Here is a 72,089-nt window from a genome sequence, read left to right as displayed (position 1 = left end):
GTTACAAAGCACTCTGATCATAAATGCTTAGTAGATTTAAGCACCTATAACATGCCCCAAAAATCCCAATATCATCCCATCAATATCTGAGAAAAGATTTTGTACTTTAATTCTATGTCTTTTAAATGGAAAGTGTTTGAAGCAAAAGAGAAAAACTGGGAGAGACAGTGAGAGAGAGTTGGATGTATGCAGTGAACACTAGCTTTAAACCTTTGATGCATGTTGTCCACATATGCGGACAGCTGGGTCTCAGGATGAACAAGCTATATTTTACATCCAATTTCTTTTTTAAAGCAGATATTTGTTGAACACACTTTCCTCTACACATGAATATTTGTTCCACCAGGCTCCACCTTCTGGAATAGATGTTTTTGACAGATATTCCTGGAACATTTAGCACACGGACATCACTGGCAGACAACTGGACTTTAAGGTGCAGGAGACTTTCGTGACCAATTTTTCATTAAATCTGTCAAACCTCAGTCATATCCTCAGTATCATGAATCTGTAAGTCTTTCCGTGATTACTCACCTGAATCTCTTGCATCATGGTGAACAACTCTGAAGTGCCATCCACCATAAACAAACCATGTGTTTACAAACAGAGCCGGGACGTCACTCGGGCATCTTCAGAATTTTGTCGTGACATGCATTGTGGGAAAGGGAGGTTCGCGCAGCAACTGCATTTGGCGCATCTGCATTTGGCAGATGCTTTTTTCCAAAGTGACTTACAGGGGAAAACCAATAAATCACTCAATCAATCAAATTTTATTTATATAGTGCCAGATCACAAAAAAAAGTTATCTCATGACACTTTATAAATAGAATTGGTCAAAACCAGACTAGGCCAATTTACAGAAACCCAACAAAATCCCCCAATTAATACCGAATCAAATCGATATTGAATCAAATTGAATTGAATCATGATTAATCAATTCAGAACCTTATGAACTGAAATTGAATCAATTAAGGAAATTGGCCATGATACCCAGCCCTACCTATCAGTGCATGTGTTTGGATGGTGGGAGGAGCCAGAGTACCTGGAGAGAACCCACACCAACATGGGGAGAACATACAAAGTCCACAGTGGTAGGAATGGAACCAGGACCTTCTTGCTGTGAGGTGTCAGTGTTAACCACTGCACCACTGCGTCACCACTTAAACATCCACATGATCAGTGAATTAAAAATAGGAAAATTACTGATTTATCCTCTTAAAATGCCAAACACAGAGGACAATAGTATAACTAGAAAAGCACTCTGACAGCACAGACCTCCGCCAAGGCAGATCAGTGCCCCCCCCACCATCACCACCAAAATGTATTCATTTGTTCCTTGTGCCAGTATCAACATTTCCTGAAAATTTCATCAAAATCCATCCATAACTTTTTCAGTTATCTTGCTAACAAACAGACAAACCCAGATGAAAACATAACCTCCGCCATTCCTTGGTGGAGGGAATAAATGTGATAAATCACTTAAGAAAGGTTAACTAGAGAGAAATATCCATTAGAAAGAAAAGGTTAGACATAGAGAAGATTTCATTTGGGAACTGACACTGAAGTGGTGCTGTGTCTTTATGGTTTATATCAGTGTGATCCATTTGTTGTTGATCTGGAAGATAATCCAGATGTTCTTCTTTTTGTGTCTTTGTAATGTCGATATTCATTATGTAGGATCTAAAGTGTCAAAGGTCTGCTATCTCTAATTGTCTTCTTTCTATTATTAATGTAGGCTAAGTGTAGCTAAGAAAAAGGGAGAAACAAAAGAAAAGAAGCAGTGATTGGAGGATTAGTGTGTTTCTTCCACAGCTCTGTGACAGATGGAAACAGCCTGTCAGGTTATGGTGACAGCTCAGCTTTTTGATCAGCGCGTCTCAGCGTGGCATGTTGTGGCCAGTACATGATGTGGGACGGGAGTGACAGGAGGAGATCCATGCATGCAGGAGCAGCGAGGACAGGCTTTGTCACATCTGTTCCTCACAGCCCTCCTCCTGTCAGCATGTACGCTGGCTGTACACCGGTGCATGAAAACATCCCACATCACAGCAAGCGCTACATTTATTTATATATTTGTTTGTTATTCACACACACTATGTGGTGTGGAGCAGCTCTTAAAATAATGAATACAGGTAATATGTCAGCATTTCTGTAAACACAAAACCAACAGCTTCTTCTATTTTCACGTTACTGTATTGTACAAATGGCAAATCCCCTAAAGTACCGGTGTCAAACATATGGCCCGCGGCCCAAAACCGGCCCATCAAAGGGTTCAGTCCGGCCCCCTGGGATGAATGTGTGAAATGCAAAAATTATACTTAAATATTAACAGTCTTCTTAGTTCAGGTTCCACATACAGACCAATTCAATCTCACATGGGTCAGACCAGTAAAATACTGTCATAATAACCTATAAATAACAAAAAACCCAAATGTTTCTTTGTTTTAGTGTAAAAAAGTAAAATAACATGAAATTGTTTACATTTACAAACTATCCTTTCACCCAAAAATGTGAATAAACTGAACAAATATGAACAACATGAAATGTCTTCAGAAAAATAAGTCAAATTTTATCAATATTCTGCCTGTTATTAAAGGTTTTGTGCGTTTGTAGATCCACTGTGATCTGTCAGTTGTAATGCACATGTGCAAATGATAAACAGAGGGGCGGAGTCAAGGGAAGGTTAACATCTGGTCAAAAAAATTAAATTACAATAATCTTCACCAAATTTATATTTTTGGGTAGGTAATTACAAATTTGTTCAGAGAAAATGCATTTTGAAATGAGAAAAAATTTGTGAAAAAAATTTGAGTAATTTTGTGAGTGTGAATGTTTATAAAGTGACAGTTTTGTGTCGTCATTCTGGGTTCATTTTATAAACTCTATAAATAAACTACATTTATTCCAAATACTTGACTATTTTATTATTTATGTCATACTCTAAACACAGTGTTTAAAATTAATAAATGCGTATATCTATGCAAAATACATTTGAATATAAAGTTAATATTATTTGTATGTTGTAAATATTGTAAAATAAATGTATATGATTTTGATAATTGAAATAAAAAAAAAATTTAATTTGATATTTACATTTGTTGTCCATCTGTGACGCTGCCATTTGTCTAAACTCTTTCTATTTAGGTTTGATCCAATACTTTTTTTCCTCTAACCAATTATTGGGTTGTAAAATAGAGGGTTTAAGGTTTACACCGAATACATTTGAGGATGAAAACGTCAGAGGAACTTCACTTTGGAGAACTTTGGAATTCTGGCAAAAAAAAAACAGACCTTAATTTTTGTCCATCTGTGATGCAGTAGTTTTTGATATTTTTTGTTTAAAAATATTAGAAACTAAATGTTGCCCTTTCAGTCTGTTCCAGATGGCATTTAGACCTTTACAATTATGTGGAATATTCGTCTGAAACTGGTCTGGTTCAAAAGTTATGAATCAAACAGTTGTGGGCGGTCCATCTGTGACCCTTGACCCTCCCCTGAGGTAGAATATTGTTAAAAATGCACTTTTTTTTTTTTTTAAGAAATGTCCAGTTGCTCATGTTATTCACATTTTTAAGGAAACTTTTAAAAAAAAATTACATTTCATGATGTCATTTGACTATTTTCACTGTTATTATTTAACTAGTCTGACCCATTTCTGATCATATTGGGTTGAATGTGGTTTGCCACCTCTGCTCTAAAGGTACTTTAATTGTTTGTGATATTGTGTTGTATACATTTAATTGTCAAACCTCACAAACACACAGACAAAATCCATGAACGTGCACCTTATTTTTCATGTATCTTGTCAGCAGTTACATGTTGTGAGCAGATCCATGTTCATATGGAGTGGAGGCTGTGCTCCCCCCCTTCCACTGCCGATGAGGACATCCATGTTCATAGGCACTGTAAAAAAAAAAAAAAAAAAAAAAAAGTAAAAGAACGCTATTATTCCGGCAGCAGGAGTGCCGAAAAAGTACTGTTAAATAGCGAAAAATAACCATCTCATAAAAAAAACAGTAATTTTCCATAATTAAAATACAGTTTTTTGGCCTAACTTTACATGAGATTTTGCATATTTTTTTGACTTTTTAATGTTTAATATAAAGTATTTTCATGTATTAAAAGAATCAATTTACCTATAAATACATATATTTAAATAATTTTCAATGAGACTAAGTTGTACAATCCACTGATAAAAACTGTATTTGGACAGTTTATCAGTGCTTATACATGTTATACATTCACAAAAATACATTTATTCAACATTTTTGTTGTGAAACCTCCTGTAATTACACAAGATATTTGTCAATTAACAAACAAGTCTTGTTAAACTGACAGAACAAATACTTCTTTTACATTTAACTGTCGGCAATTTTATCTCATTTTATTTATTTATTTTTTTTACAGTATTAAACTTTAAATTAACAGTTTAATCTCATAAATAGAAAAGAAATATTTGTGAAATTATGATACATTTGCAAATGTATTTTAACTGTATTTTTCTGTGAAAAAAAAAAAAAATTCGCTTAAAAATTTAAATTTTTTGGTTATTCACAGTTACAGTTTTTTCATGTTATTTTACATTTGACAAGTAAAATTTCAGTCTATTTTTGTCATTTCATTGATATTTTCCTGTGTCTTGAAAATACAGGAAAAATCTGTAAAATAAACAGTGAAAATTCTGTTAAATTACAGATTTTGTTTACAGTGTGGTGTGGAGGCTGTGCACGCCGCCCGAACCCCCCCCCCACACACACACACACACACACACACACACACACACACACACACACTGCCTGTGTGGACATCCATGTTCATATGGAGTGGAGGCTGTGCCCCCCCCACCCCCACCCCCGCCGCCTGTGTGGACATGCTGCTGGTCCTCCTACACCTTCAAACAGCCTGACAAATGTGCTCCAATGTGAGCTGAGCCACAACTGTGGTGACTTTCAAGAGCAGAGCGACACCTTTACTGTCACAAACATGTGTTCCTGTGGAAAAGCTGGACGCCCTGTCACTTCAACAAGCATCTGATGATGTGTGTGAGTCAACAGGACTACCCTCTTAATCTGACAGCAAACACACACACCCAATAACTCAAGTCATACACACATCTAACAGCAGCCGGTGTATGAGGCAGATGACGGAATTAACCCTTAAACACCCAGTGATACTTCTGTGGCAGTTTCCATATGATTTTTTTCTCTAAATTTAACCCTTCAGAAGTGATTTATCACCATTTATTGTCATATTATCCTCTGTGTTTTACATTGTTTCAGTGAAAATCATATATTTTTCTATATTTAATTCACTGTTTATGTAGATGTTCATAAAAGTTCAGACTGAAGTTGAGGGTTATTAAATCAAAAACAGAGAAAACTGAAGAAAAAGTGACTTTTTCAACAAAATCTGTCATAAACTGAACATAAACCCAGTGTGTCCATCCGCTGTCATTGATCCAACTCCATGGGTTTAACTGGTGAATCAATGTTGTAGAACAGGGGTTCCCAAAGTGGGGTACACATACTCCAGGGGTATTTGGAAGAAGCCCAGGGGGTACTGGAAATTATTTTGAAAAAATATATTAAACTGGAAAAGCATTCGGAGAGTGCAGGCCTCCACCAAGGCAGATTGGTCTCACACACACACACACACACACACACACACACACACACACACATACACACACACACACACACATACACACACACACCCATCACCCCCAACATGTAAGCATTCATTCCTTGTGCCAGTATCAACATTTCCTAAAAAAATTCATCAAGATCCTTCCATAACTTTTTGAGTTATCTTGCTAACAGACAAACAAACAGACAAACCCCTATGAAAACATAACCACCTTGGCGGAGGTAATAAGTCATCATGTACCAAATACAAAATAATAATGTGAATTAATGCTGAAATATACAACACAATAAATAAATTCATATAATAGTGTGTGTGTGTGTGTGTGTGGGGGGGGGGGTTACACTTAGTTTTTATTAGTTATTTATCATTTTGTTATACAGAACATAACAAACAACAAACATCAATCTGCAATAGAAAATAATCACAATCTAATACTAAAAATTATTTAGGTTATAGTTATGAAATAGTAATCAAGTAACAATAACATTTTTAGAGCAGCAGTTTATAAAGCATTTCACAGGACTATGAGACAAACCGCATGTTAATTGTATTTAAATAAACTAATCCACTTGCCCTTATCTTATCATGTATAGTTCAGTTTACAGCCTCAGTATAAATGTTAATCTCTCCATTTTGTGAATTTCATCAACAGTTTTCATCCAGTCCTCCAGCACCAGTGGATCCAGTTGAATCCATTTACCAGTGATTTTTTTTTTTTTTTTTTTTTTTTTTTTGCTGCAGCACCAAAGATTTTTAGAAGGTATTTGTCATTTATAGTCAAATCATCAGGAAGATCTCCTAACAAAAGTGGAAAAGTAGGTTGTTGTAATTTAAAACCCAAATATGTTCTATTTTTCGTCCAACATCTTTCCAAAAAGTTTTAATTTTCATACAGGACCAAAAAATGTGGGTGTGGTTTGCCAGTCCGGCCCTTGGGATGAATTTGTGAAATGCAAAAATTGCACTAAAATATTAACAATCCTTTTAGTTCAGGTTCCACATTCAGAACAATTCAATCTCAAGTGGGCAGGACCAGTAAAATACGATCATAATAACATATAAAAATATTGACAACTTCAAATTTTTCGCTTTGTAAATGTAAATATTTTCATATATTTACACTAAAACAAAGTATATTTTTGCAAAAAATGTGAACAACCTGAAGTGTCTTAAGAGAAGTAAATACAATTTGAATAATGTTCTGCCTGTTACTCAATATTTTGTGTGTTTGTAGATCCACTGTGATCTGTAAGTTATAATGTACGTGTATAAATAAACTGAGGCAGAATATTGTTAAATTCATACTTATTTTTTCAGTTTGTTCATGTTATTCACATCTTTTGAAATGATAGTTTATAGATGTAAACCTCTTCATAATGTAAATAAACTTTTTGCGCTCTTAAACATAGAGAAAAGTTTGGAGTTGACATTATTTATTATTATTACCTCCGCCAAGGAGGTTATGTTTTTGCCAGGGTTTGTTTGTTTGTTTGTTTGTTTGTTTGTCTGTCTGTTTGTTTGTTTGTCTGTCCGTTAGTGTGCAACATAACTCAAAAAGTTATGGACAGATTTGGATGAAATTTTCAGGGTTTGTTGGAAATGGGATAAGGAAGAAATTATTACATTTTGGTGGTGATCGGGGGTGGGGGGGCCCACGGGGGGGGCCACTGATCAGCCTTGGCGGAGGTCTGCGCTTTCCAAGTGCTTCTAGTATTATTATGTTATTATTTTACTGGTTCGGCCCACTTCAGACCAAATTTAGCTGAATCTGGCCCGTGAACTAAAATGAGTTTGACACCCCTGATCTAAGGACTCGTATCTGGCTGCTCAGATTTAGGTCCCTCACAACTTCAAACCACGTCATTTGTGTAAAAAAGATCGATGGACTTAATTCATATAATAGTTTTATTGTTAATCATCTTGTTGAAGCTTTGGTAACGTTTGAAGAACATTTATATTTTATATGATTCAAAATGAGTTTATTTGAGTAGATAAGGAATTGTTTTTTGTTGATGAAAGGTTCATTTGCACAAAATTTACTTAAAAAATGTAGGGTTTTTTTAATACATTATAGTTAAATATATGTTGTTTGTTTACAAAGTTTTGTAAATATAAATAGACACCTCTGCACAGGAACACATTTGGACTAATTTATTTCAAACAAAAATGCTGAAGTGAGAGTTGCTGGAGCGAGTACTTGGATAAAAAAGTATATTTTGGGGGTACTCCACTGTAAAAAGTATAAAAACCACTGGTGTAGATAGAACATGACGGTGTTTCCACAGTAACTTTTTTTTTTTTTCTATTAAAACTGAAAAAAATGTAAGAAAAACTTACTTTTTCAGCAAAATATATCATCAACTGAACATAAAAACAGGCATCTCCATCCTCTGTCATTGATCCAACTCCATGGGTTTTACTAGTGAATCAATGTTGTAGAGGGTGACAGTGTTTCCACGGTAACTACTGAGCCTCTGAACGTCCAAATGGGTTATATCTGATGACCATGAAAAGATGAAGAACTGTATTTTACACCAATTACTGACATGGATTAATAGGATTAGTGGACCGGCAGGTATTAAACAGTTTAGATCAGCAGAGATAACCTTAGTGTGATTCTAAATCTGCAAACCAACCAGGAAATATGTTTTACATCCACATGTCTTGATGTTTGTGCATACAGCACCTTCAAGCCTACCCTCTGTGATATTATCATAAGACTGCATCATAAACGGAGTACCATTATAAAAAATATTGATGGTTTATAATTAAGTTATTAATTAAGATGGTGACACTCTACAAGTCATCAATAAACATATAAAGATGTTAGAGCTGGTTTCAGTGAGTTATTACAATTTATAAGCTGCATAAGGGTATTTTTAAGTGAAAAATCTATCAAATCTATCACAGACTACCCAGCTCTTAGCATACCAGCCAACTCCAGGTGTCCTTAGGAACAACACCCATAAAGAAGTGAACCTTTTTGAAACTCCAGGGTGTATGTAAGCAGGAGAAATAACCATGAGCCTATTTCCACAGCCACTGCTATCATGACCTTAATACACAGAAGTAGAGCTGTGTGTTCAGGTTAGAGTTAAAGCACCACCAGCACAAGTTAAAAGAATACAACAGAGTTTGGTTCTTCTGTGAAACTGGTCCTAAAAACAGGACATGGGGCTAAAAATTCAACCCAGATGTAGACTAATGTTATGAAGCAGGTTTGGAAGCACTTTGGGTCAATTTAAAAAATAAATACTTGCTGAGATAAAAGAGAAACTATTTTTCAGATAAAACACATTTTTATATTATTTTACATTATATTTAATACAAAAATCCACATGTAACATGATCAAAAGGACACGAAAATTACACACTACTATTTTTTTAGCTTACCAGCCGACAGGCCGTAAGCTATCGTTGTCATGCGGCGTCCGTTGGCGTCTGTTGTCGTCGTCTGTCGTCCGTTACAAAAATTTCAATCGTCGTCTTCTCTGAAACTGCAATTCCAATTGACTTCAAACTTGGTATACAGCTTCTGTATAATGATGTCAACACAAGGTATTGAAATTATTTTGATCCGGGTTTGATTCTGGATTTGGTGCGACTTTGAAAAATGTTCCCATTATAAGAGATAGGAAGTGGATTGATCCAATAAATCAGTATCAATGATATCAAGTTGGAATTTGAATTTTTTACATATCTGATTGGAATATGACCAAAACATGGGCTATTTCTGTAATAGAATAAATACACAGAACTGGGTGATAATAAATGGCATCTGGATACATTTCCCAAAGCTTTTAATTTGGCCGGTAAGCTACAGGGCCATTGGTCCTATTTTTGAATATTTTTTTATTCTCTCTCAGGTACATTTTGAGAATTGAACTAATTATTCAAGGCAGAGTGTTTCACAGAAATGACCACTGTTGCAAAATCATTCACGATTTATTTGTGTTTAAATGTTCAGGCTCTGTATGTAACACCAGTGGACACGACACCAAACCACACCAGACCTGGAATGAGACTGAGATTGATGAAAAACCCACATGTGTGGATCCTAGTGGTTTTTCTAATCCACACATTTAACACAGTGTCTTTATTTATAGTCTATAGAAGACCATTTACACACATGTTTTCACATCTCATACACTGACACCTAGGGAGATTTAATGTCCATTTTTGGGTCCTATTTTTGGACCCAATATTTCTTTCTTTCAAAGGTCTTTTTATTAATAACAGAAAATGAGTCAGACATTCACTACACAGGAGGGAGATTTTTGATTTTCTAAACATCCGCCCATGACACAACACATAACCTTACCTAAACATGAACAGATACAAACAACCACTGAAAAAAATTATGAAAAGACAGAATGAAAATTATAAAAAAAAAAAAAAATTAACAACCATGTTTAAACAGCATTAATAAGTGCAGTATAAAAGAACAAAAAAAATGAATACATTAAAATGTATTTATAAAAAAATTAAAATAAATTAAAAAAAAAAAAAAAAGGGGGGTGGGGGGGGGCTACACAGAGATTATTGTTGTGGGTTTCTCATAAACCAAATTACCAAACCATTACCATCACCAAATTACCAATGGAACGGAAACTACTCCCATCAAACACTGTCTTTCCTCCAGAGGTTAGATGCATTTGTTTTCTTGACACAAATTATAATTTAACCACTTGCACACAGAAAATATCCATTTATCCACAGCACTAATGACTAATAATTTACTCCAAGAACTTAATTATTCTTTAATCCTATGAACATGGAGTTATTTCAAAGATACAAACAGTTATTACACTAACACAAACCGCTGTAGATTCAGACAGGAAACCAAAGCACTGTTGACTAACTCAGGGGTCTCCAACCCTGGTCCTCCAGATCCACTATCCTGTATGTTTTAGATGTTTCCCTCTTCCAACACCTGATTCAAATGATAAGCCTATCATCAAACTCTGCAGAAGACTGATAACGACCGTCATCTAAAACATGCAGGATAGTGGATCTGGAGGACCAGGGTTGGACACCCCCACACTAACTAAAGTCACTAAGAATTATTTAATACACATAAATTAGATGCTATGACTGCAGTTTGAGCCTATGATTGACAGGACTGCTTTAGGGCTTTTCTTGTAACAATCTAGTACGTTATAAAACCTTCTGCTTAAATCATGTACAACATGGGCTATCGGAATATGTCCGACTGTAGGAGAATAAATTCACTTCACATATTTTGTTCACAACAAAATTCTGATGTGCTTGTAAAAGACAGAATTTCTTGTGTAAAAAAATGGAAATAGTAAATATAATAGTAATAAAAACAGTATATAAAAAAAGACACACAGATTTCACCCCTCTCACATTTTGTCAAGTCACACATTCATACATAGTGAAAGTGCAGAGGACTGTGAGAGGTAAATACAGCAGTTATTACTGACTGGTTTACAATGCACAACATCCAACAGACGTCTACTAGCTCTAAATGATGGAGGGAATTTGGGTGGAAAAGCCTGATTAGATTCTTTGACACCACATATCTACTAAAGTAAAGGGACATTAATGGGACTGTTGGAGACAGTGTGGACACAAATGTGTTAATCACTTTCATATTTTCTGGACAAGTACAAAATTAAAGTCTTTCTGGGAAAAAAGGTTTTTTGAAATGATTGAGGTCATTATGACTTCCACACTTCCTAAGGACCCCAAGGTTATTTTTTTTTTGCTGGAACTGCTCAGTGGAGATGTATTAGAGACAGAAGACAAATACCTCTTGAAAATGTTTATAATTGCTTCCAAAAAGACCATTACAAGGAACTGGCTCCAAACTGATGCACCCTGTGAGGATCAGTGTCTGTAACAGAGGAAATCTACTCTATGGAAAGACTGACTTATTACCTACAACTCAAGGACCATATCTGCATAAAGAGCTGGAGAAAAGAGATGAATGATAAGCAAAACGATGCATAATTACTACAGTCTGTCACTGAAATATTTAGTGTTCAACCAGTTACCCAATAAGCGGACAGCAGATAAGGTATGGAGCGGACCAGGAGCATCGTTTTCATGGCGGAGTTAGAGATGAGACCCACACCGCGCACCTGGTCTCACCTGGAGCACCTGTCAGATGACGGCGTCCACTTTACTGCAGAGGGAGCCGGTGTTCTGCAGAACATCTGATGGTTGTTGGCTGAGGTATGTGGACAGTGATCATCACAAAGCCTCTTTTCAGAGCCGCCAAACCCACAGTACAGAGCACTACAGCCGGTTTCCCTCTTAAAAATAACTTAGATTTTTGCAAAATAAACTCAACCAGTCTGCTCACTGAGACAATATTTTTTCCAAATAAAAATAGCAAATGCGTAATTATCTACAACTATGACAATAAAGCTACTTTTTTTAGACCAACAAACACATGTTGGTTCCACAGATGAACATGTGACCAATATCAGTGGGTCAATGAGCCCGTTTCCATTGGACATCTGAGAACATTCAAGTCCAAACTGGTTCAAAACACAAACATGTCCCATGTGTCTTTTCCAGTCCAGTCCTTGTCCTTTGTCCAAACCTAAACTCTTTGTCTAGTCTAGTGACAGATCACCATGGCAGTAGATTGGTTTGGTGTACGTCCCTAAAATGAGTCCAGGGTGCTCCAACGATCAAACATTAGTTCCACCTGATACATGTTCTAACCTGAAGAACAAAAAAAACACCCAGGAGTGAACCCATGATCCCCCGAGAAAGACTTCACACCCCCCAGTTTGACAAACACTGCACTAAAGGAACCAGTTTGTCAGTGGTGTAGTGGTCCCTGGAAAAGTGGCTATACTCTCAATTTTTGCTTTCTTTCTTTTTTAAACACGTTTTAGAATTAGTGACATGTCAGACTACTCTATTTAGTTTGCCCAAAAATCCATTTGTGGTATTTCCTCACTATTATAAAATGATCCTGAATTAATCAGCAGTTTGTAGGTTTTACTGGTCACACAAGCAGCTGCATGAATGTAAATGTATTCAACATGAGGCAAACATAGGGTTAGTTATTTTTGAACATTTGTTTAAATAAAATTCTTAAATCTGAAGCTGACAATGCCTCCTTGTTCATATTTCACCTTAAATAAACTATTCTCTTCCACACTTCAAACCCAATCAGATAAACTCAAAAGTGCATTGTCCACGATGTCCACGATGTGTGTGACGCAGGACGTGGAGCCCCACCCCTGGGTGGAACGCCTGGTTTTGTGTTGTATTTGGTAATTTAAACATGTCATTTCTTGTATTTATCGCCATGTAAGTTGGTGCAACTTAAAGTAGCTTCACATGTAGGGAGCGACTTCTGTGGTGTTTGTGTAACTTAGCTTGCTACATTTGACTGGGTGGTGGCTTCTGTGTAGTGAAGCTTCATTTATAGCAGAGTAACTGGTAGCTTAGCTCACTACATTTTCCAAGTAGCTTGCCCATCACTGTGTAGTAATAGTATATCCACTGTTAATACTAGTATTTGTGAGCAGTAGTATACCCACTGATAGTACTACTATTTGTAGTCGTAGTATATCCACTGTTCATACGAGTATTTATAGCAGTAGTATATCCACAGGTAGTACTTGTATTTGTAGTAGTAGTATATCCACTGAAAGTACTAGTTGTGAGCAGTAGTATATCCACTGTTAATGCTAGTATTTGTAGTCGTAGTATACCCACTGAAAGTACTAGTTGTGAGCAGTAGTATATCCACTGTTAATGCTAGTATTTGTAGTCGTAGTATACCCACTGAAAGTACTAGCTGTGAGCAGTAGTATATCCACTGTTAATGCTAGTATTTGTAGTAGTAGTATATCCACTTGTAGTATTTATAGCAGTAGTATATCCACTGTTAATACTTGTATTTGTAGTAGTAGTATACCCACTGAAAGTACTAGTTGTGAGCAGTAGTGTATCCACTGTTAATGCTAGTATTTGTAGTAGTAGTATATCCACTTGTAGTAGTAGTATTTGTAGTAGTAGTATATCCACTTGTACTATTTGTAGTAGTAGTATATCCACTGTTAATACTTGTATTTGTAATAGTAGTATACCCACTGAAAGTACTAGTTGTGAGCAGTAGTATATCCACTGTTAATGCTAGTATTTGTAGTAGTAGTATATCCACTTGTAGTAGTAGTATTTGTAGTAGTAGTATATCCATTGTTAATACTTGTATTTGTAGTAGTAGTATACCCACTGAAAGTACTAGTTGTGAGCAGTAGTATATCCACTGTTAATCCTAGTATTTGTAGTAGTAGTATATCCACTTGTAGTATTTGTAGTAGTAGTATATCCACTGTTAATACTTGTATTTGTAGTTGTAGTAAATCCACTGAAAGTACTAGTTGTGAGCAGTAGTATATCCACTGTTAATGCTAGTATTTGTAGTGGTAGTATATCCACTTGTAGTAGTAGTATTTGTAGTAGTAGTATATCCACTGTTAATACTTGTACGTATTTGTAGTAGTAGTATATCCACTGGTAGTACTAGTTTTTGTGAGCAGTAGTATATCCACTGTTAATGCTAGTATTTGTAGTAGTAGTATATCCACTTGTAGTAGTAGTATTTGTAGTAGTAGTATATCCATTGTTAATACTTGTATTTGTAGTAGTAGTATACCCACTGAAAGTACTAGTTGTGAGCAGTAGTATATCCACTGTTAATGCTAGTATTTGTAGTAGTAGTATATCCACTTGTAGTATTTGTAGTAGTAGTATATCCACTGTTAATACTTGTATTTGTAGTAGTAGTATATCCACTGGTAGTACTAGTATTTGTGAGCAGTAGTATATCCACTGTTAATGCTAGTATTTGTAGTAGTAGTGGATATACTATATCCACTGGTAGTACTGGTATTTGTGAGCAGTAGTAATAACAATTATGTGTATTTGTACTAGTTATTGGTAGTTACCAATAACTAGTGTGCATCCATGTGACCCCACCCTCCTCAAATTTCTCTCTCTCTCTCTCTCTCTCTCTCTCTCTCTCTCTCTCTCTAAATGGAAAGTGTACTCAGATGTGTTTATGATGTGGTGTTGTATAAATAACATTTGATTTATTGGTTCTGATTGTTTTCACTCGTGGATTCAAACAGAGGCAGATGTTGATGCTTCATTCTTTCAGATACAACACAAATGTCTCTATTATTCCTTTTTGTGTGTAAACTGAATCCATTCTTTTATTCATTTTCTATTTCTTTAATGACAGTAAACTGGAATGGTATGAAAATGGAAAATTAAAGGAAAATTGTAGTAAATGCACGTCTGCATGTGATTGTTCTGTGCGTGTCAAACAGTTCTTAAGTACAATTTAATCCCTGACAGCCACAAGTATCTGATTGTTTTAAATGTCAAAAGTCTAAGTGGAACTGTTTTTGTCTCTTAAACGCGCTGCAGAAGGCTTTGGTGAGGAAAGATGACATTTATAAAAAGACATTTGATAAAACAGCTGATGCTCTGAAGTTAGTTTTGACCAGTGATAGAGAGAAAAAAAATACATTTGTGACTGAGAAGTAATGCACCCCCATCAATAATTAATAAGAGCCAAGAGAACAAAGAGTAAAGATGCCAAGTGGAAGACAGTTCCCATTTCATATTTGTTTCTCTGTGAAGGAGCAGCACATCAGATTTGGTGGCATCTGCAAATATTTTGTCACTCAATACTCGGTGGTTTTCTGATGCTTCCTTTCCTGTGTTCCTTCTCCTGTTTCCAGCTATGTGGGCCAGGTTTGGGGGGAAGCAAAGTGCTAAACATACAAAACAACTACTGCACAAAACTTTAGAGATGCTGCTGGAATGAGACAACTCAGAACAATCGCATGTAGGAATTCAGTTGGATGTTACACAAGTAAGAAATAATCATGACAAGGAATCCATCAAACAGACATTACATTTAGACTATGGATGCTAGGGGTGAGCCATCTAAGACACCTCACCATTCAATTCAATTATGATTCAGGGTGCTATGATTCGATTAATCAACGATTATCACAACATGAGGCAAACATAGGATAACATTAGCCTTTCATAACATTAGCCTTTCATAACATTAGCCTTTCATAACGTTAGCCTTTCATAACGTTAGCCTTTCATAACGTTAGCCTTTCATAATTTTAGCTAGGGCTGCGCAATTAATTGTTAAAAGATTGCGATCTCGATTCACACATGTATGCAATCTAATTTCTAAACACGGACGATGCTTAAACATTTTATTTCACAGGCTGCATTACAAATAAATGCCCATAAACGCAGAACCGCCGCCTCCTCTCGACTCAACCAATGGTGAAGCGTCTTTACAACACGCGAGCCTGCTGCTGTCAGCTGTAGTTGAGTGAAGAAAGAGTGAATGACAGCGGAGGAACGTCTGCAGTAAACAGAGTGAAATGGATGAAAACCCCAGTGGTAGTGGGGAGTCACCCACCTGAACTGGTGCCCAATTAAGGTTCACATTCAGCGGTGTGAATCTCATGTCGCTCTTCCTTTCTGTCGTCCAGATCCAAGTGTGTTTTCATTTTCATTTCTCAGACTTCTGCTGCTGTTCTTCTTCTCCTTTTCTTTTCTTTGCTGGTGAGGATAACTCGGCCTTTAACCAAGACTCAAAAGTGTCACCCTCTCTAAAAATTGTATATTAAAAATATTCCATTGTGCCAGCTGGGAAGTTTTTTTGCACTGCAAACTTTCACAGATCAGCTGACATCGCTTAGCAACCAGGACCATAAGTGCAGCGTTTCCGCTGGTAAGGTTTATCCATGCCGCCACACCAAACATTTCATACAAAAAAACCCACCACCGCCATGTATTATACATATGTATAATATATAATAGGCCAGGACAGGAGGGTAAGGAAAAGGGAAATGAACATAAAGTTTTACTTTCACTTCCAGGGGGTCATGGACTGCACTGCCCCGTACCCCCATTGTATAAGTAGGATGGAAACCGATGCACGCGCATTGGTGACCCCCCCCACACACACACACACACACACACACACACACACACACACATACATCCCACCACCAACTGAAACACACACACATGTAACCCCCGCTGAACCATGTGCATGTACACCCCCCCCCCCATTACACACAGCCACACCAACAGATCAGTTCCACAGCAAACACTGCGTAAGTGACTGGACTACTTGCAGAGTGATATGAAAGATGGGAATCAGAGGTAAAATAACCCATTTTCCTTGACAGCGGTGCAATAAACATTTTGTGAAAAAAAATCGTGTCAGAGAATCATGATCTCAAATCTAAGCAAAAGAATTGTGATTCACATTTTTGCCAGAATCGTGCAGCCCTAATTTTAGCCTTTCATAACTTTAGCCTTTCATAACGTTAGCCTATTCACACAGTTGAACTCTTGGTGACACCATCTCTCCTCCTCTAAATGTGCAGTCATATGTCCAGTAGTTTAAAACAGTGACTCATTCTGAAACCACCTTAAAACTTCCCCCAGAGTTATGTATTCCATGAAAGTAGGTTCTCTCAATATGTGTCACTCATTTGAAATACGTTTATTCTGCCTTTCTTGTTTGCATTTCCAATAATCGCGCATCTTTCAATGAGAAGTGCAGTGACCTGTCAACCAACTGGGATGGAACTGGCACCTGAGGTGTCCAATCAGCTTCCAGATGTGGACAGCAGAATTAGCATTATTTTCCTGGGCATGACCCACCCTACTCTGCCTCTTATTGGCTCATCAGTCCTTATGCCTAAAGTTAACCAATCTAATCAGTGAAGGCATCGAGTACTAGCCAATTAGAGGCAGAGTAGGGCGGGACATGGCTTCACCATCCAAGGGTAAAAAAATGGGCAATTTGGTTCAGATACAACTGAATGGTGCACATCATCACATTTAGAAGTGGGTACACACAATAACTGAAAAATAAGTAGGTATGGTCTGTATACTGGTGTATAGAGGGTATGCACGTCACATCACCGCCAGCGGAAGTTACCATGGTTCCGCCCACTGAGTGGCAGAAAGAGGGAGATTAGTGACAGCGTTGGCTTCAATACTGTCTAAACTGAAGAACAATATTTAATAAAAAATTAATAAGAGCTGTTGTGAGATTGATTGTATGAACAGGTTTGAAAAGCAGCTGGAGCTATCGTTTTACAGACACCGAAAGACAAAGAAAAGAGAAGTAGATGGATCCACAAATCCAGGAAACCAAACCTAGATCTGTGGATCCTGTTTGGTGTCAGCTAACATTAATTTATGCTGTATTTGTGGGTCAAATCAGACCTTAAATTACATATTGTTTTGGCTAATGTTACTTCTTAGTAAAGCTCTTGGTTTCATGATCAGATCTTTCGTGGTTTTTGTCTTCATTTTGTGATTCTGAACCTTGTGCTCCTACATGATTAGTAAACTAACTGAAACTGAGGCTAACCCAGTTTTTCAAATACAGGGAACTGGAGAAAAAAACTACAACGGAGTATTAGGGCCATATAAAAAAATAAAAACACTTGTCACTACGAGAATAAAGTCATAAAATATCGATATAAAACCCATAATTTTATGATAGTAAAGTCGAATACAAAAAGAATCACAATGTTATGAGAATAGTCGTAGGTATAAAAAAAACTGATAATTTAATAAAAATGTCATTCGTTTATGAGATTAAAGTCGTCATATTCCAACAATAAAGCCATAATATTACAAGAATAATGTCATAATTTTAAAACAGGTGGGAAAAATTTCATAATTTACAAGAATAAAGTCGTACCCTGCTGGTCCACAGCAGTAGTATCTGTGTTGTATAAAGTACTTGATCTGAACTAGACTCAGTAAATCTCCTCAGTCCCAGTAGATCATGCATATATTCACTGGGGTCAGTCCACGGTCTACTGGAAATGGACTTTGGATCAGCTGGTTCTGGGCCCTAGTTTTGGACCCTGGTTGTCAGTCCTAATGAAACCATGTACAGGGTGACACAAAAAAACGGGAATTTTTGAAGTGCGTATTGGCAGACATGAGCAAGTGGCAGCACTGTGAGACAGTGACCTTGAGCAAGTAAACACACCCCCATTTTAGTAACCATTGTCGGCTGTGCGAGAATTGTTCGGTAACCCTGTGATCTCAAGATTCGGTAACGTTCCCTGGCCCCCTAGATCACCAGATTTGTCCGTTTGTGATTTTTTCTTGTGGGACTATCTCAAGAGTAAAGTGTACACAACTCGACCAAGAACTCTGGATGAGTTAAAACAGAGAATTCAGGATGAAATTCACAGTATCCCAGCTGAGATGTTGCAGCGGTCAATGAGGAATCTCAACAGCAGATTTCATGAATGCATTCGTACAGGAGGACGCCATCTACAGGAAGTAATTTTTAAAAAAGGAAAATTTCATCATTGTTTCTTAAATAGCATGGTTTAAGGTTTCAATTACTATGAATAAAATATTTTTCTTCCGTCACTCTTGGTTTTATTGGATTGTTAAAAAGTTCCCGTTTTTTTGTGTCACCCTGTATATTTGTTTCAGGTAAAAATAGCGCTGATCCCCTCCACCCTGGATGTCAGGATCCTCCATTTGTGTCCATATGTCAGTGTTCATGGACCACTTGTTCTTTGGTAGCTCGTACAGATCCATGTCCAGTCCAATTGTCCTACATTTAATTTCATATTTCACATTTTCCCGGTCTGGCTGTGTTTACTGCTATACTCCGTCATGTTGAGCAGGTTGGTTTTTGCCACTCAGTCTGACTTAAAGGGGCGTGGCCTGGGGGGAAGTGACGTACGTGCATACCCTCTATACCCTGGACTACCCCAGTGGTGTCCATAAATAATATGAACTGAAAACTCTTGGTCTATTCTCCATTTGAAGCGGCCATAGGTTTTTGGTTCTCTAGAAGCCTTTATTGGAATATTGACAGAGTTTAACACTGACTGGAAATAAGAATAAAAGAACTGGAAGAATGGGAACTATTGTTTGTTATCGGTAACAAGAACCGGTTATCGGTTATTAAAAACAATTATCATGCATTCCTGATTCAGATCGTTTTAAACCATAGTTCTCATTCATTTGATCATGTTTAGGGGAAAATATTCTCAAATACATCATATTATGCAAACCTATTTTAACTAGTTGTAGTGTGAAACATCAAAACAAAAGCCAGACTGCACAAGATCAAAGTGTTAGCTTAACACGCTACCAGGAGAAACACATTATGAGTCAACTCCTCCTGCAGAAATGCTGCATGAATACATCCTGAATGAAAGGAACGTGGTAAAACAGTATTGTTTGGTCTGACAAGATAAAAAATCATCTTCTCCCACTGGCCTGGTAATCCTCAGGCGAATAATTAAAAAGTGTGTGCCACAGTTGAAAAATAAAAAAATAAAAAAAAGATTAAAATAAATAAATAAGAGAGAAGATGGGAAGCTCTGCGCAGATCCCAGGGGGATCCATTAAAGAATGTTTTCTTGAATTGAGGTTAGGTGCATTGATCTCTGTCGAAGCTGGCACAGCTGAGAGTTAATACTCCCTGCCTGCGACTCTGACTCATTTCATACATTATTCCAATTAAATCACTGTGGCCTGCCTGGCTGCCTCTCAGTTCTCCAGGAAAGTAGGGACTGGCACCTGCTGCATTAACTCCACCGTCATCAGCTATGAGACTTAAACAGAGATAGGCTCACAGAGAAGAGGAAAAACAAAACAAAACAGAGAAATGGAGGCTGAGGTGATGTGTTGCCTGTAGCAGCGGAGGAAACGACTGAATGTCCACCATGACAGATTAGACACATTAGGAACACGCTAATAGGTGCACTGTCCTGTACAGTAGGGCTGTGTGTCACTGTATGATGTATTGACTGGTGGAAGTGCGAGCGCAGCCATTGTTCTTGTTGCTGTTTGTACAGATTGTGGAAGGAAAAGGCCATTACTTTGAGTTACTTCGTAGGCATTTCTTGGCATTCACTGCTTCTTGATAGGGATCTGCTCCACAACAGAACGGCTCCAAATAATCTGTGCAATAAACTATGCTCATGTATGTGATGTGTACATATGTCTATACAGCTGTGTGTGTGGGTATGTGTATACAGGTATAAACAGGGTGGGATTTGTCCAAAGAACAGATGGCAAGGATGTTTTTTTGTTTTGTTATTTTTTTAAATCATAAAAAAACAAGCAATCAACAGGCCTAATTCTTTTTTAAGTTAACGGTAGGTCCTACTACATGTCGAACATCTTTAACCTCCTAAGACCCAGGAAATGTCAGCAAAGTACAAGCTTTTTTTGTCTTTTATTAAATAAGTGCCTATATTGGAAACATCATGATGCAAGTTTTTTCAGCTGCAGTTTTTAGAATTTTTATGGAATGTCTTTGGTGGTGGACAGTTTTCTTTTCTTTTTTTTGTATAAAGTTGTGAAACTCTTGTCCACAAATGTGGACGGAAAACCTATAGCTGGGTCTGAGGAGGTTAAAGCAAACTAAAAGTAGATGAAACATTTAATTTTCTGCCACGGCCACACCTGTGATGTGGGAGATGGTCTAATGAAGTTTCAGGACCAGGATAAGGGCCAATGACATGAACATGGGAGAAGATTTATGACCAACGGGAAACTCTGATGTAAAACAGAACAGAAAACCTAATGATTCAGATGCAGTTGAACATGTTCGCCTGCAGGCGTACGTCTGTACTAGTGATGACCGGATCAGCTGGTTACCTGTGGGTCGGGTTGGAGTGGGTCAAAAAAATGTCACTTTCAGACACAGACAGAGAGAGACTCTGATATAAGCAGAGAGAGAGAGAGAGAGAGAGAGAGAGAGAGAGAGAGAAGGTAGACAATGGATTTAAGTGCATGGGGACGTTTCCGAATTCCAAAACTGCCGACAGTTCAGTTCAGGTGAAAGTCCCACAGAGTCGTGTGCACCGTGAGCGGTCTGCTTTTGCTCCGCCTCGAATACATGGAGTCAAGTACGCCTGACTCTGTGGGGCCTTTAGTGCCAGAAATGTAGGATATAGTGAACAAAGACAGTCACAACCCGCCTGTTATTTACCTCCGCCAAGGAGGTCACAGTGTCATCAGGGTTTGTTTGTTTGTCTGTTAGCAAGATAACTCAAAAACTTATGCCAGGATTTTGATGAAATTTCCAGGAGATGTTGATTCTGGCACAAGGAACAAATTATTACATTTTGGTGGTGATCGGGGGGGGGGGGGGGGGGGGGGTTGTTCTGAGCTCTCCGAGTGCTTTTCTAGTTTCAGTTGGTTTTTCAAATCAAAATCAAATCAAAGTTTATTTATATAGCACTTTAAACAACATAAAGAAGCCCAAAGTGCTTTACATCTAAAAGCATGATTAAATTAAAGGATAGAAACAGGTTAGTAATGAAGTTAGTTAGGTTTTTAATCACTGACCCCCCCCTTCCCAGAATGAAATTCATTCAGCAGAAGTAAGGATGTAAAAACCAGAGGGTTTTGTGGGTTGTATTTCTAAATGTCCTGTTATGTGTTTATTCACTGTACTGACTGAATGCTCGTTTTACTCCTGTGTGCTTTATTGTACTGCACTCTGCTGCTGTACATTTGGAATTTCCCCTTGTGAGACCAATAAAGGCATATCTTATCTTATCTTATCTTATCGTATCTTATCTTATTCACTTCCAGTGTGTCACACATGTAGAGTAGTAGGACAGAAACTTTGTCATATGTGTGGAAGTGGAAATACACAGCGTTTTTCATGCCTTAGATTTTTCTCCAGTAGCTGTAGATATTTAAAAAAAAAAAAAAAAAAGCAATATAGAATCATTAAGTGCTGTGTAATTTTTTCAGCCCATTCCCAATCAGCACCCTAAGGCCTAATCACTGAAGCCGTCAGACTTAATTGACGTCACCTGTGTTCACAGCTGTAGCACTTCAGTGGATGAGGAATGGGAGGGATGGGACTTCCAACACAACAGCATGCATTACTGTGGAACAACAGATCTTTTCTTTTTATTCTGCCCTGTCCACACTAAAGGCTTATTTCTGCTCTACATTACATATGCACACGGACACACTCAGAGCTGTCCATTCATACTCTATAAGTTTAATTATAATCTACAGGCCGCTACATACTCTGCAAGAACTGCGAAATATTATTCTCATGCTGTGTACAAAGTGATTGGATAATTACATACTGAAACCCTTCAATTAATTATTTTTATTTATTTATTTATTTATTTATTTATTTATTTATTTATTTATTTATTTGTGGCGTCTTACACCTCTGCTGTATGTCTCAGTGTTTGTCTTACTTTTTTTTTTTTTTCATAGACTTAATAAAAATACATTGCTAAAAAAAATAAATAAATATTATTCCCTCTACCAGTGGTTTGAGAAAATGATGGCATTATTCTTTTATTCTAGTTGTCATTTAACAAAAAGTGATCATGTGAGGATGTTGAAGAAGTTTCCGCTGACTAGGGGTGTAAGAAAATATCGGTTCTGCAATATATCGCGATATTTCATTTCACAATACTGTATCGATATTAAAAAGTACTGTATTGACATTTTTAGGTATTTATTCAAACGCAGATATTGTGGAGTTTCGTTTTTGGTTTTTTTGGTTTTTTTGTTTTTTGTTTATATTTTATTTATCATTATTTAACATTATTTAACATTCTTCTACTAAATAATGTTCCTTTGTTGGGATTGCAGAAAAATAATGTCATGATGTTAGTTCTGAACTAATAGAATTTGAACATTTGAAGAGGATCTTAAACTGTAATGTCTATAAAACATAATTTCAGTTTGAACACAGGAACATTTTGTGATATAGCATTAGATCCTGTTCTGATCAAATAAAAATGTGTTTACTATTTGTGCATATTTCAGGTGTAATTCGGTTCTTCCAGAAAATAATCATAAAAAAAAAAAGAAACAAACCAAAGAATTGCCTTTTTAACAGTATTAGGATATATAGTGATATATCGTATCATGATCGTGATGTTGTGATTTGTGTTGCATCGCCAGATTCTTGCCAATACACACCCCTACCACTGACTCTGTCTTAATTGTGTAAAAAGATTTTATTTTAAAAAAGTCTGGCCCCAAACAGACACCATGGTTTACCTGAAGAGCATTTGGTCAATGTGAATATCTCCTGTCAATCCAACCCATGCTGTTATATAGGTCAGTTGTTTACGTTAAATGTCTCTGGACATCTGGTTTAACAAAAGAAGGATATTGGTTTGACTAAAAAGGTTATGTGGGTTCCCCAGCCTACAAGGCACAAGTACCATTAGGCCCCCAGGTCACATGATCATGTTTTATGATGACATAATGACTTGGCTCCACTTGGCTCTTGGCCTGTGGAAAAGCAAACCGGTTCTTTGGAAGCACCAGGTTGGAACTAGTTAAACACTGGCTCTGGCACCAGCAGCGAAGTAGCACCAGGTTCTTTTTGGTGGAAAAGGGGTAGTATAAACATATAAACATACTGTATATACATATAAACACACCAAACCTATGGACTGAGACCATATAAGGCAGTTCAGATACTCCACAGCCCTGGTCTGGAAGTTCATCTAGAGCAGTGGTTCTCAACTGATGGGTCACGGCCCACAAGTGGATCTCAGATCTGTTTTCAGTGGAACTTGGGCCTTTGTCTGGGTAGATAGTAATGTTAACTAGAAAAGCATACAGAGAGCACAGACCTCCGCCAAGGCAAATCACCACCAAATTTAATCATTTGTTCCTTGTGCCAGTATAAACATTTCCTGAAAATTTCATCAAAATCCATCCATAACTTTTGGAGTTATCTTACTAACAGAAAAACAGACAAACAAACAAACAAATAACAAACAGACAAACCCTGATGAAAACATAACCTCCTTGGCGGAGGTACCCAGCCAGTATGTCCATGTGGGCCCCAGAAGGGTTCCATTTGGGCTGCATATAAGGGTCCCATGTGGGTTTGTCCACAGTTTCCATGTTGACCCCACATGTGTTTGCCCGTATCAGAATCAGAATCAAAATCAGAATCTCTGTATCGTTATTGTACCAAGTACAATGAAACTGAGGCAAACCTCTCCGGTTCAGTGCAAGAATTTACAGACCGATAACAAATATCAGTAAAACAACAAACATACGTAAAAAGCACAGTTATTTACATTAAAAAATAAAAAGTATTGTAAACTAAGATATTTGCAAAGCGTAGAATTTAAGTAGTGCAAATACCATGAGAAGTGGTGCAGATGACATGAAAGATAAACATTGTGGGGTAAATAGTGTGAAGAATAAATAATATGAGATATTCAGATCTCTGATTCTGATACGGGCAAACACATGTGGGGTCACCATGGAAACTGTGGACGAACCCACTTGGGACCCTTATATGCAGCCCAAATGGAACCCTTCTGGGGCCCACATGGACATGCTGGCTGGGTAATAAACCAATCTTGTGTTTTATTTTTATGGAGCTGAGCCCTGTCCATTCACACTCCCCAACAGTAGGGGATGGTAATGCGCTGTAATGATAATTAACACCAGACATTTAACAGAATAAAAGATGAACCTAAAGTTTCTATTCATATCATGTTTAAACTCAGGTCTGAAACTGACTCCATTAGATCTGGTTTCACCTCCACAGGACTAAAACCTCAGTGGGTTTAATTCTTCAATAAGTGACTGAATGAACTTTGAATTTTTAATGGAGTTCACTTTTAGTTTTGCTTCAACTGACCTAATTTATCATTAAAGGGACTATTTCCATATTTATCATCGCCACCTGCTGGTCAATTTGGTTTATCATTAACCTGGTCTTCTGTGTTTTCATACTCTGGATTATCTCGGGTTCAAAACACAACAGCTGTTTATTTAATATATTTTACACGCAGCGTTTCCAAAAATAATTAAACATTTTGATTTGTTTGACCACATAACAGTTTTTTGTTTTGCTTCTGTTTTAAATGAGCTTCACACCAGAAAAGAAGGTGGTGTTTCTGGATCCTATTTACATATGTTACAAATGTTTGTGTGATTGATCTTTAACCTACATTTTTTCATTGCATGCTGAACTGTGTTCACAGACACCGAGTCCATGCAGTGATTTCTATGACAGAATCATACCTGCTTTTAATGCAGTGCTGCCTGAGGACCGAGGATGACGGGCATTCAGTGTAGATTATCAGCATTGTCCTTTGACCATAGAGATGTCTCCAGATTCTGGTAATATTTTTATATTATGTATTATGTAAATTAAAATTTCATGTTTTTATAATTATGGTTATGGTTATTGTGAAATCGTTCCACAATTTATAGAAACAGTTTTGGGCAGACTGGTCCATCTCTGCCCACTCTGCCTCTGCATGCTCATGTAAATATATATCACTGCCATCAGATTCCAAACTACCTTTTATTCCTTTAACCCTGTAAAACCTGAACCCTTAAATCATTGACAAACATCAGTGCCCCCCACCCCCCCACCCCCCCAATCACCACCAAAATTTAATCATTTGTTCCTTGTGCTAGTATCAACGTTTCCTGAAAATTTCATTAAAATCTATCCATAACTTTTTGAGTTATCTTGCTAACAGACAAACAAACAGACAAAAAGACAAACCCCGATAAAACGTAACCTCTGCTGTTCCTTGGTGGCGGTAAAAAATTCCAGTTCTTTGAAACTAGAGCCTTTATTCATCCTTCTGAACAACCCCCTTTTTTTTTTTTTTAAATCAATTCCATATTAGTTTCCATGTATGAGTTTCAATTTTGTATCATATTTGATCCATCAGGTTTCAGTGCTCAAAAATTATTATTTCTGAACAAACAAAAAACATAATATAATACAAACATGTCTAATGAATTGTTAATTCCTTTTCTAAATGGTCCCAGTTCTTCCTCCTTCCTCATTAATGACAGTCTTGTAGTGTCACTGGAAAGGCCTCTGGTGAATGAACTCCTCCCCCTGGTGGATTATCTGTGTATTGCATGTATCTAATTGTATACATCAGGTTTTTCAAGACAAAAAATATCACACTGATCATGTAGAGAGCTTCAAAACTCATGTATCAGATATGATACATTTGGTGTTATAGGGTTAAAATGGTGCACTGTGTCATTTTAAGCATTTGGTGTGTTGTGTGCGTTCTGTTTTGAGTAAAATATGGGTTTTTGAAATTTGCAATTGTATTTTACTTTCCACTGGCACTTCCACTTTCATTTGTTTTGAAATGAACAACTGGTCTGATTAAAGGAGGTGGAGTACTGAAGGTTTTTAGGCAGCTCGGACTAAATTCAAAATATTATGCAATATTATCAAGAAGGAAAAAAATAGATGATGGTAGAAAAATAAGATTTAATAAAAACAAATGGATTATTCATGTGTAGGTGATGATGTCATGGTTCCTGCTCTGTCCCAAAATATCAGTGTGAAAGGAAATAGAACTAATGTGTACAATGTATCAAACACATAAACCTCATTTCAGACTTTGAAATTATTGAACTGAATGCATTTTCAGACATGTGAAAATGCATTAAATAAATGCCTCCAGTGCAGTTCCCATGACCCCACATCAATTGACCCTCTGTGGAGTCAGAACCAAAGGGTCTGGGTTCAGGTCAGCAGCGGTACAAAACAATGCTGATTGCGAAAGACCGCTTTGGGTTAAAAATGTCTTGCAAGTTGTTTTATGGATGGAAACAACTTGGATCAGCATTCTGCCGTCGAACTGCCACACACAAATTTCAGTGTCAAACAAGCAGAGAAATGGAGGCATTACAGCCGCCGCTCAATAACACAGAAACAAATTGTTTCAGTTGTTTCCCACGGGAGCAATATGCATGAAGCTAACTGACAGTGGGATCAAATTGTTTTTTTCTGCTTGTTCCCTTCACCTTACCACACCCTTTTATACACATCCACGAACAGCTGCAAAAAAACAAAAACAAACTCTGCAGTGCAATCAGACCAGGCAATTTGAGAGTGTTTACTGTGGAAGGAGCCGAGGGGCGGCGGGTGCACAGGGTTCAGGCCGTTCTTAGGTCAGACAAGCCTCTGTTTTAAGCTTCTGCAGAAAAGTTAGTTATCATGAGGCAGCGTTTCTACAGCTCTGACTTCACTGGTGAAGGGAGGATCGGCTGGACATAACACCCACATCAAACATCTCTTCGTACTTAGACGGATTAAAGTAACGCTTTGCTATGTAAAAGAAGGAGTTTCAAAGGAACATACCACTGAAAGGGACTGTTTGATTTCAATAAGGAATATTTAGAGAAGGAACAGAGACAGCTGACTTTAGGATGTCCCTCAGTGGAGCTCTGATGCTCTGTCTCACCCTTAAGCGACATTTGAGATCAGTTCCCCTATAAAGACATTGATTCAGTTTAAATAAATGAAAGACGGAGAAGGAGACACGAAAACAAGACAGAATCAGCTGCACAGCAAAAAAGGATTTCTAAGAACGTGAAAAAAGCCTTATTTCCAGAACATTTAACTTATTTTTCATCTAAATAGAAAAACAGTTTGCCGAGAAATGTTTACATACGAAAAATATTATTTTAAAAATATATATCTGTCTTACCAAGTGTATTTTGTCCTCATTTCTAGTTTAAACATCTCATCACACTTAAAATAAGACAGAATCACCTGTAGACCAACTTTTCAGTGAGATATACTTTAAGAAATTATTTTTAGACAATAGATCTGGAAAATATTATTTCAAGAAATCTTACCAAGATAATTTTCACTTGTTCCACTGGCAGATTTTTTTTTGTTTAATTCAGGATTTTTTTGCTATATTCAAGATTTTTTTTTTTTTTTTTTCTTAATTCAAGCAAAATATCTGCCAATGGAACAAGTGAAAATTACCTTGGCAACAGGGATATCAACAATTAATCAACTAACGATTAATTGCCGATAAGAATTTGCTTGATTAAATTATTAATTGTCAGTTAATTGCCCTTGTCCACCTGTCCACACCTGTCCAAAGGCTGTCGGTTTGTCTGCGCTGCGATGCCGCGGCTGGGATAGCCGGTCATTGAACTGGATCATGGCGTTGATCAGTTAGAATGTCTTTATGGACATGGTGGAGCCAAACACAGACCGACCCGTCTGTTTGTGGGAGCGGTACACTCCCGAATAAATACACGCACAAATGCAGGGTTGGTACCAGATCGAAGCGTTTTCCCTGAAGGTTGGTCTAGTCCACGGTCAGTGAAACAGAAGTTGAAAACATCCTCCAGGCTCCTGATCCGGGTCATAGGTATGACGAACATTTGTGAAGCTTCAGGAGGTGGGGAAAAGATAAATGAGCAAAAAGTTTCACTTCTTTGGGGGGGGGCATGAACTGCACCGCCCCGTTCCCTAAGTAGGACTGAAAGTGACGCACGCACACGTGGTTACCAACCAACACACACGCATCCCTAGCCGAACTAAGCACGTGCGACCGAGTGCCCCCCACACACACACACCAACGAAACGCACGTGCATGCACTCCACTACCAGCGAAACGCACGCACATGCACCCCCCCCCTACACACACACACCGCCACATCAACAGATTAATTCCACAGGAAACGCTGACTGTATCCAATGGTTCAATAAATCAATCATTAAGGAATATGACATGTTTTTTTCATGAAACCTATAAACAATATTTAACTTTTATTCTCATTGACCATATTGAAAAAAAAATTCAGGTTATCAGGAAAATCGCAGCTTATCAATTAATCGTTAATCGATCGATAAAGTCAACCAACTAATGATTAATGGATTAATCGATAATTTGCATCCCTACTTAATAAGATTTCTTGAAATCAGATTTTCCAGATCTATTGTCTTAAAATAAATTCTTACATCTCACTGAAAAGTTCCTCTTTAGGTGATTCTGTCTTATTTTAAATGTGATGAGATATTTGGACTAGAAATGAGAAAAATGCACTTGGTACAGTTTTGATTTTTGCTGTATAGAGATATTTTCCCCTATAAAGACACTGATTCAATTTACGGAAATAAATGAAAGACAGAGAGTGAGACGTGAAAAAAAGACGGAATCAGCTGCACTGCAAAAAATGATTTCTAAGAAAGGGAAAAAAGCCTTATTACCAGAACATCTGTCTTATTTTTCATCTAAATAGAAAAAACATCTTGCCAAGAAATGTTTACATAAGAAAAATATTCTTATTTTAAAAATATATATCCAACTTTATTTTCATAAGATTTTCCAGTTAATATCAAGCTGGATTTTACTAGTAACAAGGTTTGGTAATATTTTGCAAATGATGGCATATGGGGATCCAGATTGTTTTCCTTATTTTAGACTGAAACCACTCACTGGAAAAAATCTAAATCTGGCCAAGTGTATTTTTCTCATTTCTTGTCCAAATATCTCATCACTCTTAAAATAAGACAATCACCTACAGAGTAACTTTTCAGTGAGATATAAGAACTGATTTACAGACAACAGAGCTGGAAAATCTGATTTCAGGAAATCTTACCAAGATAATTTTCACTTGTTTCAGTGGCAGATTTTTTTGTTTACTTACTTACTTATTTATTTATTCTTAATTCAAGCAAAAAAAAAAAAAAAATCTGCCTGTTGAACAAGTGAAAATTATCTTGGTAAGATTTCTTTTTATGTCTTATTGTAAGTGTGATGAGATATTTGGACAAGAAATGAGAAAAATACACTTGGCCAGATTTAGATTTTCACAGTGCAAGAGCAACTATATTTAAGAATTTGAAGAAATGACAGACACTACTCTTCTTTTCAGACTTAAATTCTTATCTTCACCTCAGTCACAGACTCAAATTCAACTTTTAAAGTCATTCTGTCTGAAATCAGTGGGATTTTATTTCTTGTACTAAGCACTGTTTGATAAAATTCTAGCATTTTGGTCTAGTTTTAAAGCAAATTACGTTTTTTTTTTAGTTGATAAGGTTTTTTTTTGCTTGTTTTAAGAATTCTAGACAAGATTGTTTTTTGGTTGTTTTTTTTCTGACCCCATTGGCAGATTTTTTTTTGCTCACTATAAGACAATTGGTCCAGATTTAGGAATGTTAGGATTATTTCTAGCAGGACTTTTTTTGCAGTGTGGAAAAGGAAGCATAGAAAAGCTGGACACAGAACATCAATCCCAAGGTTGAGATAGACAGATAGATAGATAGATAGATAGATAGATAGATAGATAGATAGATAGATAGATAGATAGATAGATAGATAGATAGATAGATAGATAGATAGATAGACAGACAGACAGACAGACAGACAGACAGACAGACAGACAGACAGACAGATAGATTTTTTCCCCTTTTGTTTATTGTTTTCCCACACTTTTTTCCTCTTCGTTTTGTTGATCACTTTGTTCAGGGTGGACCATTTGACTAAAAAGCACTTTGTGGATGTACTTTAACATTATCTCAGTCAAAAAATAAGTGGCCTCTGGTGGCGTCCATCTATCGATCCAGAGGCTGATGGAGATATAAAGGAAAAACAGCAGGGGGACACACCTAGAGGACAAGTCAAAGAGACGGTAAGAGTAAGAAGAGAAGACAGAGGAGAGTGACGGATGGAAAAAGGAGACAGAGAGATGATCCAGTACGCACACACACACACACACACACACACACACACACACACAAGGTTAACTGCTGCGTTCACTGGAGGAGAACACAGCTCAGTACATCATTGTTACCTAATGGGAGCGGGTGGATTTACCCCCACCCCCTAAAAAAAACCCCACCATCACAACGGCAGAAATACAATATGTGTGAGAGAAAGGAAATAAATAAACCATGTGTACGACAACAGTAGAAGGGAAGTGATCATTCATTAATATAATGCTGGAACATGTTTCGTTACCGCGTGTAATTTGCATGTTCTATTTATAACCCAGTGAGCTCAGGCCCAATTAATGTGTGAACAATATCCAAGGGTTCTTTGTATCATAAAAATGCAAATGGGGCTGGGGCTGCCTTTTGATACTGCTTGTTTTTACAGTGCATCTGGTAAATGGGCTTTCAGAGTATACACAGATAGAAAACAGCCACTCACAGCTCCGGTGACATGCATGTGATAACATAATTTTTTTTCTTTCATGGACGCTGATCCTCCATTGACTCAGCTGTAATCACATTACAGGAAACCTAGTGAGTCATTTGACCTTCTCTGTATTCATAATAGGGACCAAGCTGTAATCTAATGTTATGTTATCTAATGTTTAATATAATTACATCTATTGCTTGTACTAGACGACACAAAGACTAAACTGATAATATCTCTTAGTACACGCCCAGCGATATTAAATACACATGACAAATCACAAAGGATTTCTATAAACCCGTATATACAGAAGCAGACGGTACGCAGGAGGAACAGGACTAATGTGGCTTTAGCAGCATTTTGATCCCTATTTTGTCCAACATGTTGAGACAGTGACCTATCTGATGAAGGCTACAGGTGGAGCCCAAACATGTAAAGGTAAAAACATAAACTTAAAAAAAATCTGACAAAAAAGAAACAAGGAATCTTTATGTTGAGACGGTGTCAAACATGAGTCACTTTTCCATTGACCCTTAAACCTTTTACACTAAACGTATCATATCTGATACATGAGTTTTGAAGCCCTCTACATGATCACGGTGATATTTTTTGTCTTGAAAAACCTGATGTATACAATTAGATACATGCAATACACAGATAATCCACCAGGGGGAGGAGTTCATTCACCAGAGGCCTTTCCAGTGACACTACAAGACTGTCATTAATGAGGAAGGAGGAAGAACTTTGACAATTTAGAAAAGGAATTACCAATTTGTTAGACATGTTTGTGTTATATTATGTTTTTGTTTGTTCAAAATAATAATAATATTTGAGCATTGAGACCTGATGGATCAAATATGATACAGAATCGAAACTCATACACGGAAACTGATATTTGAAAAAACCATTTTTTTTGGTTGTTCAGAAGGACCAATATTTTCAAAGACCTGGAATTTAATGATTCAGACTTTACATGGTTAAAATCCTCTTCACTCCCCGATTGCAACCAATTAATTAAATGCTCTAACATGAAAATAAAAACATTTAGTCATCTGTGGAATGGACAGGACTGAAAAAACACCATCCAATCATTTTAACCGGTCCATCAAAATGATTTAATGATGATATGTCTATCAAACTCAACTGCCATTTGAAAATAAAAAATAAAAACAAAAGGAAATTACTTGGTTTATATTAACACACTTAAAGGTGGGGTAGGAGATGGTTTCCTGGAGCATTTTTTTTACTATAATGGTTAGCCTTATAACACCTAACGTATCATATCTGATACATGAGTTTTGAAGCCCTCTACATGATCAGTGTGATATTTTTTTGTCTTGAAAAACCTGGTGTATACAATTAGAAACATGTAATACACAGATAATCCACCAGGGGGAGGAATTCATTCACCAGAGGCCTTTCCAGTGACACTACAAGACTGTCATTAATGAGGAAAGAGGAAGAACTGTGACCATTTAGAAAAGGACGTAACAATTTGTTAGACATGTTTGTGTTATATTGTGTTTTTGTTTGTTCAAAAATAATATTTGAGCATTGAGACCTGATGGATCAAATATGATACATAATTCAAAATCATACATGGAAATTAAAATCTGAAAAAAAAAAAAATTGTTTTTTGGGGGGTTGTTCAGAAAGACCAATAAAGGCTCCAGTTACAAAGAACTGGAATTTTCTGTCAGTGATTTAATGGTTCAGGCTTTACAGGGTTAAATTGTGCAAATATAACTTACACATTTTTCCTTTTTGATGAGAGGTGGTTTTTCAGGCATAGTGAAATTGGTATATCATGCAAAACTGCAATAGAAAGACCTTTTTGTGCAACTAGAGCCACATGAACAACAAAAAAAACTATGTTGACCGATGTTTCAACATTTTTTAATTTTGTACGGGATAGAGGGGTAACGAGCATTCTAAATTCAAAACAACGGATATTTATGTTCACTAGCCTGTTTATGGAATGACTTCTACTGACATCTTACAGTAATAAATAAACAAATCATTGCATTTGTGATTTAATGGAAAAAAAACACATTTAGTAAATAACGTTAAAGTTTTGAACAGGTGTCCAATGGAAAAGTGACTACATTTACATTTTGAAGAGAATGCGTTCAAGCAGATTAAAGTCACATTTACATCCTAAAGTGTCACACATCAGATCTGGAGTTCATTTTCTCACTATGATTATGATTTTGTTGTTCATTTTATTCATGTAATTGCTTATTTAGTTCAGTCTTTTTTGCTTATTCATTTTGTTTATGTTGTTACTAAGTTATTTGAGAAAAAAAAAAAAAAAACAGGGGATTCATGTTGGTTTAAGTTTATATTAAATGTATACTTTTTTTTTTTTTTTCAGATGTTTCAGTCGATTGTTAACAGTGAAAGAGAATCAGAACAAAGCTGATAATTATTCAGAAAAACCCTTTAAGTCAAGTAATTTCATGAAGTGCATTCATTTCAAAGTCAGCTGAACCAAGTACCTTTAGATTGTGTTGACAAAAAGAAAAATGTTTGCACGCAAGATGTTGAGCGCCATCCTCGTTCCCTTTTCATGTTCAATAAACTGCAGCATGTTTTGTAATAAACGCTCAGTTTGAGAAAAAAAAACATCTGGTCATAAAAATGCTGAAAGTCCAACTACAGTTTATTACAGATACATATATCAGTCAATCAAATTTTATTTATGTAGCGCCAAAATCATAACAAAAGTTATCTCATGACACTTTACATATAGAGCTGAATCCAATATATGTATGTGTATATGTATATGCATATGTATATACATACACATATACATTAACAATTCCCTAGGAAATTCAAAATTTTGTTTGTTTACTATCCTCATTTTTATTCATTATTATAGTTTTGTTCATGCTTTGCTCATTATTTTTATCATTTTGTTAATTTCAGTATTTCCTTATTCATTTTATTGGTTATTCTGTTCATTTTTGGCTCATTTATGTTCACTTTTCTTGCATGTATTTTTCATTTGTTCGTTTTGTTGATAACTCCATTTTCATTGTACTGTTCATAGTTTGTTGGTGAAAATACTATACAGTTTGATCATATTTAACTTGTTCAGTCTTTGATACCATTTGCTCATTTTATTGATTCTGTTCTTCATTCTATTAATTTAGTTCTTTTTAAATGTGAGGTGTATTTTCTTTAAATGCATTTTGTTCATTTTGATGTAGTGTGGAACTTTGACACGTTAAAATCAATAAAATCATTTCATCTTCATTCATATTGAACTTCATGATTCTTTCTATTTCAGCAGCAGAAGGACACTATGTCTGTATGTTGTTTAATTTACAGTCTGTTCCAGTCATTTTGAATATTCATAAAGATGGAAGAAAACTACCCTTTTTTTTCTCCCCCCCTACCTTCTTTCCACCTGCATCTGTAAACTTCCTCGTTGTGAAAACTAATGGAAATGCATGCAGGATTTCACCAGAGGCTCCAATCCATTTTAATCCTAGAGGCAATTACGGCGTGGGGTTTTAGGGTCAGTAGTGCTGTTGATTGATGGGAAGAAAAAGTCACTTTAACAAAGTGCCGTGAACTTCAACCACCTGGCTGCAGCACAAAGGGTGTTGCTTGATGCACCGAGACAAAGCTTTAATGCTTTTTTAATGCATTCAATGAAAGAATACCAAATGGAGAATTAATGATTGTGGCTCTGATAGGCCCTATGTGTCAATACTGCTGATGCCTTTTGAATTATAAATGAATTATTTAATTTCTATGGATCATTTGCTCCTCTTGCCTAAGATGAACCCGCTAATGCCAACGGTGCTAAAAGGACCAGTGACATGCATTGAAAGCAGGCAGAGCCTTAAATCAGCAGCATAATTGCGAAGCCTGAGATGCCAGGTTTGTTTGCGGGGCCGAATCATTTGCTTCACTGTTTTCTTCATCTCCCTTTTAAGAGCCTTGGACTGTATCCTAGCAACAAGACAGTCTGGCCCCCCATCTACCCGTATAGTCTATGGCAGGAAGCAAGGGCAAGAGCACCAGACCCCCACTGTCTGTTGTCATTGTCTCCACACACATGGTCATATTTAGTTTCAAGCCCAGCTTAATGTCACAGCCACGTTTCCTTCCCCCAGTCCTGGACGATCTGTGTGGATCAGACAGTCAACAGGCTGTTACTAAAGCACTGTGTCTAAAGGTGGCAAGTAATAAAGTACAAATACTTCAGAAATCTGGAATTCATTTGGATATTGAATTTATCCTTTTACTTTTTACATTTGAACACATTTAATATCTGTACTTTCTGCCCTTACAGAGGTAGAGCCAGACTTTACAAGCATACGTGGCCATTTTGTAAAACTGAAAATAAAAACAAAGGGAAAAGACTTTGTTTATATTATCACACTTAAAGGTGGGGTAGGAGATGTTGTCCTGGAGCATTTTTTACTATATTGCTTAACCCTATAACACCAAACGTATCAAATTTGATCCAAGAGTTTTGAAGTTTTGATCAGTGTGATTTTTTTATTAAATCTTATTTTCCAACCATCATCTATTTTTTTCCTTCTTGATAATATTGCATAATATTTTGAATTTAGTCCGAGCTGTCTAAAAACCTTCAGTACTCCACCTCCTTTAATCAGACCAGTTGTTCATTTCAAAACAAATGAAAGTGGAAGTGCCAGTGGAAAGTAAAATACAATTGCAAATTTCAAAAACCCATATTTTACTCAAAACAGAACGCACACAACACATCAAATGCTTAAAATGACACAGTGCACCATTTTAACCCTATAACACCAAATGTATCATATCTGATACATGAGTTTTGAAGCCCTCTACATGATCAGTGTGATATTTTTTGTCTTGAAAAACCTGATGTATACAATTAGAAACATGCAATACACAGATAATCCACCAGGGGGAGGAGTTCATTCACCAGAGGCCTTTCCAGTGACACTACAAGACTGACATTAATGAGGAAGGAGGAAGAACTGGGACCATTTAGAAAAGGAATTAACAATTTATTAGACATGTTTGTGTTCTATTATGTTTTAGTTTGTTCAAAAATAATAACATTTCAGTATTGAGACCTGATGGATTAAATAGGATACAAAATTGAAACTCATACATTGAAACTGATATTTGAAAAAAACATATTTTGAGTTGTTCAGAAGGACCAATAAAGCAGTCATTCCAGGAATTCGCGATGTTGCAATTGTAACTATTAATGCAAATTCAACCAATCACTACGAATTCTGCGTGGCACTGCAATTTCGTCCAATCACCGCAAATTTTCCGCAAATTTGACCTATCACCTTAGCCCTGTTTCGCCCACCCCTGTCTACGTGACATGTACGTAATCACGTCCACTTCCTTGTTGACGGTTGAGGAGATGAAGACGTGTGATTCAAAGCACTCACATTTACCAACAAATATCGCTGCCACAGTTCGTGCAAGTCAGTTTCCAGATGTGTTACACAAAAGCGGAAGTATACTGTTCTGCACTGCCTGCAATATTGTGGTGGAACACGAATGAAAGTGGCCGCTCCACAGACACTTTTCAACCGCAAAATATGCAGGAGAGCGGCTGAAACTGGAAGAGGAAAGACGAGACAAGTCCCAATGACAGAGGCTGTTGGATCCAGAACAAGAGCAGGAGCTGAAAGGGTTAAGGTTAGTGCAGATATACTGTATAAGGCAACAGAAGAGAAGAAGAAAGAACCTGTGGAGGCACGCTTTCCTTTCTGTGTATTGTGTGTGTGTGTGTGTGTCTGTGTGTGTGTGTGTGTCTGTGTGTGTGTGTGTGTGTGTGTGTGTGTCTGTGTGTGTATGTGTGTCTGTGTGTGTGTGTGTGTGTGTGTATGTGTGTCTGTGTGTGCATGTAACACATCTAACCTTAACCCTAAATATACTACTAGATCATTAAGGAGGCAAAAGTCATGTGTTGTGTTGTATAAATGTGAGATGGGGGTGGGATTTAATAAGTTTTCTTCTTCCCACTCTTTTCTGAGCAGTACATATTGAATTTATTTTGTTATTACTAGCGTACATGGCAACTGTTATTTTGTCTTGATCCTCTTTATTAATATATTTGCTCTGATATTAGTTCCTTGTACACAAAAAATGTTTTAATTTTTCGTCTGCTCAAAACAAACAAATGAATGAAAGAAAAAAAGCCTGTTTTGTTGAAAATCATTGCTTCTTGGTGCTTTTTAAGGCTAAAAACTAAAAAAAACACTCTTCTCGGTAATTTGCAAATGCCCATGTTCCTGTGACTTTAATAAAAGAAGCCTCAAATCATTGCACCTTTCACCGCAATTTTTTGGAAAAGCTGCCGCAAAATCAGGCATTTTAGGCCGCAGCAATAAAAAAAAAAAAATCCCGCAAAATCCTGGAGGGTCTGAGAAAGGCTCCAGTTTCAAAGAACTGGAATTTAATGGTTCAGGCTTTACAGGGTTAAAATCCCCTTCGCAGCCCAATTACAACCACGTAATTAAATGCTCTAACACACACAAAAAAAACATTTAGTCACCTGTGGAATGGACAGGACTGAAAAAACACCATCCAATCATTTTAATCAGCCCATCGAAATGATTGAATGGTGATATGACTATCAAACTCAAATGCCATTTGTCACTCCCCCTCTGCACGTACCCCTCTTCATGCATTCTCAGAGATTTGGAGCACTTGTAAAGGAAACAAAGCCAGAGCTTGGCTAGCTATATTACCTATACACTGCAAAAATCTAAATCTTACCAAGTGTATTTTTCTCATTTCTAGTCCAAATATCTTATCACACTTAAAATAAGACCGAATCACCTAAAGAGTAACTGTCCAGTGAGATATAAGAACTTAATTTTAGATAACAGATCTGGAAAATCTGATTTTAAAAAAAATCTTACCAAGATAATTTTTACTTGTTCCATTGGCAGATTTTTTTAAAGCAAAAATTCAGCAAAAACATCTTGAATTAAGCAAAAAAATCTGACAACTAGACAAGCACTCAGAGAGCACAGACCTCTACCAAGGCAGATCAGGCCCCCCCCCCCCCCCCAATCACCCTCAAAATGTAATAATTTGTTCCTTGTGCCAGTATCAACATTTCCTGAAAATTTCATTCAAATCTGTCCATAACTTTTTGAGTTATCTTGCTAACAGACAAACAAACAGACAAACCCTGATGAAAACATAACCTCCGCCGTTCCTTGGCCGAGGTAATTACCTCGGCCAAGGAGGTTATGTTTTTGCCAGGGTTTGTTTGTTTGTCTGTCTGGCTGTCTGTTTGTCTGTCCGTTAGTGTGCAACATAACTCAAAAAGTTATGGACAGATTTTGATGAAATTTTCAGGGTTTGTTGGAAATGGGATAAGGAAGAAATGATAAAATGTTGGTGGTGATCGGGGATGGGGGGGCCCACGGGGGGGCCCATTTCCAACAAACCCTGAAAATTTCATCAAAATCTGTCCATAACTTTTTGAGTTTTGTTGCACACTAACAGACAGACAATCAGACAGACAGACAGACAAACAAACCCTGGCAAAAACATAACCTCCTTGGCGTGGGGGGGCCCACGGGGGGGGGGGGGCACTGATCAGCCTTGGTGGAGGTCTGCGCTCTCCGAGTGCTTTTCTAGTTAAACAAGTTAAAACTAGAAAAGCACAGACCTCCACCAAGACAGATCAGTGCCCCCCCCCCCCCCCCCCCACCCACCAAAATGTAATCATTTGTTCCTTGTGCCAGTATCAACATTTCCTGAAAATTTCATGAAAATCCATCCATAAACTTTTGACTTCTCTTGCTAATAGTCAAAAAAACAAACAGACAAACCCCGATGAAAAAATAACCTCCGCCATTCGTTGGTGGCGGTAACTATGAATTATGAAAGAGCTGCAGTGTCTGAAACCGACCACAATGAACATTTGACAGATAAATGGTACCACAATGCTTCAGTTTCAGACTCACAGTTTGTCTGGTATGGATTGGAATTGTCGCTGTCAACTCAACATTAACATTTAAGGTTGTTTATTTGTCACATTTCTAAGGAAACTTTGTAGATGTAAAGGTGTTCATAATGTAATTGTACTTTTTTACAGTTATTATTTCAGTGGTCTGACCCACTTGGGATCGTACTGGACTGGATGTGACCCCTGAACTCAGATGGGTTTGACAGCCCTGTAGTAGAAGAACCCTGACTGTGTTCTATTCTCCCTCTGTTCTCAGGTGTGAAGCTGCTCTGTGGGCAGTGACAGGTGTGGGGGTGGAGTGGGGACAGGCGCTGACCTAAGGTGAACCCATGAAGGACACAAACAAAAAGTCCACTTCAACGCATAATGTCAACAGAGCACACATGGACATAAGTTAGACAGTTAATGATCCAGGATCTGACAGGGTTTAGGACTGGGTGGTTTTGGAGGTGGCCTCTCTGTGTCTGTTAACCCATTATCAGGCAAGTGACTATTTTTGGTAATTTCCTTATTAACCAGAGTGAGCGACACTGGTGCATGGTCACTGACGATAGGGTGAATTTTGATTTCAGATATATCACTAATTAGCGAGCTGCTGGTTAGGAAGTAATCTAATCTGGAATATGAGTGGTGGACTGTGGAGAAGAAGGTGTATTCCCTGAACAGTGGGATGGTGAGAGCACCAAGCATCACAAATATATATTTATTTTAGGGCTGCATTAACACGGATTAATTCATCATCATGATTAATCTGATTGTAAATTTTAACTCCATTAATCCATCTGCAGAATGACTCTGAACCTCTCTGCCAACACATTTGGGTCAGTTTGTCCAAGTAGAGTTAGCACAAATGGTCAGTTGATCTGGTAATGACAGGAAGACGCTGAACAGCATGTTGACCGTCTCCATGGGAAATCTGAAAAAAAAAACAAAAAAAACAAGACGGAACAGTCGACCCACATAAAGCATTAGACACACTCTGCAGGAAAGAGTTTTCTTTTCACCAAAGCACTTCCACATTCAAATACCACATTAACACCAAACATATGTTAGTTGGGGATTCTGCTAGCACGTCGGCTAACGCATCACTGAGCTTGAACAAACACATTAAGTGCATATATATTCCATTCTTTAATGAGTCTGTTTGCTCATCCAAAATGAAACATGATTAATATAGATTCAAAATTAATGATATTTAATCGTGATGAATTGAAATTAATCCACAACAACCCTGTGATTAATCTGATTAAGGATTTAAATAGTTTGAAAGCACTAATATATACATATACACACACACACTCATATATATATATATATATATATATATATATATATATATATATATGTATAGATAGATAGATATAGATATAGATGTATAGATATCACAGTTTAAAAAATCTTACTCTGAAGACCAGTATATTCTGCTTAAACTAAGAATTTTAACATCCTATAATCTTTAGATAATATTGTCTCTTATTTTAAGAGTCTACTTTTCTTACTGCACTTGCAGATAATTTTACTTGAAATAAGACATTTTAACCCAATAATGAGTTTAATTTTCTTGTTTTTGCACAGGCCTTTTTGGAGTGATCATGTTCTGTTGTTTCCTCAGTTTATCTGAGTCTGTTTTCGTTTTAGTCCATCATCCACACTGTGCATGCCCTCCTGCTTTTTTCTTTGATTGTATTTTAAATAAGCAGTGGAACCAACTTCCTAAAAAAGTTAATACATCTGTGCTCTGTTCATGTACTTATAGTTTTGTTTTTTGTTTTTTTAATATAACTGTTCCATTCCTATGACACCACTGGTTTATAAGACTTCCTAATCCTAATTTTATAGGTAACTACCATGTGACCTGGTGCTTCTCCCTGTGAGTTTGAACCTGAATGGACCTAATCTACTGGGGTGTCTGGTTAACTCCCAGTAACCAGCTGACCTGGACCATTCCACTTGCAGGAGGTGCTTCATGGCTCAGCTGGACATCCTGTCCATGTTCTTAAAGTCGTGTAGTTTGAAACTGTAGATATTTACAGTCTGTGCTGAAAACTGACTTCATGGTATGTGTGTGTTTTGGCTCCAGTGATGTCAAACACAGTCACCTGTGAGGCACTAATGTGGTGTCAAACCAAAAACCTGGAAACATCCACATCCCACAGGTGATTTTAACAGCTAAATGAAGTCCCAGTCCCCATTCCCCAGCAGCCTTCAGACACAGGTGTCTACATCACAAACACATTCAGGTGGTCTCCACTTCCACCATGAACAGCAGCTGTGTGGACGTCTGTGGAATCAGGTCAGTCAAGGGGTGAATATTTATGCAATTGCTTAATTACATTATATATTTTAAAGTGATTAACATCAAATTGTAGAAAATGTATTTTCAGTTTGACTTTTTATTTCATCTACAAAAAATATACATCAAAATTAAATAAACCATGATTCCATTTATAAAAAACAATTACAGGGAAAATTAAGTTGAAAACTTTTTAACATTAGTCTCTTTTCCATTGATCCTCAAATTGCGTGAATATAACTTGTGCATAAAAATTTGTCTAATGCAAAAGGACAATTTTGCCAAAACTCTTGTTTTTCGATGAAAAGTTTTTTGTTCTTACAACAGGTGGTTTTTCAGGCATAGTGGACTTGGTATATCATGCAAAACTTCAATGGAAATAACTGTTTGCACAACTAGAGTCACATGAACAAAAAAAAAGGGATGCTGATGGATGTTAGAACAAGAGAAGAGGAAGAGTTTAAACCAGACATGTGTCGGTATGTTCGGACACAGAGAGGTAACGAGCATTCTAGATTCAAAACAACAGGTATTTATGTTCATGTTCATGGAATGACTTCTACTGACATCTACCAGAATAAAGAAACTAATCAGCACGTTTGGGATTGAATGGAAAAACCAACATTACACACTTCTGTTTTTATGACATTTAGCCAATATGGGTAAAGTTTAGCACAGATGCCCAAAGGAAAAGAGACTAGTGACCGTTCTGTTAGTCTAGAGCTGTTCAGTTGTAAATACTGAATAATTCCAGCCTTTGCCCCTTTGATGATTTGTCCATGATTTATACATGTCCTACCCTCCACCAAATACCATGAAGCTTGTTACTTGTTGCTTGTAACTGTTTGTTGTTGGGATGCAAATTATTGATTAATCCATTAATCAGTAGTTGATGGACCTTATCGATCGATTAACAATTAATTGATAATCGGTGATTTTCCTGAGAACCTGAATTTCTCTTTCAATATGGTCTATAAGAATAAAAGTTAAATATTGTTTATACACTTCATGAAAAAAGCGTGTCATATTCCTTAATGATTGATTTATTGAACCATTGGATACAGTCAGTGTTTCCTGTGGAATTCATCTGTTGGTGTGGCGGTGTGTAATTGGGGGGGGGTGCATTTCAGTGGTGGTGGTGGTGGTGGTGGTGGTTTTGGGGGGGGGGGGGTTACTCGGCCGCACACACGCCAAGGGATGCGTGCGTGCGTGACTTTCTGTCCTATTTATAATACCATGGGGGTACGGGGTGATGCAGTCAGTGCCCCCACAGAACTGAAAGTGAAACTTTTCGCTCATTTATCTTTTCCCCACCTCCTGAAGCTTCGCAAACTTTCATTTGCTTTTTCCCGTGTCCACCGGGCTGACCGCAGGACATAATGGGGTGCATACCTGTGGCCCGTATCAGTAGCCTGGAGGATGTTTTCAACTTCTGTCTTACTGACCGTGGACTAGACCAACCTCCAGGGAAAACACTCTGATACCAACCCCGCTTTGTGCGTGTATGTAGGCGGCCGGTCTGTGTTTGGCTCCACCATGTCCCTAAAGCCATTCTAACTCATCAACACCATGATCGGGTTCAATGACCGGCTATCCCAGCTGCAGCGTCGCAGCACGGACAAACCAGCAGCCTTCAACAGGTGTGGACAGGTGGACAAGGGCAATTAACCGACAATTAATAATTTAATCGAGTAAATTCTTATCAACAATTAATCAATAGTCGATTAATTGTTTTCATCCCTAGTTTGTTGTATCTGTATGTTGTGTCTCACGCTGCCTCTTGGCCAGGACTCCCTTGGAAAAGAGGTTCTTAATCTCAATGTGATCTTTTTTCCTGGTTAAATAAAGGTTAAATAAAAACAAAAAAACACAGATGGATGAAAACACACACCAGTCGGACTCATCACATGACCTCCAGGACAGAGACAATAATACCAACAAACATGATCGTCTTAATCCTAATAAGACACTGTACCAAATGGACAGAGGGAAGGACAGCTGCACAATAGCTTTATAGAATTAATTAATTTAAACTCCTATACTCATAATTCTATTCAGATAATGTCTCTCTGCTTAAGTCAGATTTATACTCTGTGGAACCAGGCTTTGTCCTGGAAAATTGAGCAGCTGAACTTCTCTCATATCTACTGCTCCACGTGACTGCGTCTATTGTCGCTCTATTGTGATTCGTTGAATACCTTGATTGCACCATTGGTGCCGGCGGAGGTATCTGCCCTCTGCATATCCATATGGGACTTTTATTATAGTGTGACAGCACCTTCAAACTCATCCTCCTTTTCTTCTTCTGCTCATATTTTAAAGCACACAGAAGCTATGGTTCCAGTAGAATGGAAGTCACATCATCGAATGTCAACTGGAGAACTGAAGTCTACAAGCTCTCACATTCTTCATTTTTATTCTCTTTGGGATATCACAAAGTGTTTTCATGTCTCATACATACATTGTCATAATATAAACTGACATGACAAAAACTATACTATTATGACGGGGATGTCAAACGGGCTGGAGCAGTAAAATAATGACAGCAGAACCTAGAACTGAGACCGATCACATGAAATCGTGTTGTATGTGACGCCAGTTCTTATGGCATTTGGTGTGGTATACGTACGCATGTTACGCCATTAGATCGCGTGCTAATTTATGCCAAGATCTCCAGTCACATAACTCTAACCTCAGTGTGTGGTATTTGATGCAGAGTGAACATACACATGGAAAGCTTATAATGCATACAGATAAAACGCTAATTAACGCAAATTAAAAGTGGCGTGTGTTGTGCTCTCCACCCGGACGTTCGAGGGAGATGGCTGCGTTGTGTGTGTTATTGAAAAGAAGACAAACTTGCTACGTGTCCTCACTCGTCCATAATTTATTCAATGGCAGCCATTACAATAATAATCTCAAGATGCACATGCATTCAACAACTTCCTCTTAGACAGTATCAATTGATCAGACATGAAACATCGAACAAAACAGTGTATCACTAGTTTAAAATAAAACCTTTTGTAAATGCATTTGCTTTTTAAACAAAACGGGTAATGATTTTAATAACAACCATTTTAAATGTAAAATTAAATTTATATAAACCTGTATTTTCCTTCATTAACAAAATATAAATGTAATTAAACTGTACCTGTGTACTTCAGTACCAGTATAAATAAAGCTAAAATAATACCTGAGAACAAATAGACGTCTTAATAACCCATGAAGAACATTTCAAAGAAATAATGTGCTTTTTAAGTTACAAAAAAATAAGGCATTTTAACCTGTCACATGTATATCTACGCAAGTCATGATAAAACCTCAAAATATCAAATTATGAAAATATTTACATTTACAAATTATCCTTTCACAAAAAACATGTGAATAACTTGAAAAAACTGAAATTTTGTAAGAAAAATATGCGCAATTTTGTGTTACTCGAAGTGTCTTCTCCTTAGATTGTCTACCATGGACCCACTGTATTAGACAAAACAACAATACCAGACCATTTTTTCAGTTGTCATGTCATTCTCCTTCACATTAACACGTTTGCTGCCTCTGAATAACACCAAATTCTGCATTATCGCAGAATGCATTAGGCAGAATACTAGCAAACTCACGACTGTCCTGAACAAAACACTGAGATGTCAGGAACTTCTGGGTCAAACCTAATCAGATATGAAAAATGTCAACATGAAACCCCGCATTTGGTCCATTTGATCATTTCCAATTTTTAATTTGTGTGTACAATCGAAAGAACGTAAAAAACACGTTTTTTCTTTTATTTTTGATTTGAACATGAATAAAGAAATAGCAACTCATTTTTTTCATTTTCCGATTGTGGATTCTTAATTAAATATGAAAAGAATGAATGATACACAAATTCAAAGTGGTCATATTTAGTAAAAAATAAGGTGTAAATGTACACATACAGTCCTTTGTATGGAAGAGCCCTGCAGCCTACAATACACTTTGAACCTTTCCGATGCGTACAGTGGACCTGGACACATTGTTGTACTAATGAAGATGCAGTGTGTCTGTCTTGAAATGATGCATTGTGAATATATTGCATGCACAATGTATCATTTCAGTCATTTTCATTCTTGACACACATTGTGTTATGTATTCGTGCTTCCAGTGAAAAGATGAACAGTGGATGCATTTCCATTTCTGTCAAACATCTATTGTACTGTAGGCCTCATTCATTAGGCTGCATTGTTTTGGGCTTTCCACTTATATCAGCAACCACAGAGCAGACCATTCTGTACAAGTCATTTGGATTATTTACTGTCTGAGGCGTCACAAAGAAGCAGAAGCTGAAGCAGCACCACGGGGCCAGAGGGTCATCTGTACCTGCACCTTTTCCTCTAATTGAAAAGCAATGAGTAATATACACCCAACGTCCAGTCACCTGCTCCAATAAGAAACTCACTTCATTGTTTACAGAGATTAATATTAACGAGTTAGTGTGATGGAGATGGGAGGGGTGAATATTTTAATAGCAATGCAGGACAGAAGTACGAAGGACAATACGACAAGAGTCAGTGTAAATGACAGCTGTCAAACTCATGTTAGTTCAGGGGCCACATTCAGACCAATGTGGTCTGAAGTGGACCGGACCAGTACAATATAGATACAATATAATTAGGGATGCCGCGATACCACTTTTTTCCAGACCGAGTACAAGTACGAGTACTTACATTTGAGTACTTGCCGATACCGAGTACCGATATGAGTACTTAATAATCCCATTCCAGTTCTTAGTTCCTTTTGTAAATGTGCTTTATTGTCGTTGTCATTAGTCTGACTGGAACAAAGTGCTGCTACTGACATTTAATGTGTTGGAATGAGCATTTGTCAATCAATCCACCAGGGGGCGCCGCTCTGAATTAACCATACTGGACAAATACCATAAAGAGAAGTTAAATTTTTTGAGAAGAACAAAGTCAGTAATAACAAACATGGAGACGACAGAGGTAACACTAATGTGATACTAATATTACAGCGTTTTCTCTGGTAAGGTTTAAAAGCGAAGCTTCAGGAGGTAGAGAACAGATAAATGAGTGATACGTTTCGTTCTCACTGTCACTGGCGGCGGTCTGCAACACTCTGTACCCCCATAATATTATCAGTAGGATGTAAACTGGCCCAGCCCTGGGTAGTTGTCATAAATGTGTCAGTAGTTTTTCTCTAACTCACACAGTGGCTCTTTGAACAGATCCTCTACCTCCACAGTTCCCGCTGGTATTCTCATTCTGGGTACACATCCACCAGCACCTGGAAAACGGATGGAATGTACGCAGAGGACAGATAGAATGCTGCATCCGTACTCGTCTGTGTCGTTAACATTACTTGAAGTCAGTTACTTTTATCACCGTCATTTATTTAGAAAAATCTCCACACTCCCCACACATTTTTCCACCACCGCGTACCTGCTGCACTGAACTGTGAATGTCACACGACCATAAGTGGTATCAGTGCAGTTGTATCGGATTACTTTTACGAGTATGAGTACAAGTACACACATTGAATATCAGAGCTGATGCCCGATACTGGTATCGGATTGGTGCATCCCTAAATATAATCACAACCTATGAGTAATAATCCACATTTTTGTCTTTTAGTGTGAAAGTTAAATTACTTCATGAAAATGTGAATAACCTGAAAAACCAAGTACACCCTGAAATATGGTTTTAAAAAGTATGTGCAATTTCCACAATATTCTGTCACAGCTTATTATTATTAACACAGTTTACAGATCACAGTTGGTCTACAAACACAGAAAACATTAGTAACAGGTAGAATATTGGTAAAATTGCATTTATATTTCTTGAGAAATTTCAGGTTTCTCAAATTTGTTCAGGTTATTCATATTTTATTGTGACAGGATAACTTGTAAAAATTTTCATTAAGTAATTTTACTTTTTTTTTTTACATTAGACCAAGGACAAAATTTGGAGTTGCCATTATTTATAGTTATGTTATTATTTTACTATTTTACTAAATATCACAGTGAGGTGTAGTGGTGTGCATTGGCAAGAATCTGGCGGTACGATATAAATCACAATGCTCGGATCATGATACAATATATCATGATACTGTTAAAAAAGCAATTTTTTGTTTCTTTTTTTTAAAATGATTATTTCCTGGAAGAACTGAATTACACCAGAAATACGCACAAACACTAAACACATTTTTATTTGATCACAACAGGATCTAATGCTTTATCATAAAATTTTCCTCTGTTAAAACTTTAAATTATGTTTTACAGACATTACAGTTTAAGATCCTGCTCAAATGTTCATATTCTATTAGTTCAGAACTAACATCAGAACATTATTTTTGTGCAATCTCAACAAAGGAACCAATATCTGCCTCTCTGACAGTAAAAAGTTCTTTTAGGATGCTTCAAATAACCATCATTAAATAAAACAGTGTTAAATAATAAAAAATAAGATATAAACAATAAAGAAAAACAAAAATCAACCTCCGCCATATCTGCATTTGAATAAATACCTAAAAATATCGATACAGTACTTTTAAATATTGATACAGTATTGTAAAATGAAATATCGCAATATATTGCAGAACCGATATTTTCTAACATCCCTAGTAAGGTGTATGTGACCCCTGAACACCCTTGACTACAAATATTTTCATTGGAATTTTTGCACTTCTTAAATTCATCCCGCGGCCCAGATTGGACCCTTTGTTGGGCCGGTTTTAGCCCATGAGCCGCATGTTTGACACCCCTGGTCTAAATTAAGATTAAAGCAGTGCTTCTGTTGATTACAGAGTGAGCTAAAGGTGAATTCATGTGGGAGGCCTGGTCCTGTGGCTTACACATAAAAGCATAAAAAACCCGTCCTAAACCCACAGATGTACATGGGTGTTCAGGCCTTTGAATCACTGCCAACAGGATGCGCTCGGTTTATTCTCAGCAGTTTGTCTTTAACGGCTCTCCTGAAAACATCTGGAAACTTGTCTAAACTGCAGGATGATGGGGCAAAATGCCAAGACAATACTGCCTATTTGTGTTCACCATGTTGCTGTTTTCAAGCCCACGGATAAGCATTCCATCCTCTGTGTTTTACACCGGCTGGAGCCAAACCGGTCATTATAGGGAAGTAAAAATTATGCTGTCAGTCAGCAGCTTCTGCCAGGTTGAGCAGGTCAGCCCGTCCTGGGGTTAAAATACAGATGAGAAGGAATGAAAGCCAGTTTTGTGGTGCGATTATCTGCTTATTATGTCAAGGGGCTGTTGAGGCGCTGAAGACAGGGCAAGAGGTCACCATTTATTTTACAAATCCACCCTGAAATCATTAATGAGTCCTTGACTCAACAGGCTGTGAGATAATAAACAAACATTCAAATAAATAAATAAATAAAAAGAAAGAACTCCTGGAATGTGAAATGCAGCGGTGAACTCAGCTCTAACTGTCCATTTAATTGCTCTGAAATCACAGGGTTTATTATGAGTCCAGTTTGTTCACAGGTTTGGGCCCCAAATGTAAATGTTCCTTTTGAAGAAAATTGTCACAATAATAAGTGTTTCTCACAATGAGGCGATACGTAAATATTTACTTGTGACAACCATGAAATACAAATAAATAAATGAGTTCCAGTCAAGGTCAAACCTCTGTATTTTTCTTTGAAAAAACCCCATCAACCTCTAAAACAACATGACGCTGTTTACTATAAACACTTATCTGTTTCTGTTCTTTGACATTTTGTCCCTTTACTTAGTGATTTACTTAAGAATAAGAATCCTCTTAACCCTTTATAGGGCACTCATAGAAACACACCTTATGCTGCGTTTTTACTACGTGGAACCGGCTCAGCTCGACTCAGGTACCAGGTACTATTCCAGACCGTTTCCAGTACAGGATACTACCAACTTTACAATACCTGGTCGTCATAGCGATGCTGTGCATAACTTCCGTGTCGTCTGCTCAGAGAGTTGCTGATAAACTCGTTCATTGCTGTTGTCCCATTAAGCTCACAATGAATTTTTTCATCATCCACCAAGGACAGAAACGTCTGAACCTCCTGTACCGACCACAGTGTAGTTCTGTGGGCTGTCTTCATGGATTAACCTACTGCTATATTTACTGTAAACTTCCGCATCTGTTTTTTTTTTAATGATGGGTCGCGCATTGATGATGTAATGACACAGAGACAACTCTCGGACCAATCAGTGGTCTGCAGTGTTTACACGTCATGTTTTAGTATCTATTCCCAGGTTTTGGAACCTTAGTGGAGCAGAAACCAAAAAACTAGTACCAGGTACCAGATTCCAGGTTCTTTTACATAATGAAAATGCAAAAAAGGTCGAGTCAAGTCGAGCCGGTACCACATAGAGTGTTATGACTCAGGCTCATAATTACCTCCGCCAAGGAGGTTATGTTTTTGCCAGGGTTTGTTTGTTTGTCTGTCTGTCTGTCTGTCTGTCCGTTAGTGTGCAACATAACTCAAAAAGTTATGGACAGATTTTGATGAAATTTTCAGGGTTTGTTGGAAATGGGATAAGGAAGAATGGATGGAGCGATGTGTTTTCCTCCAGTCCTGCAGGGGTGCTGTGCTTTTCCTCTTCCTTTAGTTTTCTGTGCAGGTAAAGCAGCTGATTGGTAGAGCCAAATTAAGATCCACCTTCAAAAATGGCACTGGCTGCAGCTCTCTCTCATTGGTCTCTTCTCGGCTCCCAGCAGAGGTGTTTGTGTCTGTGTGTGTTCCTGGTGGCCAGCGCTCATATCTCACATTTGTGTTTCTTTTGCAGTTTTCTTGAACATGTTCATGTAAATGCGTGCTTCTATGAAACTGGTTTATTTTAGCATCTGTCACTTTTCCATCTTTTTAGACCCAGGAATAAAAGGTAAATGTAGACATATTTCCCCCCAGGATGGACCTCATGATGACCTCAGATAAATGCACAAAATATATATCCTCTTGCTCTGAGCCATCCCATAATTAATGAATTTTTAATCAAATATTGGGTCCAAAAATAGGACCCAAATATGGACATTAAATCTTCCTTGGTGTCAGTGCATTAGATGTGAAAACGTGTGTAAATGGTCTTCTATAGACTATAAATAAAGACACTGTGTTCAATGTGTCGATCCTAGTGGTTTTTCTAATCCACACATGTGGGTTTTTCATCAATCTCAGTCTCATTCCAGGTTTGGTGTGGCACCCATCGTGACCAGTGGTGTTACATACAGAACCTGCCCAGTTAAACACATATAAATTGCAAATGATTTTACAACAGCCCCGCCCCCTGTTTGAACAGAGACAATGTTGAAAACAATGCAAGCGTTCCTGCTGGGATTCGAACATCATAGACCGTAGCATGACTTCCTGAGCTATCCGTCCACATGGACTTTGGTGTGCAAATGTATGCGTCCCAAGGCTCTACTATCTCAGAGTCTGTATGTAACTCAAAAGTAATACAGGAGTCATGTAACCCATTACAGTTCTGACACAGTAATATTGTAAGGTAAGGAATTACTTTGAAATAACAGTAACAAGTAATTTGTAATGGATTACAGTTTGGAAGGAACTTGCACAACACTGTAAATAAATACAGAAAAAATACCTCATTTTCATTGAAGAAAATGCAAAATGGAGAGGATAATATTATGATAAATGGTGATAAATCACTTAGGTTAAATAAAGAGAAATATTGATTTGGGAACTAACACTAAAGTAGCACTGGGTCTAAAAAACGAAAATAAAAATGAAGGTTTTAAGTCTAGTGTTAAAGGTAAAGAAGGTGTGATAACTGAAGGCTCTTCTATAAACCTCAAAAACTACAAGTCAATCTGCACTCAGAGGTAAAAGCGTTCTGTTTGAATTGTAACATATTGTTAAATCCCTTTAATGTATGAAGTAGCTTTAACCCATAAAGACCCAAATGTCCACTGGTGACCAAAACCATCTACTGATCTAAACTGTTTAATACCTGTTGATCCACTAATCCTATCAATACATGTCAATAATTGGTGTAAAATACAGTTTTATGTTAATTATCCCTAGATAAAACGTACAAAAACGTGTAATATGAGAATAAAATGAGCAAAGTACTTGAAAAATAAGAAAAAGATCAACCAAAAAACTTTGAAATATGGCATAAAAGTGAACACATACTTATAAAAGGAGGAGAAAATGAGGAAAATACTTGAAAATTTTGGAGAATTAATCATTTCATACCATCCAAAACCCTGTAGTTAACCCTCAACGACCAAAACCATCTACTGCTCTAAACTATTTAATACCTGTTGATAGACTAATCCTACCAATTCATGTCAGTAATTGGTGTAAAATACAGGTCTTCATCTTTTCATGGTCATCAGATATGACCCATTTGGACGTTCAGAGGTTCCGTAGTTACCATGGAAACACCATCATCATCTACAACATTGATTCACCAGTAAAATACAAGTAGATTAATAAATGACAGTGGATGGACACACTGGGTTTATGTTTAATTATTGATATCTTTGCTGAAAAAGTAATTTTTTCATCAGTTTTCTCTGTTTCTGATATAATAACCCTCAACTTTAATCTGAGCTTTTATGAACATCTACATGATCAGTAAATTAAATATAAGAAAATATCTGGTTTTTACTGAAAAAAATGCAAAATAGAGAGGATAATATTGTAACAAATGGCAGACTGATCTCATGAAATCGTGTTGTACGTGACGCCAGTTTATTGCATTTGGCGTGCTATACGTACGCACTTTCATCCTTTTGCGTGTTATTTAACACCATTTGATGGTGTGTCAATGTGCTAGCCACTAACTATGCTAATCACTAACCCTGACCCATAACCTTAAACCTAACACTAACCCAAACCACTAATTGCGCTAGCCGCTAATCGCGCAAATCACTAACTGTGCTAACCCTAAACCTAACCCTAACCGCTAATCGTGCTAATGGCGTGTTATTTTACGTGGTGTAAATATACATGCGAAAGCTTATAATGCATACAGATAACACGTCAATTAAAAGTGGTGTGCTATCTGTATCCAATTCGTGACATCATGTTGCAAATAAATCACTTAAGAAATGCTAACTAGAAAGAAAAATCCATTTGGAGCTGATACAAAAGTAGCACTGGGTCTTCATGGGTTAATGTGTATGACTTTGTGAGTTAACTGAAGGATTCATACACACTTCAGTTCCATATGACTTCATGTGTTAACAGAACTGGTAAAAACTGAACAAACTCAGGCCATAATAGCAACGGAATGAGATAATGAATAATCAATAATAAGATATGAGAAAATGCTTTTACAACCTTAAAGATTAATCATGTTCCAGTAACTCAAGGATTATTCTTTCCAGACGAATCCTTGAGATATTTTCAAGGAGGGAAGAGTGTAGATCAGTGAAGTCACATTTTGACACTTATGACATTTTAGCAAAGAGGTGAAGTATCAAAGCTCATGTGACTTTTAGCTGACAAAGTATCACTGATCTGACACCTTCACCCACGTGTACAGCTGATAACGTCCTTTGAATCTGCTCACTCTGGCAGAACCAGCGACAGAAGCTTCTTCAGAGGCCTCTCATACTTTTTCTTCTTACCGTCGTATCCTCAGGGAACATTTGTCAAGACAGCCAATTTATCAGATAATAAAATAATGATAATGGTGTAATTAGATTCATTCTCCTGATCATGACCCGTGCACTTTGAATGAGACTGCCATGTAAACACAAAGCCGGTGTGATTTTCCAGGCGGATGGCACCACATCTGGAACCCAAAGTCTGACAAAATAATAGGTTTAGCTCAGGGGTGTCAAACATACGGCCGGGGGCCAAAACCGGCCCGCCAATGGGTCCAGTCCGGCCTGTCGAATGAATTAGTGAAATGGGTGCGTCTATGAAACTGGGTTATTTTAGTATCTGTCACTTTTCCATCTTTTTAGACGCAATAATAAAAGGTAAATGCAGACATATTTCCCCCCAGGATGGACCTAATGATGACCTCAGATGAATGCACAAAAATTGTCCTCTTGCTCTGAGCCATCCCCTAATTAATGAATTTTTAATCAAATACTGGATCCAAAAATGGGACCCAAATATAGACATTAAATCTCCCTGGGTGTCGGTGCATTAGATGTGAAAACGTGTGCAAACGGTATTCTGTAGACGATAAATAAAGACACTGTGTTAAATGTGATCCAATCCACACGTGGGTTTTTCATCAGTCTCAGTCTCATTCCAGGTTTGGTGTGGAACCCATCGTGTCCACTGGTGTTACATACAGAACCTGAACATTTAAACACAAATAAATCGTGAATAATTTTACAACAGTGGTCATTTTTTTTAAACACTCTGTCTTGAATAATTAGTTCAAGTCCCAAAATGCACCTGTGAGACAATAAAAAGATATTTTTTTTAAAAATAGTAGCATGCAATTTTCAGGTCCTTTTTACTATGTTAGACATGGATTTTTGTATAAAAAATAATGTAAAAAAAAATATAAAAATGTGTTTTTTTTCTGAAAAATAGTTTCACTCATATCTGACTAAGTATTTATTTTTAAAATAGACCCAAAGTGCTTCCAAATCTGTTTCATAACATTACTCTACATCTGGTTTGAATTTTTAGTCCCTCTGTCCTGTTTTCAGGACCAGTTTCATACAAGAACCCAAATCCAGAAATTTCACTGAACAATCAGTCCTTTTAGTTTATGGGCCACATAAAGACCTGCTTTGGTCTCAAGCAGGTCAGACCAGTCAAATCCTATCATAATATCTTATAAATAATGACAACTCTAAAGTCTTCCTCTTTGTTTTAGTGTAAAAAAGTGAAATTCCATGAAAATGTGTAAATTTACAAACTAACCCTTGACAACAAATATGAATAACCTCATAAACTGTCTCTGAATGTCAAGAAAACTAAATTTATGGTAAACTATGGTAAAAGTAAACTCTCTAAATCATTAGGCCCTTTTCCACCAATTTACTAGGAACTTATTTACCGGGGTAGAATAATTCCTGGTAATCTGTGTGCTTTGTGTTTCCATCGTACCCCAAAGTTTCGGGTAATTTTTTCAAATCAGCCTGATGACATATGGGTGAGAAGAAAGAAACTGCTCTACACCTCCAGTCCAGTAGGTGGAGGTATGAGGAAGAAGAAGAAGCTGAAGGCCCAAAATGTATGATGACGCTGTAAACGATGACCGACACACACACATCATTGTTTATGTGACACAGTACAATAATAAATAAAACCATGTGATCTGAATAGGAAAGATGACAGACGTTAATTGTAAAGCCATTTGCAAACACCCAGAGAGAGAATCTTAAAAAAAAAAAAAAAAAAAAAAAAAAAAACGGATTTTACAAAGTCATTGAGGAGTCTGACCATGAGATGAAATGTGTTCCAGCTGCTGGAAGGCATTTCATCCATCTAACAGTGGAAACCTGGGAGAAGCAGTGGAGATGTTTCAAGATGCTGCTGTTCAATCATTTCTTACACATGTTGGAAAAATAAATTCTAAAATTGTCAGCTAAGTTTCAACCCCATAAACGTGTCCCAGCTGCAGAATTCAAACATTTACCTGAACATGGAACAACTACAGTTCATGTACATTCACAAACTCAGCTCACCGTAAAATTACACATTAGTGTCAGTGGACGGTTTAGCTTTAACATTATGCTGGTTGTTGAATCACTTAATCCATCTGGAAAACATTTTAAATGAAGTTAACTATTTTTTAAATGAAGTTAACTATTTTTACATATGGTTAATTACCCCCCCAACCCCCCGAAGGTTTGTTTGTTTGTTAACACTTAGCAGCAAAACTACTGGTTAAATTCATACTAGGGATGTCAACAATTAATCAACTAACGATAAGAATTTGCTCAATTAAATTATTAATTGTTGGTTAATTGCCCTTTTCCACCCGTCCACATCTGTGCGAAGACTGCTGGTTTGTTGTGACGCTGTGGCTGGGATAGCCACTCATTGAACCTGATCATGGCGTTGATGAGTTAGAATGTCTTTATGGACATGGTGGAGCCAAACACAGACCAGCCTGTCTGTTTGTGGGAGCGGTACACCCCCGAATAAATACACGCACAAATGCAGGGTCGGTATCGGAGCGTTTTCCCTGGAGGTTGGTGTAGTCTACAGTCAGTGAAAAGTTTAACTTTCACTTCTGTGGGGTCATGGACTGCAGCGTACCCCCATAGTATCAGAAGTAGGACAGAAACATTGACTGTATCCAATGGTTCAATAAATCAATCATTTAGGAATATGTCATGCTTTTTTCAAGAAGTGTATAATCAATATTTAGCTTTTATTCTTATAAACCGTATCGAAAAAGAAATTCAGGTTCTCAGGAAAATCGCCGCTTATCAATTAATCGTTAATCGATCGATAAGGGCAACTAACTAACGATTAATGAATTAATCAATAATTTGCATCCCTAATTCAGACCAAATTGGGTTTATAGATCGCCAGTGACCCAGAATAGATCTGATTATGTCTTAGGAAAAGTAGGTCAAAGTTCACATTTTTTATGAATTTTTAAAATATTTTTTCCCATTTATTTACAATGGGCAACATTACACATGTAAGTAATTGTACTAAAAAACAAGCCATACCAAGCATCCATAAAGCTGATCGTTACACACACACACAACTCCACTGTTATGAAATTCAGTTACTTATTTTACAACAATACGATGCAAACAAGTGGTTCCAGGCACAACAAACCCCGCCCCTTGCACGTACTGTAGTTTATTTTGGCATCGATCCAGCTGATGTCATCATGTCTATGCATGTGCTGATCTCAGCATAGACAAATTTCGCCCATTAAAAGTAAATGGGGGAAAATAAAAAAGATTTTAAAAATTCATTAAAAATTTGAAGTTTGACCTACTTTTCCCAAAATGTAATCAAATCTATTCTGGGTCAGTGGCAATCAATAAACCCAATTTGGTCTAAATTCAACCAATGCTAAAGTGTTAACAAACAAACAAACAAACCGAACCAAGAACAATACCCCTTGCCTCCCCTTTGGAGGGTGGGGGTGGAAATAACTGTACTTTTCTACTGTTATTGTTTTACTGGTCCAGCCCACTTGAGATTATGTTGGGCTGTACGTGGCCCCTGGACTAAAACGGGTTTGACAGCCCTGGTTCAGTCGACCCCTGCTTCTCTTGCAGCTGCATCACTAACAGCAACTCTCCCGTCTACAACAAAACATTAACTATCAATTAGGCTGTAATTAAGAAATATCTAAGCTTTGGCACCTACGTACACATTACAAATTCTGTGCAGCTGGATGATTTCATAATGTTGAAAGGCATTTGTAAAAAGGTTTTCAATTTTGGAGAGGGGTTAAGGCTAATTGAGGTAGCTTTAAAACAGGCTTTTATTTCAAATTAACACCAGCATTTGAACTAGAAAAAACTAAATATGCATCTTTATTTGACTGTAGACTTCTGCAGTCTAGTCACAACACCCAGCTTTTTTTTGTCAGAATTTCATGGCAAATAAACCCCATGAGTAGACTAAAACTGACATAATATTTGTTGCACTGTCAGTTTTTGTTTGTGTCTTACAGCACTAGCCTAATGATTGGAAAATATCGACCTGAACAATTTCTTTATGCAAATGCGTGCTTGTACAACACAGATTTCAAGTAGTGTATGTGTTATAAAGGTTGACAGCAGCTTCACGGATGCAGAGCTCAGTTTAAGAGGTTTGTTTATCAGAACTGGACACTGGAACTAAGACCACAGAGGACTTCATCAGCACATGGAGCAGGATCACCACATTCCAAAAAGCCTCATGTTTGTGTGGAACGGAACAGAGGATGGTACGATACTGACAGGGAGACGTATATTTAGGCTACGTTCAGACTGCAGCCAAATGTGGCCCAAATCTGATTTTTTCACCCATATGTGACCTGTATCCGATCTGTTACAGTTTGAACAGCACTAATCTGACAAAGACCACTTTCATATGTGGTCCTAAATCCGATACGTATACGTGTCCTTCTGTAAATACAGTGTGTGTCTGTGTGGTCACGTATTCCATCAGGACCTCTTTTGTGCATGCGGGTCACTTCAGGGTTGCATTCAGTTCATACTCAAAACTGATTTAATGTGTAATATGAACAGGCACTAAGGGTGGGCAGTACTCGGAATTTTTCTATTGATCCGATACCAAGTAAATACAGGGCTAGTATCGTCGATATCGATACTTTTTATACTTGAAATATCATGATCATTGAATAATTTTGTGATTTTGCCTTTAGTTAGTTGATTATGATCAAACTCAAGACAAAAATTTTAGACAAATAAACATGATTTTTTTTATTAACTCTCTTCAACATAAACAATTTAACAGTATGAATGAAAATAACAAAATAATACCCCTTTTAAATTTGTGGTGTTACCACAGTGCAGAATGACTTTACTGAATACATCACATGTGGCAGTTTCCTTGTCAGTTGCAGTGAATAAGCTCCACACAGCGCTTCTCTTTCTCTCCACCATCACAGGCTGCTCTCAGTCAGTGCTCTGACTCTCTGCTCTCCAGCGGGGGGAGTGTGCCTGAGAGAGCAGCAGAGAGAGAGAGGTGCGCTGTTTGCAGACAGACAGACTTGGAGAAAAGCTGCACTCGCATGAACTCTGTGAGGAAATACAAGTAGTTTGCTGGACGTACAGTAGAGAAACCGCAGCACAAGTATCGATTTCATCATGCTAGTATCAATCCAATACCGATACCCACACTGATAGATACTATTGATATTTAAATTGATACGCCCAGTTCTAATGAGCACACAAAAAATCAGATTTCATCAAAAAATCCCAATTGTGCATTAAGACCTGCTGTGTGAACGTAGCCTTAGATATGAAGTCTGTCTCCTACTAGAGGAGCATGTTCTCCACGACATAAGTCCTGAATAAACACAATGAACAGAAAAGTGTATATGATAAAGTGTTATTACAAAGTACATGTGGACAGAGGACTCAGTAAGTAACTCTACGGTCTTCGATGTTCAAATCTCCACAGGAACACTTGCAGTTTTTTTCATCATTTTACACACTCAAACAGGGGGCGGGGCCAAGGATAAATCCACAATCAAAAACTAATTCTAACTAGTTGTAGAAACGTTAGCTTACCTTGTCATTGCTGACCACAGGGGTCATGCTAAGGAGCTTCTGTAAAGCAGGGTAAAGGTTAGTAATGAGCATACGTCCATGTGGACAATGGACTGTCTTCTGCCGTCTTCACCCATTGGCTGAACACCAACAGGAAATAGAACTTAATGGACTCTAATTGGTGACGTTTCTGTTATGTCGGTCTATACAGAATATGTGTAAATGGGTATCACACAACTAGACAGGATCTAGGCCATCAGAAGATCTAGGGCTTTCCAGGAGGCAGTAATCACACAAGTAGATGGTTTTGGTGATTTTGAAGATTTAGTAGATAAATAATTGTATACAGACACACTGCTCAGATGTGTTCATTGAAAAAACAAAGAAGTAAAATAAACACCAAATAAATAAAGTACAAATCAAAATATTCCCTCCAGTCCTTATGTTTCCTTAAACATACTCTTTTGATTCCTATTTGTTTCCTATTTAGATCTATTTTATGTCTCAATTTAAATCTTGTTTTCCTCTATTTTGGTGTTCATTTAAAGAAAAGAAAATAATTACTTTTAACCTCCTACTTCTAGAAAGCTAATTGAATATGTAACTTTAGTTAAATCTAAGTTTTCCGATAAAATTCAGTTCAAAAACAACACAATATACCCTGTGACGTATGTGCATATCCTCTATAGAGGGTATGCACATACATCACTTCCCCCTGGGCCACGCCCCTCTCAGTCAGACTGAGTGGCAAAAACAAACCGGCTCAACATGGCAGAGTATAGCAGTAACTACAGCGAGACCGGGAAAAATGTGGAATATAACATGAAATTAAAGACAACTGGACTGGACATGGATCCATACAAGCTACCAAACAACAAGTGGTCTACGAACATTGATATGTGGCCGGAAATCATGTATCCTGACATTTATATGAACCTGATTTCAACGCTGGGAAAATCCCCAATGCAAAGGATGAAAGCATCCAAAAGACACAGAATTGTTGACATCCTTGTCATCGTTAATTAGAGGATTCCAGCTGGTGAGTGCTTTCAGTTCAACATACTATTGTTTTGGAGGTTCGTTGTTAGTGCAGACGTATTTTCTTGGCGGTGATTTCCAAGGTAAAGGCCCAGCAGTAGTGCTCACAGTTCACTACTGATTTACTGGAGTTGAACCCTTAGTATTGACCCAAGTGAGTGGATGATCTACTGGTACTGTGGAGATTTAAGGAGAGTTCACATCAAATACTGGATCCAACACAGCTACAACAGCTTTGTGCTAGAGTACCCCCTTATTTGGAAAACTAGGTTAGCCTCAGTTTAAGCTGGTTTACAAATTATGTAGAACACAAGGTTTAGAATCACACAACTGAAGACAAAAACGTTTCAGTTCTCAAATATAGAACTAAATGACAGATGCTAACATTACGAGCTTTACTAAGAAGTAACGTTAGCCAAAACAATGTGTAATTTAAGGCATGATTTTATACAAGAACACAGCATAAATAAACATTACCTGACATGAAATGCCAACCACAAATCCAGGTTTCGTTGCCTGGATTCCAGTTATTTCTACAAATTGCAGCGATCCATCTGCTTCTTCTGTCTTTGGCTTTAGGTCGCCACTAAAACGATAGCTCCGAGTGCTTTTTAAACCTATTTGTGCGATCAATGGTGCAACAGCTCTTCCCCATTTTTTAGATTGTTCTAAAGTTTTCGCAGTTTTCAAACCAAAGCCGCTACTCTTTCTGCCACTCAGTGGGCGGTACCGCGGTGACTTCCGCTAGCGGTGACGTCACGTGCAGACCCTCGATATTTCCTATCAACATGTATCAAATTTAATCATGAAAGGAAAGGCATTGGTAAAAGATTATGTGTATTTGTATTTGTATGTGTGTATATATATATATAAACGTAAATATGTGTATATGGATGAATGAGTGTGTGTGTGTTTGTGTGTGTGTGAATAGATATATAAATATAGAAGAGTAAAGGAAGAGGGACATATATTATTACCTCTGCCAAGGAGGTTATGTTTTTGCCAGGGTTTGTTTGTCTGTTTGTTTGTTTGTTTGTTTGTTTGTCTGTTAGTGTGCAGCATAACTCAAAAAGTTATGGACAGATTTGAATGAAATTTTCAGGGTTTGTTGGAAATGGGATAAGGAAGAAATGATTAAATTTTGGTGGTGATCGGGGGTGGGGGGGCCCACGGGGGGGGCCACTGATCAGCCTTGGCGGAGGTCTGCGCTCTCCGAGTGCTTCTAGTTATGTATGTTTTGCAAGTGCATATATGTTAAATTTCATTGCATGTTCGGAATAAATCACTAAATCACAAAAAAAAAAAAAAAAACAACAATTCACACACTTTAAATAAATGCTTTTCAACATAACTCAAATATTCAGTTTGTTAGGACAGTTTCTGTCAGTCTCTAAAACACAGTTCTGTTCCTTATCCAAGAAAGTGAAATAAGAAATGTACTTTTCCGTAAATCAGTAAAACAGATAAAAGTGTACCTTACTCCTCCGGTCAGCTGATCCTCTGTGTAGATCTCATCACTGTTCGTGACTGGTTCGCCATCTTGTCCTCGTCGTAGCATGCATTGTAGGCCTCCACCAAAACACTGAGTTCGCTGAAATAAGTTTGTGTAGCAGGTACCGAACTGGAAAAAGTAGTCTTCAACAAAAATCTTCCTGTAAAACTCAATGATATCTGAAACAGCTTCGATATAAATCAGTCTTTCAATCAGGCTAGATCTCCTCGGCTAACACTCATAAAAAACACATAAAGTGTCCGTACCTGAAACAGAAACTGATCTACTCACTCAAATACAATTTCACTGTAAATGTAACACTTACAACCTGTCGAGTTATATCAAGTAATTCAAGAATCTCCGTCTTAAACAACGTCTTTATCGTTTTTCCACGGCTGAATGCCTGTTATCGCTTGCTTCATCTCATTTTTCTTCTACTCATTGAATTTCCAGTTAGTTCCGCTTCCTCTTTCATACCCTCCACCACCTGTAGGGGGAGCTCTAACAGAAATTATACTCATTTCTAATCTAAACAGCTATGCAGGTGTTTTTCTTATACTTAAATGAGTATTCCTTTGCATATTTCTGCTTCTTTTAAGTATATTACTTCATGTGTTTAGTTAAGTGTGAAAATAAAACATCAATCTATCAACTAAATGTGTTGAAGTTTATTAATAGACACAATATTTTAAGAATTTCAGAACTAGTTTTAAGCATTACTCTGTAAACCAGGGGTCTCAAACATGCGGTCCGGGGGCCAAATGTCTAAGGTTCAAACCCAGCCCGTGGAATGAAAGTTCCACATACAGACCAATATGATCTCAAGTGAAATAATAGCATAATAACCTACAAAAAATAATGACTCCATATTTTCTTCTCAGTTTGATGTGAAAATATTACACTGTGCCTATAAATAATGACAACTTCAAATTTTTTGTCTTTGTTTTAGTGCAAAAAATAACATTAAATTATGAAAATTACATTTACAAACCATCCTGTAACGATTAAATATGATTAACCTAAACAGATATGAACAACCTGAAATGTCTAAGGAAAATTAAGCACAAGTTTAACAATTTTCTGCCTGTTACTAAGCGTTTAGTGTCTTTGTAGATCCAATGCATAATGCACATGTAGAAATGATAAGTTGAGGCATAATTTTGTTAAAATTTCACTTATTTTTCTTCAAAAATTTCAGTTTATTCACATCTTTTTTGTTTGGATAGTTTAGAAAATTAAGTATTTTCATAATTTAATGGGGGGTTTTTGCACTAAAACAAAGACAAAAATTTGGAGTTGTCATAATTTATTGGTTATTATGCTATTATTTTACAGGTTCGGCTCACTTGAAATCAAATCGGGCTGAATGTGGCCCCTGAAAGAAAAAGAGTTTGAGAGCCCAGCTGTAAACCTTGGTTACTTTTCACTGCCCTAATTCTGGAGGCACTTTTCTTGTAGACTAATGTTACCCTGTCTGTCTGTCTGTCTGTCTTTTGTTTGTGATTATGTTCGCACAATAATTCAATAACACATAAAGCTAAGATGGTTAGACACAACTTTATTTTTGACCGTGATCGGTTCCCCAGTTTTGGAATCAGAAGGTCTAGGTTCAAGGCCACAGGATCAGAGACTTGTTGGACCCCCTGTACAGTCTGGTCCTTGTGATTCTGACTCACATGCTCATTTAAATTTTATTGTTTTTTTACCGTCTACTTATTGGACCTGTAGAGTTTACTGAGGGTTCAGTTCAAATTTGTGACACATTTGCTGTAAAACAGACTTAAATCTATTGCAAGTCATGTAACATCAAAATCTAAATGTGGGACATCGTGTCCATATGTGGGACACGTTATAACTCAGCTACATTTGCCCAGCTCTTTACACATTTAATCAGAGCTGCAGCTATCAGTTACTTTTGTAATTGATTAATCTATCTATTATTTTCTTTGATTCGATTCGACTGAATGATTATTTGAAATGGCAAAAAAAAAGAATAAAAATGTGAAAAAGACATGTCTGAAAATGACAACTTGTCCTTTACTCCTGAACCAGCTGAAACAACAACCACAAAATATAAAAGGATTTATAAGAAATATCTGTGAGTGCATCTTTTGATTGTTTGTGAATGAGAGCCAGTGTGTGTTCCATCAGTTCCTTACCCAACAGTTACAGCAAAACATTAAAAAAAGTAGTGCAGCAACATTTAGTTTTTTCTTGAACTAAGGCTAATGACATAGGCTATCGAGTGACAGCTACATACTGAGCGTTCATTAAGCTAAAATATTAGCATTAGTATTAACCCTTTATAGTTCACTCATAGAAATACTCTGAAATTCAAAATGTCATCCTTAGTGTGTTACTGGAGGACATTAAAACTCTGTATTACTTTTGTGAAATTTTCAACCTTTTTTATTGTCATGTAGAAAATCAAGGTCAATGAAGTTACCATATTTAGTTCCTTGCCCGTAAGTGGCAAAAAAAGAAAAAAAAAATCCAAGTAGCATATATTAAAAAACAAAAAAACATGTAAGGTGAACAGACCCTTCCTTTGGTCCCATTAGACCCCCATGCATGCTGGTCCACACCCCTGTCCACATCCACATGATCCCTTTGAACATCATTCATTGCATTAGTTCCATTACTTCATGGAACCGAACAAAGCAGGTCCACTCACTGATCATGCAGAGGTGGACCTTACAGACCCTGGAGACCACATTGGACCTTACAGACCCTGGAGACCACATTGGACCTTACAGACCCTGGAGACCACATTGGACCAGAGTGAGGACTCACTGTCCTCACTGGAACTGTTACTGTCACCGTCTTGTAATGTGTGTAGAGATTACCAAAAATAGTCACTTGCCCGATAAAGGGTTAGCTTTAACATTCTTATGTTATGTGGGCTCTGCTCTCAGGACTAATGCAGACCAGGTGTTTCTGCTGCAAATGGTTGTTGGTTCAAACAAGAGAAGAGGAAACGGGCAGTTGAAGACACTTGTCACTGATGTGTTTGGAGCTCATCAGAGGCTGACATGCAGAGATGAGGTGGATGTCAAATGGAAACACAGTGCTTATAGGAACATGGTCTTGCTTATCTGTGCCATAAATAGGATGTACATATACACAGAGCTAATGGATGGAGATTGCAGCAGCACTCTGTCCACTGCTAGTGTGGACACCTTTGTAAACTATCAGCTGTCATATCTGTCGCATGTTTTCATGGACGGTGATGCTATAGATATGAATTTTGTGTTTGTCCTGGAGGATATTTTCAACCATCGATTGTTCCACAGTGTTTTCCATTCCAGCCATCCAGCCATCAGCTTGGTTACTTTATCAAAGAACCCACCGCTTCGTTCTCTATGTTTTAGTGGGTTGGACATCATTAACTATTCAAACACATTGGTTTATGTTCTTCTATAAAATTCTGCTGGGTAAACTCCTAAAATAATCAGTACTCTTGTTTCTGTTGCCTCTCATAGTTTCCATCTGCATTCCTCCAAGTGGATGGTTTTGACTGTTGAGCTCTGACAGTCTGGAAAAAACAACATTTTCCTACCATGCACCATGGTCATGGAATAATCTTCAAAAAACTACAAAAATGACAAACATTCATCTTTGATTTTAAAAGTATCATGGAGAATGCAGTGAAGGAGGAATGTTAATGTTTGTTATGTTATTTTGGTTGAATAGTTGTTATTGTGTTTTACTGTTTATTGTGCATCATGTATGTGTTTTATATAGTTTTGACTTTGTATGGCTGATGCTTTGGCCAGGTCTCCCTTATAAAAGTGATTTCTAATCTCAATGGGACTTCCTGGTTAATCAAGGTTAAATAAATAAATTTAAAAAATCAATAAAAACATAATGAACAGACTGTCGCCAAAGCACAGATCATATTCATATTTAGCATATGGTACCATGCCTAATCTTCATGAAGTAAGATGAGGGCATTTAGAAAATCTCTACCTGAAGACAAACTAGTGCTGTTAACACTCCACACATCTACTGCAGTTCTCCAAATAGTTTCCAAGACTGTGTTCAAAAAGTCCAAAAGGAAAGATGGACAGGAGTACGACGGCAAATTAGGGCCACATAAGAAAATAAAAACACTTGTCACTATGAGAATAAAGTAACAAAATATCGCGATAAAACCCATAATTTTATGAGAATAGAGTCGAATACAAAAAGATATTATTCTCATAATATTATGGCTTTATTCTCAAAATATTACGACTTTAATCTCATAAAAGTATGACATTATTTTCATTAAATTATATGTTGTTGTTTTTTTTTAAACTACAACTTTATTCTCAAAATATTATGACTTTCTTGTGCTCGACTTTATTCTCATAAAATTACGGGTTTATCTCAATATTTTACGACTTTGTTCTCGTAGTGACAAGTGTTTTTATCTTCTTATGTGGCCCTAATATACTGGTTTACTTTCCTCAGGCTCTGACTATCTGCCTAAAAAAACTGACAATTTTGTATGGTTTGGACTATATTTTCAATATTACTATCAGCATGAAATGAAGTCCCTATTTTCCTATACCTTCGGCTGCAGCATTTTCAATAATTATCCTAAATAACAGTGGCCTATTTTGACCAATCAGAGTTTAATACTGAATCAATTGTGTTGATTCAGTATTAAACTTTCACACTGGGGACAAACACAGCATGGAAAACTATAGACCAGTATTGACCTGCAACATGTCCTTTGATAAAATAAACCCGGGGTTCCCAAACTTTTAACTCATGACCCCCAAAATAACAGTGCCCAAAGTGACTGAAACAAAAAACAAAACAAAACTGTGCACTGGAGTCACTGAATGATACTGTGGCATTGCATTGTGGGTACTGGACATTTTAGTCATTGTGTTCTGTTTTATGTGCAGGGGTTCAAGGGGGGGGTTGTGTCTCTGTCCACGGTCCGGTGTGACTACCTTTCTCATTTGTCTATTACCACAGAGCTGATCAGTGTGTAGACTGGTAACCTGTCCCCCTGCTGACACAGGACTGTGGACACAAACACACGTCATGGGCCTATCCAGGTCCAGGACAAGGACAGGGGACCAGTTATCAGTTTCATCCACACCACAAACACTACTGGTGTTTTTCTTTAGTGGATTCTAAAAGTTTGTCGTCCATACATGTATTGTTTCCATAAATATCTGCGTCCAGGTGGAAACGGTCCAGCTGGGTTAAAGGGTGTAATTCGTATGCCACACCTATATGTGGCGCTGTACACAAACACAGACAGAGCCTATGGCAGGATCCACTCAAACCACAGACGAATGCACTGAGCATGTGCAAGGAGGTTCCGTCCGGGGTTTTCTTCTTCTGGTCACATGGTCCTATGGTCGTCATGGTTTCCAGACAGTGGTGTTGGTCCTGTCCATACACTAACACCAGGGCAGAGCTGGGACATGTCTACGCTCTGGGACCTGTTCTACAAAAATACCGTTTCGCTCACCGACAACGCCGGTGTCATGTGACCAAAGGCCCAAACCATATTAAACTGTAGTGGATTGACATAACATGGTTGTGGTGTGTACGGGGGGTAATACTCCATATATGACCACAGTACTGTGGACACAAGAGGACAATGAGTTCATGGAACAGTGTCCATGATTGGATCAGGGACAACAACATGTCCTTACTGCTGATTGGAACCGGACAAATAAGAACATCTGATTGGCTCTGTGGACATAGACACACCCACATTTACTACCACAGTACTGTGACAGTAGACAATTCCTAATGTTTCTTTAGGTTCATCTGTCTGTTTTATAACATTTATTGGCCTTTTTATGTTTGTTTTTATTAATGTGACACCTTCAGTTGGAACAGTCCCTCACCTGTTTGTCACTGCCCAGCTGTTGATGTAGTGTTATTAATCTAAACTTTGGCCTTACTGAGTTAAAGCACTTCCTGCAATTCTTGAAACTCCCAGAGCAAATTTCCTGCCTTCGAGCTACAAGTACAACAATACTGCCTTTAATCTGTTATACTCACCTCAGGGGTCACATCAAGAGGATTCTGAAAATCATCTCATGACCCCACTTTGGGATGCTCTACAATAGACCACAGTCTGCTGTTGAAGAAAATGGAATATTATGGGATGTGTGGTATAGTTCCCACTTGGTAAAGAAGTTATTTAGCCAGTGGTATAGTGGTCCCTGGACAAGTGGGTATACTCTCTTTGCCTTTTTTTTTTTTTTTAAATAGTCCAGAAAAATGACCCTGTTTCAGAAACAGTGACATGTCAGACTGCTCTATTTATTTTATCCAAAAATCCATCAGTAGTATTTACTCATTATTATAAAATTATCATGACTTGATCAAGAGCAGTTTGTAGGTATTGAGGAAAAACAACAAAAAGACGCATGTACCTGTCACTCGCTCTCTCTCTCTCTCACTCTCTCTCTCTCTCTCACACACACACACGCACACACACACACACACACACACACACACACACACACACACTATTGTGATCACAATAGTCATCAGACATGGGTCCCCCGCTTTACATTAACAATCTGGGTCACCAAGTGCAAATATTTTCAACAAGTAAAGCTCAAGCATACAGGAGATTAGTGAGTGAAATACTAGGAGAGTTTATTTAACCAAAAAATATACAAAATGTTATATAATAATGGCATTGTAAGATAGATAGATAGATAGATAGATAGATAGATAGATAGATAGATAGATAGATAGATAGATAGATAGATAGATAGATAGATAGATAGATAGATAGAGACAAAATAAATAAAACCTCAATAAAATAACATTACACAGAAAATCATCTATTGTTTGAAGCTAAATCAACATTCCAAATCAGGCTTCATCTGTCAAAATCCCCTTTTGTTACAGTGTGAGACTACCGTTTTTAATGAACTGTAGCTGTAGTTTACTGCCTCTGTATGTTCTGAGGTGGTAGACCAGGTTGGGAGATGCCAGGGCTGCTGGTTTCAGGGCTATGGTCTGTCTGGGCCTGATTTGTGCTTCTTTACAATAAAGTCAGCAGTATCTCCCTTCCTTTTCATTGTTATCTGTCTTCATAAAAACTAACACGGCCTGGTTAGACCTCAGTATTGTGTTAGCCCAATCTTAAACTATTTGTCCCCATTCTTGTGCTTTAACTTAACATAAAATGAACTATCAGCCTAGCTACTATAAAATTAAACTACATCATGTAGATTAGTCAGGGCTAAGTAACTTGGCTAATGTTATAATTTAGACTTTTACAAGAACAAACAAGCTTCATGGACATTGAGATGATCTCTGGGCATTTATTACAGTTTCATCTAACGTTACAGTCTAGTATGAGATTCTTGCAAACTGGGTTGACTACACACTTACTGAAAACCAACAATGATGTGGTTTCCTCACATTATCCCACTCTAGCTTTAAACCAATGTTTTCATAACGTTAGTCTTTCATAACATTAGACTACTCACACAGTTGAACTATTGACGACACCATCTCTTCTCCTCTAAATGTGCAGTCATATGTCCAGTAGTTTAAAACAGTGACTCGTTTTGAAACCACCTTAAACTTACCTAAGAATTATGTATTCCATTAAAGTAGGTTCTCTCGATATGTACCATTCACTTGAAAGACTTTCATTCATTCATTCATTCATTTGAAATTCTGTCTTTCTCATTCGCATTTCCAATAATTGCACATTTTTCAACGAGACATGCAGTGACTTGTCAATCAACTGGGGTGGAACTGGAACCTGAGGTGTCCAATCAGGTTCCAGAGGTGGACAGTACTAGTTAGCATTATTTTCCTCAGCATCGCCCGCCCAACTCTGCCTCTGATTCCCTGTGGAGTACCTCAAGGGTCTGTCATCGGTCCAAAGTCATTCATACTTTATATTAATGATGGATTTGACATCATAAATTTCTTTAAGTTTGTGGTTTTTGTAGATGACACAAATTTCATTCGCTCAGGTAAAATATTAGATTAAATTTTTAACAGAGTTGAAGGGGAGTTGGAAACATTCAAATATTGGTTTGATGTCAATAAATTATCTCTGAATGTCAAGAAAACTAAATTTATGGGTTTTAGAAGTCATCAAGAAATCAATGATGGTTTTTAACTAAAAATCTGTAATAGTGAGATCCAAAGACTTATTTATGACCAAATTCCTCTGGGTTGTGATTGACCATAAACTAACATGGAGACAACATATTAATCACATCAAAGGTAAACTTTCTAAATCAGTAGGAATCTTTAATAAAACTAGGGAAGTTTTTAGTTATAAAGCACCTTGTACCATTTATTGTTCAAATATTCAACCATCCTGTTTGACTGTGTGGAGATGGAGCTCCATGAAGCTGATCGTTACACCCACACAACTCCACTGTTTCTAAATTCTCATGTTAGGGAATTCAATGACTTGTTTTACTACAAAACTATGCAAGTAATGTTTGGATCCAAACAAAGGTCCCTCCCAGACTGTTCAAAAGTTCTTTTTGATACTTGAAAGCAGGTATGATTTCACAGGTGTTTGTATGTTTATGGTACAAAAAGCCGCTAAACGTATAAAAGAAGATGTATTTCTGTTATTGGGGTTAAATTATGGAATAACATAAATATATATTTAAAGATGTGCAATTTATTAATGGTTTTTAAAGCACTTATTTATAAAGATATCTTTGAGGAATGATTTCTACTGTTTTGTTTGGTGCAGACAACTGGTTTTGATTTGAATGTAGGTAAAGCATATATATATTTAGTTTCTACCTCAGCCAAGTGTCTCAGCTTAATTGACAGTTGGTTGACTTAAAATCAGCCTTATTGTTTGTTTTTTCTGTATTATGAATGATGACTGAATAAAAATAAACCTGAACACTAGTAGAACTCAGATTCTGTGAAACTCACTGTCACTGAACGGCAGAGTTCACCTGCAGCTGATGGTGTCTCGGTAATTCTTCAACATCAATTTGTCAGCAGCAGCTAAATAACACATTATACAAGTTTTGCAAATGAATGTGGACTAAAACCAAATTCTTGAGTGTGTGCAAACATTAAATTAGATCAGACTGGGAAAAAAACCTCACCAGCTTAGCAGCCTGAGATAGCGACAATAATGGTACAGAAATAGGACCAATGGTCCTGTAGTCCAACAGCATATTTAAAGACATTAATTGAAATCCGTCCACTCAAGGTCAAAGGTCATGCCACCAAATGAAAGCCCATGTGTGATTTCCTATCTATTGCCAATTGTAATTATATCAATACCTTTAACTAGTGTTGTAGTACTAGAGGCTGAGACCGGACTCAATACCATTTTCTGCTTTCTCTGTCTCATCTCGGACTTGATCCTTCGAGGACTCGGTCTTGGACCACAGTGGGAGGAGAAGGACTTGTAATTTCAGAGTGAGTCCTCAAGACCAACAGATTTTTGATTTGATATGACAGTTGTGGTTTATGATGGAACCTGTGCATGCTGTCTGCCATGTTAACCATTTGTTTTTCATGAATGTTGAGATGACATCCTGTGTGTCTTCATATAGGAGTGTCCAGCGTATCCTATTGCTGAAGGAGTCACTGAAGGTCTTCCCTTTGCATTTAGAGAATTGGAACAGCTCTGACCTAAAGATACTTTTTACCAGGTCCATTCATTCACTTCCTGAGCAGAGAAGATGATCTGAACTCAACCCAGGTCAAAGGGAACACATGAGCAGAGTCATGGTGGCCTTACATGACGGCTCCAGAGTAAGTCACTGATACATTATCTTTAAACATATGCTAGTGTCAAAAGAAAACAGCCTCAATTCAGACGCTTAATAATGAAAAACACCTGTAATTACTTGGAAATGTCAAATTCTGTGAAAAAGCAAGCGAACGTATTTGCAGGAGACGGCTGCAAATTCCAGCTGCTATAAAAGCTCATGTCTGGAGGTAAACTACATAGTGAGTCATTTTGTATTGTGGATTGCTTTCTCTAATCGCCTTGTTTTTCTGTTGAAGTTTCTCCTGAGGGAGAGCTGGTCGAGTTCTGAGATGGAAACGACAGAGGAGGAGGACACGGTATTCCCATGTGGGATTGTTCTTGTTTCTGTAACGGTAGCAGGGAACCTTTCAGCCCACCAGCTCCGCACAGTGTCCCTGGATCAAACACTGCAGAGAAAATGCCAGTTAACAGTCGGAGGAAAGCTTTCTGTTTTAACACAAAGAGGCACAATAGAGCGCACACAAAGCCTGTACGGTTTGAAATAAGAAAAAAAAAAAAAAAATGTTGAGCCTGAAAATGAAAGAGAGGTTTAGTACTAAAGTTTTTTTCCTGCCCACTCTGTCTTCATACTTGCCTTGTTTGTGCAACAAGTCTTTGTACTAATTGGCAATCATGTTGTCATTGGTTGTCTTTCACTGTTTAATCCACGTCTGCCCAGAAATGCTCATCACTGGTTTCTCTTTTACCATCTGTATGTCTGTTTACTGTGATTGACTAAACTGAGGCAGTTCAAAATGTTTGTATGATTAAAAAATGATCAGTGTTGACTGTTGAGGA

General features: G+C 37.3%; 1 long non-coding RNA gene across 1 annotated transcript; it reads left to right on the top strand.

Annotated features, from left to right (window-relative positions):
• Nucleotides 1-38,140: 38,140 nt before the first annotated feature.
• Nucleotides 38,141-62,103, top strand: LOC115418076 (uncharacterized). Its single transcript, XR_003935250.1, has 4 exons — nucleotides 38,141-38,290; nucleotides 45,923-45,927; nucleotides 52,271-52,278; nucleotides 62,092-62,103. It is a non-coding gene; the product is annotated as an uncharacterized LOC115418076 (long non-coding RNA).
• Nucleotides 62,104-72,089: the final 9,986 nt, after the last annotated feature.

Source organism: Sphaeramia orbicularis, chromosome 4, assembly GCF_902148855.1.
Source record: "Sphaeramia orbicularis chromosome 4, fSphaOr1.1, whole genome shotgun sequence".
Taxonomy (NCBI): domain Eukaryota; kingdom Metazoa; phylum Chordata; class Actinopteri; order Kurtiformes; family Apogonidae; genus Sphaeramia; species Sphaeramia orbicularis.
The sequence above is the reverse complement of the archived record's forward strand: the minus strand, read 5'-3'. Positions and strand labels throughout refer to the sequence as shown.